This window comes from Erinaceus europaeus, chromosome 8 (assembly GCF_950295315.1).
Source record: "Erinaceus europaeus chromosome 8, mEriEur2.1, whole genome shotgun sequence".
NCBI classification, from domain to species: Eukaryota; Metazoa; Chordata; class Mammalia; order Eulipotyphla; family Erinaceidae; genus Erinaceus; species Erinaceus europaeus.
The window spans coordinates 73,661,505-73,722,452 of NC_080169.1; the positions used below are offsets into that span (position 1 = coordinate 73,661,505).

General features: G+C 41.7%; 3 protein-coding genes and 1 long non-coding RNA gene across 9 annotated transcripts in view; 1 reads left to right on the top strand and 3 right to left on the bottom strand.

The window, feature by feature from the left end:
- The window catches only part of PUS7 (pseudouridine synthase 7), a 71,128-nt gene extending 69,050 nt beyond the window's left edge, over window positions 1-2,078 (bottom strand). Inside the window, exon 1 of one of the 2 annotated variants that reach the window (XM_016189946.2) lies at window positions 1,849-2,078. In XM_016189946.2, coding sequence (XP_016045432.2) covers window positions 1,849-1,981 — 133 coding nt within the window. In that variant the 5' untranslated portion in view covers window positions 1,982-2,078. The remainder of the gene's footprint in view (window positions 1-1,848) is intronic. The other variant, XM_007526975.3, reaches the window with a different exon arrangement.
- A 5,323-nt stretch (window positions 2,079-7,401) lies between these two features.
- On the top strand, window positions 7,402-49,253 carry RINT1 (RAD50 interactor 1). 4 transcript variants are annotated; one of them, XM_060196387.1, is made up of 16 exons: window positions 7,402-7,590; window positions 8,875-8,920; window positions 18,404-18,499; window positions 18,698-18,882; window positions 22,321-22,562; window positions 25,700-25,873; window positions 25,966-26,112; window positions 28,404-28,560; window positions 31,489-31,599; window positions 31,694-31,919; window positions 33,905-34,042; window positions 35,952-36,151; window positions 44,596-44,810; window positions 46,510-46,690; window positions 46,790-46,908; window positions 48,890-49,253. In XM_060196387.1, exons 1-16 carry the CDS (start codon window positions 7,417-7,419, stop codon window positions 49,080-49,082), a joined length of 2,604 nt encoding a protein of 867 aa, XP_060052370.1. In that variant the 5' UTR covers window positions 7,402-7,416; the 3' UTR covers window positions 49,083-49,253. The 4 variants fall into 4 exon arrangements, with proteins under 4 accessions (XP_060052370.1, XP_060052371.1, XP_060052372.1 ...); XM_060196388.1 differs by lacking the exon at window positions 18,404-18,499; XM_060196389.1 differs by lacking the exons at window positions 46,510-46,690; window positions 46,790-46,908.
- On the bottom strand, window positions 49,196-55,655 carry EFCAB10 (EF-hand calcium binding domain 10). Of its 2 annotated transcripts, none has more exons than XM_016189947.2 (4): window positions 55,010-55,655; window positions 52,140-52,304; window positions 51,941-52,028; window positions 49,196-49,273 (listed from the first exon to the last, which is right to left on the bottom strand). In XM_016189947.2, the coding sequence occupies exons 1-4, from the start codon at window positions 55,125-55,127 to the stop codon at window positions 49,237-49,239; spliced, it is 408 nt and encodes a 135-aa protein (XP_016045433.2). In that variant the 5' UTR covers window positions 55,128-55,655; the 3' UTR covers window positions 49,196-49,236. The 2 variants fall into 2 exon arrangements, with proteins under 2 accessions (XP_016045433.2, XP_060052376.1); XM_060196393.1 differs by lacking the exon at window positions 55,010-55,655 and adding an exon at window positions 53,801-53,924.
- A 2,236-nt stretch (window positions 55,656-57,891) lies between these two features.
- LOC132539782 (uncharacterized) lies at window positions 57,892-59,034 on the bottom strand. The gene is made up of 2 exons (XR_009551078.1): window positions 58,846-59,034; window positions 57,892-58,102 (listed from the first exon to the last, which is right to left on the bottom strand). It is a non-coding gene; the product is annotated as an uncharacterized LOC132539782 (long non-coding RNA).
- Between the last annotated feature and the right edge of the window lie 1,914 nt (window positions 59,035-60,948).

The window sequence follows — 60,948 nt, forward strand, 5'->3', positions numbered from 1 at the left end:
TATCTGAAATGAAAATGAAAGTCCTCCTAGGAGTGGTAGAATCAAGCTGGCATGAGACCCAGATGCAACAACAAAAAAGTTAATTTGTTTAAAAAAAAAAAAGGGGGGACAGGTGGTAGTGCACCTGGTTAAGCACACACATCACAATGCACAATGACCCAGGTTCAAGCCTCTGATCCCCATCTGTAGGGAGGAAGCTACACAAGTGTCAGAGCAAGGCTGCAAGTGTCTCTCTGTCTCTCTCCCTCTATCTCCCCTCCCCTATCAATCTGACCTATCCAATACTAAATAAATAAAAAATATTTTTAAGTGGTCCGGGAGGTGGCACAATGGATAAAGTGTTGGGACTCGCAAGCATGAGGTCCTGAGTTCAGTCCCTGGCAGCACATGTACCAGAGTGATGTCCTGTTCTTTCTCTCCTCCTATCCTTCTCATTAATAAATAGGGAGTTGGGTGGTAGCACAGCGGGTTAAGCACACATGGCGCAAAGCACAAGGGATAAATAATATATATTTTTTAAAAAGTTAATTTGTAATAACTATGGAAGTCATTTGGATTTTGGAGGAGACACGTAACTTTAGTGGCAGATGTGTATTTATGCATATATTTATTTGGACAGACATAGAGCAGAGAGAAATGAAGACAAGATTAAGGGAGTAAGAGAGAGAGAGAGGTGCCTGTAGCACAACTTTATCACTTGAACCTGGTCCTTGCACATTGTAACATGTATACTCTATTCCATGCATCCCTCCAAATATATATATATATATTTACATATATATATTTAAGTTATAGATATTTTGGGGTAGGTGAATTCAGAAAAGTGAGGTGTTTCTACTAACACTTCTCTAAGAATGTTACTTTTTAAAAAAGACAAAGGGAGAACCAGACACGAAAAGGCGCATCCTGGCAGATAACATCTAAACCATGAAGGTGTACTTTATAAAACAGATTTAGGAGGAGGGGGGTAGATAGCATTGTGCATATGCAAAAAACTCATGCCTGATGCTTTGCAAAAGACTTTCATGACTGAGACTGCAGGTTCAATTCCCCTAAATCTCCATAAACCAGAGCTGAGAAGTGCTTTGGTAAAAATCAATCAATAAGTGTTATTTATTTACTTATAAGGGAGATGGGAGAAAGAATCAGAGCATCATTCTGGCACATGCGGTGCCAGAGATGGAAGTAAGAGAGTCCACTGCCTCCCTGGTGTACTCTGAAACCTCTCAGTGCTGGGCTAGAGGTATGAATTTCAACAGTCACAGAAGCACCTCCTCCATCTACTCATTAAACACTGACCCAAGTAGTTTGGAGAAAACACTCTTGGTTCCCAACCTGCCCGCTCCTACAGAATAAGCAATCACTTGAAGAATGCCAGCCTAGCACGTAGTAGGTTTGCAGTGACGGCGCGCTAGAGGGCGAAAGCACGTGGGCAGGACCCTGTAGATGTATGGAAGCGGTAAAAGGCTTCGGGATAAAGGCGGTTTTTCTCTTCCGGGAGGAAGACTGTAGGGCGCTTTCTCGGGCAAAGAAAGGGAGGCGTGCATGGGATCCCTGCGCTGACAACGCCGCGGGAAAGAGGGAGGGCGCGGCGCCCCCAGGACCACCAGCCCCCGGAGAGGGGGGCTTGAGGGCGGGTTGGCACCGCGGGAGCTCTGCACCCACCCGGCTCCAGCACCGTTCCCGCAGGCACGATCCCTAAAGGATAGGTGGTAGGATCCTCGCGGACTCAGACCGCAACTGGGACGCTTTCCCAGTCCGCAATGCCGGGCCTTGGAGCTGGGGTGCCGGGCCCAGCCCAGAGCTGAGCGATGAGCCCGGGCGGCTGCAGGGAGGCTGCGCACTTACCCGGAGCCTGAGAGCGCGGCGCGGCGCGGCGCGGCGCGGGTTGGACGGCGACGGGGAGAGCGCGCAGCTTCGTTCGCGGGAGAGCGGTGGCCACGGTCACTCGCAAAATCCAGGGTTTGAGGCGGCCCAGCATAAGCAGCTGAGCCTGGGCCCCGGAACGCTGGGGTGGACACAACCCGCCAGGCTTGTACACGTGCGGCGCAGCGACGCTCTGAGGCCGGACCCTCCTCCGGGGCGGGGCTTGAGCGGCAACACAGGCCCCGCCCCTAGCCGCTGACACCCCCCCCCCCCGCGCCCCGCCCCGGCCCCGCCCCACTTCGGCCCTTTTGGCCCTACTCTAGCCCTCATGCAGTTAGGCTTAGAGGTTTTGCTTCTTGGAGGCTGGGATCTCTCAGTGGTCCCTGCACTCCGGGAGCTCTCAGGGGGTCGCACCTGGGCCGTGGTGAGGGCAAAAAAGTGATTTTTATCGTGAACCAAAGAATCCTTTCGGAGTCTTTTAAGTCTTTTTCTTTTTGGATTTGTTTTATGTGTTGGAGGAGTACCAGAGCATCACTGTGGCACAAACCATGTCAAGGACTGAAATCAGCACCTCATGCTGAACGATCCAGTAATTTATCCACTGTGCCACCTCCTAGGCTACTGGAGTCTTTTAAGTATTTAGAATTTACAAAACGATTACCTTATTAGTGTTAGATACCAGGAAGGGAGGGGAGGGGAAGCGTGGGGAGAAGGTGGGAAGGGTTGGCTAAGTTTGTGTGTATTTTATTTTAATTTAACTTCCATGGGCGCATTTCTGTTCTCTTCCACCCCTAGGATAACCACCATAGTTTTCACAAAGTCTTATCGACAATTTGATTGCTTTTTTCTTTTTAACAAGTTCATGGGTTCAGTTCTTTAAATTGCACACATGAGTAAATTCATCTGGTAGTTATCTTTCAGAGAGATGCAGGCATTTAGTAACATATATAAATGATAATGTCATTTTCTCTCCTGTATTTTAATCTTTCTTACATCTTTTTTTCTTTTTGTTTTTCTCACTCTTACATATAGTACCTGGAGGTTCTTTAATTTGGCGTTTGTGTTCAAGCACTCTTAGCTTCTTTCTAATAAGGGATTCTTTCACATAGCTTGTAGCTTCCTCCTCCTCTTCTTCCTCCTCTCCTTTTTGTTACATGCACTTAAAAAGAATCACTTTAGGGATGATGTTGTACTATATGTAAGTCCTTCGCTTGCAGCAGATCTAAGAGAACTATTTTCCCACTTTGATGTACTCCTCCAGCTTGATAGTTTCCCAATGGAATCCACTTCAAGAAACCTGATAATAGTGGTGGTGGGGGGGTGGCGCAGTGGATAAATCACTGGACTTTCAAGCATGAGGTCCCAAGTTCAATTCCTGGCAGCACATATAGCACAGTAATGTCTGGTTCTTTCTCTATTTTTTTTTTTAAATTTTTTCTTCTTACTTATTTATTGGATAGAGACAGCCAGAAATTGAGAGGGAAGGGGGAGATAGAGAAAAAGAGAGAGCAAGAGACATGCCTGCAGCCCTGCTTCACCACTTGCAAAACTTTTCTCCTGCAAGTGTGGACAGGGGGCTCAAACCCACGTCCTTGTGCATTGTAACATGTGCGCTCAACCAGGTGCACCACAACCTGGCCCCCCTCCTGTCTTTCTCATTAATAAATATCTTTTTTTTTTTTAAAAAAAGAAAGAAACCTGATAATAATGATAATAACAACTTGATCAATTGTAAGTTTGTACTTAAGTGTAAAGAAAAAGATTAATTGAGGGGCTGGGTGGTGGCACACCTGGTTGAGTGCACATGTTACAGTGAGCAAGGACCCAGGTTCGAGTCCCCGGTCCCCACCTGCAGGGGGAATGCTTCACCAGTGGTGAAGCAGTGCTGCAGGTGTCTCTCCATCTATCTCCCTGTCTATCATCCCCTTCCCTCTCAATTTCTGGCTGTGTCTATCTAATAAATAAAGATAAAAAAATTAAAAAAAGAAAAAGATTCATTGATCTATACTCTTCAAGAATCACACATTTCCCAACCTAACCTAATATCAACCACTTGATATTTTGCCAAATTTCAATCCTGAGTAAAAAACTATTGTCATTTCCAGTATACACACACACACACACACACACACACACACAATTTATTTTGGATAGAAGTTGAGAGGGAAGGTGGAGGGGGAGAGGATACATACAACAATGCTAAGAATGTTTCCCCCCTGCAGGTAGGGACCAGGGTCTTGAACTTGGGTTCTTAAAACACTGTAATGTATGTGTTCAACCAGGTATGCCACAAACTGGCCCCTTAAGTTCTTATATTTCTTTCAATAATTTATTTTACTTGTTAATTTTTTTTTATCAGAGCATCATTCGACTCTGGCTTATGGTAGTACTGGGGATTGAACCTTGGACCTCAGAGGCTCAAGCATGGAAGTCTTTTTGTATAATCACAGTACTATCTCCCTGATCCACAAATTCTTTTTTTTTAATTTTTATTATTATATTTATTTATTGGATAGAGACAGCCAGAAATCAAGAGAGAAGGGGGTGATAGAGAGGGAGAGAGACAGAGAGATACCTGCAGCCCTGCTTCACTACTTGCGAAACTTTCCTCCTACAGATGGGGACTGGGGGGCTTGAACCTGGATCCTTGCACACTGTAACATATGTGCTAAACCAGGTATGCCACCACCCAGCCCCCACAAATTCTTCCATTTCTCCTGGACTCTTTTTTTCCCTATGACACTGCTCAGACCAACTTTTTTAGACAGAGACAGAGAGGCAGAGGAAGAGAAAGAAACACTGTCATATCAAAACCAAGTGAGCAATAAGGCAGGTTCACTACCTGATGAGCTATTCCTGCAGTCTGCATGCTAGTTTTAATCCTAGCTATGTTTCAAAATCCTCCAGAACTTCTACTTTTAAATGCATCTGTCTTCCATCCTTTTAAACCTATAAGGAAGACCAGTATCTGGTAGATAGCACAGTGAGTGGTTATACCAAAGACTTTCATAGGTGAGGCTCTGAGGTCCTATGTTCAATACTTGGCACTACCATAAGCCAGAGGAGCAGTTCTCTGGTAACCAAACTAAATAAGCAATCAAACAGCAAAAAGCCCTCTAACTTTGGCAAGAAAAAGACTTTTTTTTTCTCTTTCTTTACCAGAGCACTGCTCAGCTCTGGCTTGTGGTGGTGCAGGGGATTGAACCTGGGATTTTGGAGCCCCAGGCATGAGAGTCTCTTTGTATAACCATTATGCTATCTCCCCTGCCCACACACTATGTTCAACTATGCAAAATTATTTAGGCAATTCAATTGGGTCATTCCATAAATACTTGCTAAATATTTCTTATGTGTTTAGTTTTGTCCTAGGCATTGGGTGAGAAAGAACATTTCTTGCCCTTTATAAGCTTACATTACAGTTGAGAATATATCAGAGAATAAAAAAATAAAACAAAAGCAAAACAAACAAACAGAAAACCAATCTGAGAGCCAGGGAGATAGATTGGCCTAATAGATCACCAACTTACTTGCCAGAGGCCTCCAAGAGACATTAAGGTTCATTCCCCAGCAAAACCATCTGCCAAAGTAGAGCAATGTTCTGGTTCTTTCTTTTTCTCTTCATATATATATAATTTAACTAAATGGGTTAGTTGACAAGTTTTTTCATGTCCTCAGAGTGTCATATAAAATATAAACTGAAAGGGGGTTGGGTGGGGGGCACATCAGGTTAAGCACACATAGAACAAAGCGCAAGGACCCACGCCAGGATCCAGGTTTGAGCTCCAGGCTCCCCACCGGCAGGGTTGGTTACCTCACAAGCAGTGAAGCAGGTCTGTATGTGTCTTTCTCTCCACCTCTCTATCTTCCCCTTCTCTCTCAATTTCTCTCTATCCTATCCAATAAAATGGAAAAAAATGGCCACTAGGAGTAGTAGATTCCAAGTACAGGTAACGAATCCCAGCCATAACCCTGGAGGCAAAATAAATCAATAAATATATATATATAAACTGAAATAATTCACTGAATTTATTGCATGGATGAGGAAAAGCACATATATTCTTTTTAATTATTTCCTTTCTTTCTTTTTTTCTTTCTCTTTTTTTTTTAATTTTTTTGCCACCAAAGCTATGTATGGCTGGGGCTTAGTGCCTTCATGTCCACTTGGTCGATTCCAAATTATATTCCTCCATGAGGATAATTTCTGGAACCATCCGTTCCACCCCGGTTCCATGGCTGCCAGTTCTTAGCAACATCGCCCCGCCAGATATTCATTGGCATCATCTAAGTTCATTTCCCACGTCTACAATCGACCGGACCTGCCAATATACGCGGATATTTTCGCCCACCCTATCCAACGCTTGACGTCTCGTCATCCAATCTGGTCTCCTACGCCTACACTGAACTTCTCTGTTCCAGTCTCTTGGAAACAGAGCTGGCAGTCAGCTGAGGTAAAGAACAAACACCTCATCACAGAGCCCTGCAAGCGTCAACCCGGCTTTGACCTAGCACGTTATGATTGGGCCCTCCTCAATCGCTATCGAACAGGCCTTGGCCGGTGCGCCGTTATGTTCCATCGCTGGGGAGCCAGAGACGACCTGAACTGTCCCTGCGGCTACAGACAGACTATGACCCACATAGTCAATGACTGCCACCTCTCCAGATTCAAAGGAGGTCTCGAAACTTTACATCAGGCTCAACCTGACGCTGTTGACTGGCTACGGAAGAAGGGCAAACGCTAGAAGTGCCTTCATGAGGAAGGCACTGTTCCTTGCAGTCATTTTTCACCCTCCCCTTCTTTTTTTAGATAGGGCAATTGAGAAGAAGGGAGGGGAAGTTAGAGAAGGAGAGAGAAACCTGCAGACTTCTTTCTTTCTTTCTTTCTTTTTTTTTTTTTTTTTTGCCTACAGGGTTATCGCTTGGGCTTGGGCTTGGTGCCAGCACTACAAATCTACTGTTCCTGGAGGTTATTTTTCCCATTTTGTTGCCCTTGTTGTGGTTATTATTGTTGTTATAGCTGTTTTGTTGTTGTTGTTGGATATCCTTTTTCTTTCTTATAAGTGGGGATAACAAGAAATTGAAAAGGGAGAGATAGGGTGAGCTAAAGAGACATCTGCAGGTGTGGAGCAGGGGTTCAAACCCGGGTCCTTGTACATAATAGTGTGTTTGCTCAACCAGGTGAGCCGCCACCTGGTATTATTATTATTAATTATTACTATCATCATCATCATCATCATTATTGTTATTCAGAACACTGCTCAGCTCTGGTTTATGGAATTGGTGAATATTGAATCTGGGACCTCAGAGGCTTAGGCATGAAAGTCTTTTTGCCTAATCATTGTGCTATCTCCCCAAACAGAAGGATACTTTTATTTCCGTCATTAAGAGCTCCAGCGAGGTGGAGGGAGTAGAAAACCCGCCCATTTCGCTTTTGAGGATTGACACCCCTTCCTGAGTGACCAATTTAACCTCCCGCCCGCAGGGGGCACCCCGTGCATGATCAGAGCCTGCCGGGGCAGGGCCTCTCCAGGAAGAGAGGAAACAACCAGAGAGATGAGGAGAGGAAGTCGCGGTGGCAGCGAAGTCCAGTCTCCAAGGCTGAGCTGCTGTTTTATCTCCGGCCAAGACCGAACTTCTCAGGCCACGCTGGCAGCGCATGGAGCCGACAAGTCTGACGGAGGCGGGATGCTCTCCCAGGGAGAGATCCCCGAGGCACCTGCTGCTCCGGTGAGGCGGTGCTGTCGGCACGGGGAGGGGACATCCGTGCCCCCGTGAGGTGGCACAGATCTCCCAAGGGAGATTGTTGTCGTGAGGTAGCCCTGGCATCTGGGAGCCTGCTTCCCGCCACTGAGGGGAGTTGGCCTTCGCAGTCCTGGTGAGATGGCACAGGTCTCCCAGGGCGTCCCGGTTAGAGGAAACATCTCACTGGGGAGGTGACCCTGGCGGTCCTAGAGGGGTGACAGTAGTGGCCTCAGAGAGGTGGCTCTTTTTGGAACCTGCCTTAGATCAGATGATTTTGGTCCCGCAGGAAGACCCAAGGGGAAGAGGGCTGGGACTTCTCTGTGGATGCCCTTTGAAAACCCTGTATGAACTGCACCTGTCACTCGAGTCTTTTTTTCTTTTTTTTTTTTTTATCTCCAGGGTTATCACTGGGGCTCGGTGCCTGCACTATGACCCACTGCTCCTGGAGGCTGTTTTCCCCCCTTTTGTTGCCCTTGTTCAACATTGTTGTTATTATTGCTGTTGTTGTTGTTGGATAGGACAGAGAGAAATCGAGAGGGGAGGGGAAGACAGAGAGGGGAAAGAAAGACACCTGTATATCTGCTTCACCACTTGTGAAGTGAGTCTCCTGCAGGTGGGGAGCTGGTGGCTCCAACTGGGATCCTTACATTGGTCTTTGCTCTTCACTCTTCATGCCATGTGCACTTAACCCACTGCGCTACTGCCCATCCCCCTCGAGTTTTATTTAATTATATATATATATTAAATTTTTTGTATCTTTATTTATTGGATAGAGATAATCAGAAATGGAGAGGGCAGGGAAAGATAGAGAGGGAAGATAGAGACACCTACAGCCCTGCTCCACTGTTCGTGAAGCTTTCCCTCTACAGATGGGGACTGGGGGCTCGAACCTGGGTCTCGTGCATTATAAGATGTGCACTCAACCAGGTGTGCCACCACCCAGCCCCTGTCACTCGAGTCTTTTTTTTTTTAATATTTTATTTATTCCCTTTTTGTGTTGCCCTTGTTTTTTTATTGTTGTAGTTATTGATGTCATCGTTTTTGGATAGGAGAGAGAGAAATGGAGAGAGGAGGGGGAAGACAGAGAGGGGGAGAGAAAGACCTGCAGACCTGCTTCACCAGTTGTGAAGCGACTCCCCTGCAGGTGGGGAGCTGGGGGCTGGAACCTGGGTCCTTATGCCGGTCCTTGCGTTTTGCACCAAGTGCGCTTAACTGCCTGACTCCCATCACTCGAGTCTTAATGTATTTGTTTTGCTATTTTCTTTCTAGTGCTGCTTGGAAAATGGTGAGCAAAGGAACAACAAAGAGGAGAAAAGTAAGCTGACTCCAAACATCTTAGCACTTTTTATCCAGCTTTCTCTCCAAAGCTCAGACCTCCAGAGTCTGCACCAAAAAAGGGTCTTTGTCTGGTTATCTTTAGATAAAGCCCCCTCCCCTTTTTTATACAGTGTGCTTGCATTGCATAGGACTGAATACCCATTATTACTCAACATATTTTTTGCCTTTCTAAATTGCAGGACGTGGGATGGTTTTGAAGAAGAACAGTCCCTGACCCCTTCCTCATGCAGGCAGTGGTATGGTTTTGCTGGAGTGCTTCCCATTATACAGACTTCAAACTAGTTGGTGCCTACCTCTTATTTTTATGAAGCATCTACTTATTAAAGATCAAACATTTGGAGGGGTGACTGATCTTAGAAAGATGACCAACACTTTCATAATTGGATTTAAAGAAGTCAAATGATAATCATTTAGTCTTACTTATCTCCAATGAGTTTGCAATAAAAAGTTGATCTGATAGGCTGGGCAGTGATATAGCCAGTTACAATGTGCAAGGACGTAATTTCTTTCTTTCTTTCTTTTTTTTTTTTTTTTGCCTCCAGGGTTATTGCTGGGGCTCAGTGCCTGCACCATGAATCCACTGCTCCTGGAGGCCATTTTCCCCCCTTTTGTTGCCCTGGTTGTTGTAGCCTTGTTGTGGTTATTATTGTTGTTGTTGTTAATGTCTTTCATTGTTGGATAGGACAAAGAGAAATCGAGAGAGGAGGGGAAGACAGAGGGGGAGAGAAAGACAGACACCTGCAGACCTGCTTCACCACCTGTGAAGTGACTCCCCTGCAGCTGGGGAGCCGGGGGCTTGAACCGAGATCCTTACTCAGGTCCTTGCAGTTTGCGCCACGTGTGCTTCACGCTGCTCTGGACCCCGGAACGTAATTTCAAACCCTTGGTACTCACCTATAGGGAGGAAGCTTCTTGAGCAGTGAATTAGAGGTGTAAGTATCTTTCCTTTTCTCTTTAATATTTCTGTTTCTATTATCATTATTTTACCAGAGTACTGCTCAGCTCTGGTTTATGGTGTTGCAGGGGATTGAACCTGGGACCTTGGAACCTCAGGCATGAGAATCTCTTTGCATAACCATTATGCTATCTACCCCACCCCAATATTTGTGCTTTTAGATTTTTATTTATTTTCTTATTGGGTAAACACAGACATTGAGAGTGGGAGGGGGATAGAGAGGGAGAGAGAAATTTCCTGCAGCGCTGCTTCACTTGTGAAGCTTTCCCCTTGCAGGTGGGGACCAGGGGCTTGAACCTGTGTCTTTGTGCACTGCAATGTGAGCGCTTAACCAAGTGCACCACTGCCTGTTCCCTCTTTCTCTTTCATTCTCCTTATCCCCATTCCCTCTCAATTTCTTTCTCTATCTAATAAATAGTAGTCATAATAACTTTAAATTTTTTAAAAAAATATCTATTTATTCCCTTTTGTTGTCCTTGTTGTTTTATTGTTGTAGTTATTGATGTTGTTGTTGGATAGGACAGAGAAATGGAGAGAGGAGGGGAAGACAGAGGGGGAGAGAAAGATAGACACCTGCAGACCTGCTTCACTGCTAGTGAAGCGACTCCCCTGCAGGTGGGGAGCTGGGGGCTCGAACCAGGATCCTTATACTGGTCCTTGTCCTTTGCACCACCTGCATTTAACCTGCTGCACTACCACCCAACTCCCAAGAACTTACTTTGTGAAAGAGCTGGTCTGGGAAAGAGTACAATGGATAATTTGGTCTGTGGATCACAGATGAGACAAGGAAGAGGGAAAAATCCTACTTAGGACAGGAACATATGTCAGAAATGTGGACATTTGTTATTTTACTTTAATGGCTTACATATGGGAAGGCTTTGGAAATGAAATTTTCTGGGTTTTTGAAGTAGAAGTTACTGGGGAAAAGAAAATCATATAACAACTATTATATGGTGGGATGGGGGAAAGATTGATTCTTCTTACCTTGGCAAACTGTCTGAGAGTGAGTAGTGGAGGGGAGCGTATGTTACTGTATTGGCTTTAAAAGTTAAGTTACCATACTAAGGAGAGAGCATAATGGCTATTCACAAGTCTCTCAAACCAGAGGTTCTGAGGTTGTAGGTTCAATCCGCAGTACCATCATAAGCCAGGGATGAGCAGTGCTTTGGTCTCTCTCTCGGGAAAAAAAAAAAGTTAACTTCCCCTTAACATTGTCTAATGATACAATCTGCTTCAGAAACAGAGCTCTAAATAGTTGACAGCATTTGATAAGCTTTGCTGCCATAAGACAGTTCCTTCTCCTTGAAGAATTTGTACCCAATATCTCATGGGGGAACCTATCCCTTTTCCACCTTTGTCCTGTGTCTGGGAAGCTGGCACTTACTGAGCTACTATTTTAGTAAAATGATAGATGAAGACTGTAGACTTAGCCCTACCTCTTCTTTGGTGGCTCAACTACCTTCTTTGCAATTAAAAGTGTTCTAAACCCCCTTGTTGTGGGGATAGGAGTAGATTACTTAGATAGTGTGCTGCTTCGTCATACACATGACCCAGTTCAATTCCAACCCTCACCATATTAAAGGGAGCTTTGATGCTGTGGTCTCTCTCTTACCCCCCTCTCTAAGATTTTATTTTTATTTGTTAATGAGAAATATAGGAGGAGAGATAGAACCAGATGGTACATGTGCTGCTGTGGATTGAACTCGAGACGTCATGCTTGAGAGTCCAGTGCTTTATCCACTGAGCCACCTCCTGGACCACCTCTTTCTTTCTCTTTTTTTTTCTCTCTCTTCCAATATATTTATTTATTTATTTATTTATTTATTTATTTATTTATTTATTTATTTATTTATGATAGAGGCTGATCTGGAAAGAGTACAACAGATAATTTGGTTCCTGGATCATGGATGAGACAAGGAAGAGCGAAAAATCCTACTTAGGACAAGAACGTGTGTTGGAAATGTGGACATTTATCATTTTAATTGATTAAATTGAGGGGGGGAAGACCTGCAGCACTGCTTCTCCCCTGCAGGTGGGGATTGGGGGCCTGGACACATGTCCTTGCATGCTAACAGGTGCCCTGACACCACGGAGGAGGTGCTGTGAAACTGGAAGAAGCTCTAGTGATGTGTTGTCTTGCCTTTTTTCACTCTTTATCTGAATGGAAAGTAAAGTAGCCAGTGGCTGGGTAGTGGCGCACCAGGTTAAGTGCACATAGTATGAAGTGCAAGGACCATGCAAGGATCCAAGTTCAAGCCTCTGGCTCCCCACCTGTAGGGGGTCGCTTCATAATCGGTGAAGCAGGTCTGCAGGTGTCTCTTTCCCTCTCTATCTTCCTCTCCCCTCTCAATTTCTTTTTTTTAAACTTAAAAAAATATTTTTTTATTACCTGTATTTATTTATTGGATAGAGACAGCCAGAAATTGAGAGAGAAGGGGTGATAGAGAAGGAGAGAGAAATAGAGACACCTGCAGCCTTGCTTCACCACTTGTGAAGCTTTCCCCCTGCAGGTGGGGACCGGGGATTCGAACCTGGGTCCTTGCACACTGTGCACTCAACCAGGTTCTCCACTACCCGGCCCCTCCCCTCTCAGTTTCTCTCTGTCCTTCCTATAAAATGGGAAAAAAATGGCCACCAGGAGCAGTGGATTTGTAGTGCTGGCACTAAGCTGCAGCAATAACCCTGGAGGCAAATAAATAAATAATAAAGTAGCAAAGCAGTCAAATTGCACATACCTGATGTTCTAGCTGAGAGTCACAGAGAGAAAGAGGTGAGTGAGAAAGGAACATAAAAATATTCCAAAGTGCCAGTGTGTCATTATTTATGTATTACTTTTTAAAGATTTGTTTATTAGGGGCCAGGCAGTAGTGCAGTGGGTTAAGTGACATGGAATAAAGTGCAAGGACCGGCATAAGGATCCTGGTTTGAGCCCCCAGCTCCCCACCTGCAGGGGGAGTCACTTTGCAGGCGGTAAAGCAGGTCTGCAGGTGTCTGTCTTTCTCTCCCCCTCTCTGTCTTCCGCTCCTCTCTCCATTTCTCTCTGTCCTATCCAACAACGATGACAACAACAACAATAAAAAAAAACAAAGGCAACAAAAGGGCAAATAAATAAAATCAATAATAATAATAAAAGATTTGCTTATTTATGAGGGGGGGGAAAGAGAAAACTCTGGCACATGGTAGTACTGGGGGCTGGGACTTGGGACCTCACACACAGAAATCCTGTGATGTTCTACTGCACCACTTCCTGGACTGCTGCCAAGTTATTTTAAAGAATGTCATTTGAGGGACTTAGAGAGGTAGTAGGACATGTGCCTTGCCATGTATACATACAGTCTTAGGAGGTGTGTTGTGGCTCACTCACTCTCTTTTAAAAACTATATATTTGGAAGTCGGGCTGTAGCGCAGCGGGTTAAGCGCAGGTGGCGCAAAGCACAAGGACCGGCATAAGGATCCCGGTTCGAACCCCGGCTCCCCACCTGCAGGGGAGTCGCTTCACAGACGGTGAAGCAGGTCTGCAGGTGTCTATCTTTCTGTCCCCCTCTCTGTCTTCCCCTCCTCTCTCTGTTTCTCTCTGTCCTATCCAACAACGACGACAACAACAATAATAACTACAACAATAAAACAACAAGGGCAACAAAAGGGAATAAATAAATAAATAAAATAAAATATTTAAAAATATATTTATAAAAAAACACTATATATTTATTTATTGGATAGAGATAGAAGTCAAATAGAGGTGGGGGGTGAGGAGGGGAGAAAGAGAGAGAGAGAGAGAGAGAGAGAGAAAGATCCCAGAATAGTATATTCTTAGTTAAATTACATTTTTCCTCTTTTGGATGGGAGAGTTGGGATATGTGAATTTTACTACTCCAGGCCACTTTTTCATTGAATTACATAGCTAGAAAGAGGGAGAGCTAGGGCCCCTTGATGGTGCATCCAGTTGCAGAGGGAAAGCTTTACAAGTGCTAAAATAGAGGAGTATTGCAGTTAGCTCTTCTCTCTCCCTCTTTCTCTCCCTATCTAGTTCTATCACCCTCTATCAAAAAGAGAGAAAAAGGACAAATGGTTAGCAAGATGTAGCTAGATAAACCCTGGAAAAGAGGAACAGTGTTTATTTGCTTAGGTGTTTTGTATAAATGAAAACTGAAACTTTATTTACATATTTGAACTATGTGTCATTCCATAAAGATTTAGGGGTAGATTGGAGAGCTAGGTGATGAGGTACCTAGTAGAGCACACAGTTTCCAAGCATGAGGACCTGAGTTCAATCCCCTGCTGAAGCAGTGCTGCAACAAGTATCTCTCTGCCTCTCACATTCATTATTTTCTCCTTCTCTCTCAATTTGTTTATTTATTTATTTATTCATTCTCTTTTGTTGCCCTTGTTGTTTTATTGTTGTAGTTATTATTGTTGACATCGTTGTTGGACAGGACAGAGAGAAATCGAGAGAGGAGAGGAAAGCAGAGAGGGAGAGAGAAAGATAGACACCTGCAGATGTGCTGCACTGCTTGTGAAACGACTCCCCTGAGGTGTAGAGCCAGAGACTCAAACTGAACGGGATCCTCACGCCAGTCCTTGAGCTTTCCGCCACCTGCACTTAACCCCCTGAGCTACTGCCGGACTCCGATATTTTTTATTTATTAATGAAAACGGAGGAGAGAGAAAGAACCAGGCATGACTCTGGTACATGTGCTGCCGGGGGATGAACTCATGACCTCATGCTTGAGAGTCCAATGCTTTATCTACTGCACCACCTTCCAGACCACCTTGGACTGATTTTTTTTAAAGTTTTTTTTTTTTTTTAACTTTATTTATTGGATAGAGACAGCCAGAAATCGAGAGGGAAGGGAGCGATAGAGAGGGAGAGAGACCGAGAGACACCTGCAGCCTTGCTTCACCACTTGAAAAGCTTTCCCCCTACAGGTGGGGACCAGGGGCTTGAACCTGGGTTCTTGTGCATTGTAATGTGTGCTCTCAACCAATGAGCCACCACCAGGCCCCTGGATTGATTTTTTTATTATGGTAATTTGTGTGTGTGTGTCATGTTTCCTTTTTTTTTTTTTTCCACTTCTTACATCCTTGTACAATGATATTAGGAGCTTTTAAGACCTTTTTTTACTTGTAAAACTTCTTTCACTCAAGGAGCTTTATCCATTTGTTTTTATTTACTTTAGATAGAGACAGAGGGGAAAAAAAAAGACCACAACACGGGAGCTCCCTTCAATGTGATGGGGGCCAGGCTTGAACCTGGGTTGTACCCTTGGCAAAGCAGCATGTTATCTAAGTTAGCTATTTCACTAGTCCTATTCAAGGAGATTTTACTCTGGTCACTTTTTATATTTTCCATACACTTAAGTTTAAAAAAAATTTTTTTATTATCTTTATCTATTTACTGGATAGAGACAGCCAGAAATTAAGAGCAAAGAGAGAGGGATAGAGGGGAAGAGAGACAGAGAGACACCTGCAGCACTGCTTCTCCACTCATAAAGCTTTCCCCCTGCAGGTGGGGACCAGGGACTTGAACCTGGGTCCTTGTGCACTGTAACGTGTGTTCAACCAGGCTTGCCACCACCCAGCCCAATTTTTTAAAAATTTCTTTAAAAAATTTTTTTTAATATATTTTTTTAAATATTTATTTTATTTATTCCTTTTTGTTGCCCTTGTTGTTTTATTGTTGTAGTTATTATTGTTGTCGTTGTTGGATAGGACAGAGAGAAATGGAGAGAGGAGGGGAAGACAGAGAGGAGGAGAGAAAGATAGACACCTGTAGACCTGCTTCACCGCCTGTGAAGCGACTCCCCTGCAGGTGTGGAGCCGGGGTTCGAACCGGGATCCTTATGCCGGTCCTTGTGCTTTGCGCCACCTGCGCTTAACCCACTGCGCTACAGCCCGACTCCCCCAATTTTTTTTTAACAATATTTGAAAGTTAGCTTCCCATTGGCATTAAATTATACCTTGTGGTTTCTTGCTAATTTTGAAAATACTTTACAGGTTTAATAAAAATTGCACCAATAAAGTAGTTTACTCCTCACTAATAAAATAGATTATTGATATAATATCTTGTGGAACAGCATTTAAAAAATATTTATTTGGGAGTCGGGCGGTGGTGCAGTGGGTTAAGCGCACGTGGCGCAAAGCGCAGGGACCGGCCTAAGGACCGGTTGGAGCCCCCGGCTCCCCACCTGCAGGGGAGTCGCTTCACAGGCGGTGAAGCAGGTCTGCAGGTGTCTATCTTTCTCTCCCCTCTCTCTCTGTCTTCCCCTCCTCTCTCCATTTCTCTCTGTCCTATCCAACAACAAAGCAACGTCAACAATGGCAATAATAACTGCAACGAGGCTGCAACAACTAGGGCAACAAAAAGGGGGAAAAATGGCCTCCAGGAGTGGTGGATTCATGGTGCAGGCACTGAGCTCAGCAATAACCCTGGAGGAAAAAAAAAATTTATTTATTTTGCCTCCAGTGTTATTGCTGGGGCTTGGTGTCTGCACTACGAATCCACTGCTCCTGGAGGCCACTTTTCCCCATTTTTTGCCCTTGTTGTTTATCGTTGTTATTGTTATTATTGTTGTTGTTGTCATTGTTGTTGGATAGAACAGAGAGAAATTGAGAGAGGAGGGGAGATAAAAAGGGGAGAGAAAGATAGACACTTGGAGACCTGCTTCACCACTTGTGAAGTGACCCCCCTGCAGGTGGGGAGCTGGGGGCTTGAACCGGGATCCGTAGGCCGGTCCTTGCACTTTGTGCCATGTGCGCTTAACCCACTGGCTACCATCCAACCGGAACAGCATTTTAATGATGTTTGTAACTGTATTGTGATGCCAACATCTACTGAAGCCTGTGGCTACTAGGAAAGATTTTAAGGAATTTTTCCTTCACTCTTTGAGTTTGTGCTGGTGTGTGTATGTAGGGGGCTTTGCACATGTGTAATATCACTGTCCTGGGCCACTTTTCCTTTTAAAAAAATTTAATTTATTAGATATGAGAGTTTTTTTTTTTTTTTTGCTTCTAGGATGATTGCTGGGACTCAGTGCCAGCACTGCAAATCCACTGCTCCTGGAGGCCATTTTTTTCCCTTTTGTTGCCTTTGTTGTTTTATCGTTGTTGGGGTTGTTGTTGTCGTCGTCGGATAGGACAGAGAAATGGAGAGAGGAGGGGAAGACAGACGGGGAGAGACAGACACCTGCAGACCTGCTTCACTGCTTGTAAAGCGACTCCCCTGCAGGTAGGGAGCTGGGGGCTCGAACCAGGATCCTTACATCGGTCCTTGGGCTTCGCGCCATGTGCGCTTAACCCTCTGCGCTACTGCCAGACTCCCGAGAGAGTTTTACATGAGATGAGAAAGAGAGAGACACACACACACTACTAAATGCAGTGCTGTCAACCCAATTGAGAACTTCAGCATGAAAGTCTGATAATCTTGTCAGTTGAGCCATCAACTTTTGTTTGCCTCCAGAGTTATTGCTGGGGCTCAGTGCCTGCACTATGAATCCACTGTTCCTAGCGGCCCTTTTTTCCTTTTATTTTATTATTATATATTTTTTATTGAATAGTACAGAGAGAAATTGAGAGGAGGGGGAGCTAGACAGAGAAAGACATCTGCAGACCTGCTCACCGCTTGTGAAGCGACCTCGCTTGCAAGTGGGGAGCCAGGGCCTCTGACTGGGATAGTTGCATGAATCCTTGTGCTTCATACTATGTGAGCTTAACTCCGTGCACCATTGCCCAGTTATTGACCAATCTCCTGACCTATCACCTTAGTTGCATTCTGAGCCATTTTTTCTGTGTTCTCAGCCTGGGCTGCACACATGACAATGCAGGCACCCCCCTTTTTTTTTTTGCCTCCAGGGTTATTGTTGGGGCTCAGTGCCTGCGCCATGAATCCATTGCTCCAGCAGGCCATCATTTTCCCCCTTTTGTTGCCCTTTTGTGGTTATTATTGTTATTGTTGATGTCATCCGTTGTTGGACAGGACAGAGAGAAATAGAGGAGGGGAAGACAGAGAGGGCGAGAGAAAGACACCTGCAGATGTGCTTCACCGCTTGTGAAGTGACTCCCCTCCAGGTGGGGAGCCGGGGGCTTGAACCGGGATCCTTCCGCAGGTCCCTGCACTTTGAGCCAGGTGCGCTTAACCCGCTACTACCTTAACCTGCTGCTACCGCCCGACCCCCGCAGTCACCCTTTCAACTCTCTCCTGCCTTGCTCTGCTCTTAAACATTTTGTTGTAGTTGATTATAGCTGTTCACTTGGGAAAAAAAAATACATATATGAAAAATATTTACTATTTCTTGAAATTATTAGTATTTAAATGCATTACATTATATCCTTTATATGTTTTTAATTTCATAGTTTTTTTTTTCCCCCTCCAGGGTTATGGCTGGGGCTCGGTGCCTGCACTATGAATACACTGCTCCTGGATGCTATTTTTCCCTTTTGTTGCCTTTGTTGTTTATAGCTGTTGCTGTTATTATTATTCTTTTTATAGCTGTTTTTGTTATTGGATAGGACAAAGAGAAATCGAGGAGGGGAAGATAGAAAGGGAGAGAGAAAGACAGACACCTGAGGACCTGTTTCACCAACTGAGAAGCGACTCCCCTGCAGGTGGGGAGTTGGGGGCTTGAGCTGGGATTCTTATGCTGGTCCTTGTGCTTTGTGCCATGTGCACTTAATCTGTTGTGCTACTGCCAGATCCCCCTTTTTTTTTTAGTTTTAATGTATTTGTGTTGTCTCTGAGCATCCATAGTTCTTCAGGGTGTTCTGTAACTGTTACTCTTTTTTGTTTTTGTTTCTTCATCCTAGGTGACATAAATATCACAGATCCTGTTGGAAATGAACTTGTCAGCAAAGGAATAGATAATGGTGATCTTGCTTCCTATGTATCTGCATTTATAGAAAAGGAAGTAGGAAATGATCTCAAGTCTTTAAAAAAACTGGATAAAGTAATAGAACAGATGACAGAGAATAAAATGCACTTAGAAGAGCAGGCAAGTATAAAAAGTTATTGAAATAATGTTGATAGTATATGTTCTATACATATAGAATCATTGTCACAAGGAATTTTGAAGATAACTGGTTATTACAAATAGTCTTAATTTTGACCTGCTTAATAGGTTTTAAGGATTTACAGTATTGCTAGCATTTTACAAAATGTTGAAGACACGGGGCCAGGTGGTGGTGCACCTGGTTAAGTGCACACACTGCAGTGTGCAAGGACCCGGGTTCAAACCCCCAGTCCTCACCTGGGCGGGGGAGGCTTCAAAAGCGGTAGAGCAGAGCTGCAGGTGTCTCTCTCTCTTCCTCACTTCCACCCCCCCCTCTCAATTTCTGGCTGTCTCTAGCCAATAAATAAATGAAGATAATAAAAAAAAATTATTAAAAAACCCAAAATGTTGATGACAAAGTTACTACTGATATGTTATATCAATTCCTGAAATTAGAAAAAGACCATATTTTATGGCACCAGTTGCTACTTGCAATATAGTTTCTCTCTACTTTTTTTTAAAGATTTTTTTATATTTTATTTATTTTTTCTCTTGTTGCCCTTTTTTTAAAAATATTTATTTAGTTTATTTATTCCCTTTTGTTGCCATTGTTGCTTTATTGTTGTAGTTATTATTGTTGTTGTTGAATAGGACAGAGAGAAATGGAGAGAGGAGGGGGAAGACAGAGAGTGAGAGAGAAAGATAGACACCTGCAGACCTGCTTCACCACTTGTGAAGCAACTCCCCTGCAGTTGGGGAGCCAGGGCTCAAACCGGGATCCTTACACGGGTCCTTGTGCTTTGCGCCACCTGCGCTTAACCCACTGCGCTACAGCCGGACTCCCCGCCTTTTTTTTTTGTAGTTATTGTTGTTATTATTGATGCCATCGTTGTTACATAAGACAGAGAAATAGAGAAAGCGGGGAAGACAGGGGGGAGAGAAAGATAGATATCTGCAGACCTGCTTCACAACTTGTGAAGCTACTCCCCTGCAGGTAGGGAGCCGGGGGCTCCAACTGGGATCCTTATACCGGTCCCTGCTCTTCGCGCCATGTGTACTTAACCCGCTGCGCTACCGCCCGACTCCCTAGTCTCTCTACTTATGTTGCTGCGGCGGACCACTCAGTGGATGAGCAGCAGGAGGGTCAGGGGTCTTGAAGGCAACCTCCCAGGTGGGTCAGGAGTCGGGGAGGGAGAACAGATAGACACCACACTCTATTGGAGGGTGAATCTGGACTCGTTTTAATAGTGAAACTGCATTAGCTTTTATACTTTTTTCAGGTTACATTCAGGTTGCCTAAGCAACCAGCTCATAAAGAAGTAACAATAGTCTTGTGGCTTTGGCAAGCTACATGTTATTCCCCCATAACTGTAAAGAATGGGTACAATACTTTGTATCGTTCTGTTCCCAGGGGAGGTCATACCCAGAATTGTTTTAGACTTTTGCTGAGGGCTATCTCTACCATTAATCTTCTATGGGGGCATACAGATCTTTGCCTAGTCGTGGACCACTGCTCATCTAGGTCTGGTACAGTTTAACTATTAATCTTTCTTTGTTTCAATATGTCAACTTGTACCTGGGAGGCCTCAATCTCTGTATTGTTTCTATGAGGGGCAAGTCATAACATGACTTGTTTTGTCCGTCTATGTTGACCCACCTTCTCCACTTTCATAATGTAACTTTCAAATATGCTCCTGTGTAAGGGAGAGGGGGTGCTTCTGACTCTCCATTCCCACCAGGCACTGCCAAAGCATTATTAATCAATTGTGACAGTATAATTGTTTGTAGCAATAACGGGGGGAGAATGCGTCGACCCATTCCCGTCCTTCTGCCCAGCTTCTTTGAAGTCTGAATGCAGGTCCAGAGGAGATGACTTTGTCAGTCTCTCTGGTGGTCGTGACGGGGCGGCGCATGTTGCCTTACCTCTTCTCTCTGCATTACTTTTTTTCTTATGTATTTCATATTTATTATCATGAGAGAGAGAGTGAAGAGGAGTGAGAAAGAACTAAAGCATCATTTGGGCATGTGTGATACTGAGGATTGGAACTCAGGACTTCATGCTCCCATGCCCAATGTTCTAGCCACTACACCACCTCCTAGGCCACTCTCTGCATTTCTTTGAACTGTATCCTGTGTTCTACTCAGTTCCTTTCCATTCTGTTGAGTTTCACTAGTTTGTTCTGCCTAGATTTGCCTTTCCTTCCAAAGTTTCCTAGAGCCTTCCCACTCAGCATGCATGAGTCATGTAGGCACAGTTGCCTCACACCTCAAAATTTATAACAAGATCTCTAGGTCATTTATAGACACATTCAATTTCAAGAAACATTAGCACACCTCTTATATCTCCTTTAGTTTATTGAAACTGTTTGCTTCATTTCTCTTCCATACCAACTGAACTTAAGTGTAGATTCCATGTCTTCTTTATCTACTTGCTCCTAGCACAGTTCCTGGGAGAAAATATCTATCCTGTCAATGTTGACTGAACTGAAATTCTCATATAGCCTTCTTTGTATTATACTGATGGCTAGTGTATATATTTTTCCATATTCCATGAGAACTATTTATTTTTACTAGCGACTTAATAATAGCTTACAAGGTCATAAGATTACAGGACAGTAGTTCACACTGCACCCACCACTACAGTTCTGTCTTGATTCTCCCCCCAGGGATAACCACCATGGTTTTCATAAAATCTTAGTGACAGTTTGTCTTTCTTTCTTTAAGATTTCTTTCTTTCTCTCTTTGGGGGTTAACTTTCAGACTGACAATTTTCATTTCTGTCAGAGCAAACCTGTATTTTATTTATTTATTTATTTATTAATTATTATTTTTTTATTGTTGGAGTCATTATTGTTGTTGTTATTGATGCCTTCGTTGTTGGATAGGACAGAGAGAAATGGAGAGAGGAGGGGGAGACAGGGAGAGAGAAAGACAGACACCTGCTGACCTGCCTCACCGCTTGTGAAGCGACTCCCCTGCAGGTGGGGAGCCAGGAGCTTGAACCGAGACCCTTATGCCGGTCCTTGTGCTTTGCGCCACCTGCGCTTAACCGCTGCGCTACTGCCCGACTCCCAATTTTATTTATTTATTATCCCTTTTTGTTGCCCTTGGTTTTTTTTTAGTTATTATTGATGTCGTCGTTGTTAGATAGGACAGAGAGAAATGGAGAGGAGGGGAAGACAGAGAAAGGGAGAGAAAAATAGACACCTACAGACCTGCTTCACCACCTGCAAAGCCACTCCCCCTGCAGGTGGGGAGCGGAGCGCTCCAATCGGGATCCTTAACGCGGGTCCTTGCACTTTGCGCCACATGCACTTAACCCGCTGCGTTACCACCCCACTCCTGCAAATGTATATTTTAAAGGTAATGAGCCAGTAATAAAAAGGTTATATAAATTGTATCTGATTGCTGCTGCTCTCTTTTGGTTTTTGGCATGGTTAGGTACTTAGAATTTCATCAGAAATCCCCAAAAGAATTCAGAGTGCTTTGAAAAATGCAGAAGAATCAAAGCAACTCCTTAATCAATTTCTGGAGCAAGAAACTCATCTCTTCAGTTCCATTAACAGCCATTTGCAGACTGCAGAACCCTGGATGGATAATCTCGGGGCCATGATTAATCAAATTGAGGAGATTGAGCGACATCTTGCTTACCTTAAATGGATTTCACAAATTGAAGAACTAAGGTAAAATAGGCCTTTGTTCTCATAATTATTATTTTCCTTTGAGACTCTGTCTTAGAGCATGCATGCCGTTAAATAATTGAGTTAATTAAAGATTATTATAACGTAATTTTGCCAGTTGTTATGAAAATAGCATTGTGATAATGATACTTTTCCTTTATTATGTATGAACATACACTTTTCAGGAGCTTAATTTGCATTTGAAAGAAATAATCTAGGTGTAAAATTTAAGTCTTATAGTTGTATTTTGAATGCATAATAAAAACTATTATTTTAATGCCAAATTAATAAGTTTTTAGTGTGTTATTCCTTTTTCACTTTTTAGAGATGGTCACTTGATGAAATGAATTTTCTTTTTCTTTTAATTTTTTAATTTATTTTCCCTTTTGTTGCTCTTGTTTTTTATTGTTGTTGTAGTTACTACTGTTGTTGTTATTGATGTTGTTGTTAGATAGGACAGAGAGAAATGGAGAGAGGAAGGAAAGACAGAGAGGGGGAGAGAAAGATAGACACTTGCAGACCTGCTTCTCTCCCCTGCAGGTGGGGAGCTGGGGTCTAGAACCGGGGTCCTTATGCCAGTCTCTGAGCTTCACACTACGTGCACTTAACCCACTGTGCTACCGCCCAACTCCCTCTTTTTATTTTTTTTTAAGATTTTATTTATTAATGAGAAAGACAGGTGGAGAAAAAGAACCAGGCATCACTCTGGTACATGTACTGTCAGGATTGAATTCAGGACCACTGTGCCACCTCCCAAACCACAAATGAATTTTCTCTATACATTTTTTTCCCAATGGTAATCATTTACTAAGAGCTACACAAAATTTTTAGATGAATAACAGTTCTGCTATTTGTGGGTAGGGAAAAGTGTAGTTAGTGGTTTTCTTTTTTTTGGGGGGTTGTTTGTTTTGTTAGCCCACTCCAAATTGTAGCTTTCCATCCTTGCTTTGTTTCAGCTCCTTTTGCTTCAAAGGCATCCATCTGGAAAAGTTGAAGTCAAAAAAGTATCTGAGAATCTTTTAAATTTAGTTAATTAATTAATTTATTTGGATAGAGATATAAATCAAGAGGGAAAGGGAAGATAGAGAGGGAGAGAGACAGAGAGACACCTGCAGTATTGCTTCACCACGCATGAAGCTTCCTTCCTCCACCTGCAGATGGGGACGGGAGCTTGAATTGGGTTCTTTTGCATTGTAGCATATGCGATGTGCTACAGCAGACGTGCCACTGCCCAGCCCCCTGAGTCTTTTCATTTAGCATTAAAAATATTTTATTTATTTATTTCAAACAAGAACAGAGAGCAGAGGGAGGGAGGGAAAGAGATATCACAGCACCAAAGCTTCTTCAATGAGCTGTGGGCTGGGCTTGAACCTATATTGTTCACATGGCAAAACACACACTATCAAAGTGATCATTTAGCCAGCCCCCAGTTGTTTTCTTTTTTTATCCCTCCCTCCCTCCCTCCCTTTCTTTTTTTTTTTGTCCCCAGGGTTATCACTGAGGCTTGGTGCCTGCACTACAGATCCACTACTCCTAGAGGCTATTTTTTCCCTTTTGTTGCCCTTGTTGTTTATCGTTGTTATTATTGTTGTTGTCGTTGTTGGATAGGACAGAGAGGAGGAGAGAAAGATAGACACCTGCAGACCTGCTTTACCACTTGTGAAGCAACCCCGCTGCAGGTGGGGAGCCGAGGTCTCGAACTGGGATCCTTATGCAGGCCCTTGCGCTTTGCGCCACCTGTGCTTAACCCACTGCTCTAGCGCCCGCCTGCATCCCCCCTCTTTTTTTTTTTTTTTTGAGTCTTAATGTTCTGTTTTAAATGTGTCCTGGTTAATATATTTTATTATAGGAAATAGTAAAGCCTTCTGGGGAGTTTATAACAGCTGAAGGTTTATTAGGTACATGTAAACCATGGTAGCAAAATAAGCAAAGAGGGAAATTCCGACCAGCGAGCCATTTGGGCCTTGAGAGCTAGTTTGGAGGTTCTAACAGGGGAGTGTAGCTGCTCATATGCCCTACATTGAAGCCCCACCTGTCTTATTCGAAGACCCACCTGTGGAGGTCGGGACACTTCCCTGTCCAGCCAGATCAGCTGAATCAACCCTGGCAGTCAAGGGGGTGACAGATGAAGCTTCTCCTAGAGCACTGGGGGCTTGGCTTAAATCTGTGTCTCAGATATAACAAATCAGTTACGGCAGTACTACTTCACTATTCATGAAGTTTTCCCCTGCAGGTGTGGACTAGGGGCTTGAATCCTGGGTCCTTATGCACTGTAAAGTATACATTTAATCAGGTGTGCCACTATGCAACTCCTTTTCCAAGATTTTAAAGAGTTTCATTAATAGTGCATAATCAAAATCTTGGTTTGCATACATATTTTAGGTTTATAGGGAAAAAAAGTTATGTCTAAATGTATATTGATGCTGTTGATTCCTGATTTGTTAGACCTGAGGCCAGGCTCCCAGACAGCACTAAAGTGGAGCCTGGCCTCAGGTCTAACAAATCAGTTACACTGTCCAGATGAGCTGCCTTGCCTGCCCTAAATTATTATTTTTGTGATGGGGGTACCTGGAAATAAACCCAGAGACTGACAGCTTGGCAGTACCTTGAAGGAGCGCCCTAATTTTCATTCTTTTTTTTAATGTTTATTTATTTATTCCCTTTTGTTGCCCTTGTTGTTTTATTGTTGTAGTTATGATTGTTGTTGTTATTGATGTCGTCATTGTTGGATAGGACAGAGAGAAATGGAGAGAGGAGGGGAAGATAGAGGGGGAGAGAAAGACAGACACCTACAGACCTGTTTCACCATTTGTGAAGTGACTCCCCTGCAGGTGGAGAGCCGGGGGCTTGAACCGGGATCCTTATACCAGTCCTTGCGCTTTGCGTCATGTGCGCTTAACCCGCTGCGCTACCACCCGACTCCCATTTTCCTTCTTTATCTTAGAGAGTGGGAAAGAGAGAGAATGAGGGGAGGAGAGAGGAAGAGACAGACAGACAAGAGAGACACCATAGCACCACCCCATCATCCATGGAACTCCCATGGTGATCCCCTATGGTGCTAGGACTTGAACCTAGGTCTTCCCATTCAGCAAGGCATGTGCTCCAAACCAACTGTCTTTAGGGTTTGTTTTGTTTTTCAGTGATAACATTCAGCAGTATCTGATGACAAATAATGTTCCAGAGGCAGCCTCTACTCTGGTGTCGATGGCTGAACTTGACATTAAGCTTCAGGAGTCATCTTGTACCCACCTTCTTAGTTTTATGAGAGCCACTGTGAAATTCTGGCATAAAATTCTCAAGGACAAGCTAACAAGGTGAGGAATTTATATTTCATGGCATTTGCTTGCAGATGGGTATTTGGTGACCATTATATTTTATTAAAACGTGTGTTGCTTTTCTGTTACAGTGATTTTGAGGAAGTTTTAACACAGCTTCATTGGCCATTCATCACGTCCCCTCAGTCTCAGACTGGCTTAAGTCGACCCGTGAGCTCCCCTGAAATATATAATAACCTGGAGACGCTGTTTTGTCAGCTTCTGAAACTACAAACCTCGTATCTTTGTCAGAGTTAAAAGCTTACTAAATTTCCTCTTTTGTACTCTTCTTAATCAAGTCTGCTCAGCTTGTTTGTTTTTGCAGATTTATTTTATTTATTTCATATGGGATAGAGTTTCATGCTATGTTGCAGCTAGGGTACTGCTTTGGTATATATGGTGGCAGAGATCAAACCAGAAGCCTCAGGCATTCAAGTCCTGTGCTCTTTGTCACCTGGGCTATTTCCCCAGTGGCTAGATTTTTCTTTTTCTAAATAGTAGCTTTATTATTATTATTATTAAAACAATATTTTCATGAGAAATAGGGAGACTTCTTCAGACAGCTCAGTTCTGGTATGTGGTGGTACAAGTCTGGTATGCTATTCATGTGCTATCTCTCTGGCTCCACATTTCTTATTTTAGAGTGAATTTGTGACTCAAGAGTAGGATCTTAGAAAGTGTCTAAGTAGCTAAATAGGATTCTCTGATTTGTACTTGATCTGCACATACATGTTAAGTTGGTGGATTACTGTGTTTCTGTTGTTTTCGATGGGTTATGTTGTTTTCTCCGGGCTGGCTTCACGGGCAGGTAACAGACGACCAGGGACTCATAGTTGAGCTGTAGGCAGTATCTCTTTATTCATGCAGGACGCAGCACAATCTAAGACGAGCTAAGCTAAACTCAAGGTAAAGTACTCTAAAACTCACAATGCTGTCTTTATATATACTTGCCAAGTAGAGTGGAAACAGGGTGTGACATAGAGAGGGTGGAGAGAAAAGTGACTGGTGACAATCAGAGTGTGACAAGGAGAGGATCAGGGTGTGACAAGGAGGGGGGGTGGAGCAAAAACATACCATGAAACAGTGGGGATTGAACCAATGCCCTGGAGGGAGGTGCTTGTTAACAGCGGTTATATAAATAGAATGAAGTGGTTATGTAAATAGAATAGTGTTAAGCAGGGGGGATTTAAACCAAATGAAACAGAAGGGGTCTCATGCATACCAACATGTTTCAAAGTGAATTGCACATACATGGAAGGATAGTTAAGAGTTCTGAAATACATGACTACTCCGAGTTTGCATTCTATGTAGTTCTCTTAGAACAATATATAAAAATGGGCAGTGTAGAGTCCATTAAAAGGGATGGTTTCCAACACTAAACCTAAGTAAGTAAATGTAGGGCACTACACTAAGGTCATGTTTTTTTTGTTGTTGTTTGCTTGTTTTTGTTTGTTTGTTTTACCTCCAGGGTTGTCACTGGGGCTGGGTGCCTGCACGACAAATCCACTGCTCCTGGTTGCCGTCCTTATTCCGTTATTGTTGTTGTTCCTGTTATTGTTGGCTAGGACAGAGAGAAATTGAGAGAGATGGGGAAGACAAAAAAAGGAAAAAAAAAAAAGGGCAGTGTGGGGAGTTGGGCAATAGCACAGCGGGTTAATCGCACGTGGCACAAAGTGCAAGGACTGGCGTAAGGATCTTGGTTCGAACCTCTGGCTCCCTGCCTGCAGGAGAGTCGTTTCACAGGCAGTGAAGTAGGTCTGCAGGTGTCTCTCTTTCTCTCCCCGTCTCTGTCTTCCCCTCCTCTCTCCATTCTCCATTTCTCTCTGTCCTATCTAACAATGATGACATCAATAAAAACAACAATAATAACTTTAACAACAATAAAAACAAGGGCAATGAAAGGGAAAATAAATTAATATTAAAAAAATGGACAGTGTGAGGAAATCTTAGTAATTTGGTGTTAATTTAATAAAAATGACCACATGAATTCATTTCCTTAACTACTGTTCTTTAAATTTTTTTTATATTTATTTATTTTCCCTTTTGTTGCCCTTGTTTTTTTATTGTTGTGGTTATTATTGTTGTTGTTATTGATGTCGTTGTTGTTAGACAGGATAGAGAGAAATGGAGAGAGGAGGGGAAAACGGGGAGAGAAAGATATACACCTGTAGACCTGCTTCACCGCCTGTGGAGTGACTCCCCTGCAGGTGGGGAACTGGGGGCTGGAAGAGGGATCCTTATGCCGGTCCTTGTGCTTTGCGCCACGTGCGCTTAACCCACTGCGCCACCGCCTGACTCCCAACTACTCTTCTTTATTTGGAGTAAAGTTAATGCTAAGAAATTTTATATACTTTAACTGAAAAAATACATAAAGTTTGATTACATATTATTGTACTATAATGAAATTATGATTTATTTTACTTAGGATCTGGTATAATTGCTAGAAAAATGTATTATATATATTTATACATACATCTATATGTGTGTGTGTGTACTTGTCATTTTTTTTTCCTTGACCTGACTATGTTAGAGATGAGTTACTGACTGAGCCAAAACAACTCCCAGAAAAATACTCTCTTCCTGCATCCTCTTCTATCATCCTACCCATCCAGATTATGCTGACACCCCTTCAGAAGAGGTTCAAGTATCATTTCAGAGGAAACCGACAGACTAACATTATAAGCAAGGTGAGCCTTGCCATCTCTTGTCCTTGTCCTTGTTTTGTTTTATTTAATATTAGATAGAGATAGAGAGAAATTGAGGGGGGGGTAGGGGAGAGAGAGAGGGAAAGATACAGAGAGACACCTGCAGCTCTGCTTCATCACTCATGAAGCTTACCCCCTGCAAGTGGGGACCAGGGGTTTGAACCTGGCTCCTTGTGCACTGCAATGTGAGTGCTTAACCAGGTGAGCCACCACTTGGCTCCTTATCCTTTTTTTTAAATTAAATTTTATTTATTGGGGGATTAATGTTTTACATTTGACAGTGAATACAATAGTTTGTACATGTGTAACATTTAGTTTTCTACATAATGATACAACCCTCACTAGGTCCTCTGTCATCCTTTTCCAGGGCCTGTACTCTCTCCCCCACCCACCTCAGAGTCTTTTACTTTGGTGCAAGTCCTTGTTTTTTAATAGTAGTGGATGCTGGTTATTTTTATACTTTGCGTATTTAAGTTAAATTCTGCTTCTATTCACATTTTTTTTTCCACAAAAAAAGGGTAAGTTCTTGTCTTGTCACTGTCCTTTATAGAATTATTTTTGGAACTTATATTGGTATATTGTAGGAATCAGCTCACAAACACATTATCTCACCAGATCCTCATGTTTTCCTTTGGGTGTGCTGTAGCATTTGCGCTGGCACTTTGTATTGTTGGAGCCACCTGTTTCACTTTGCAAGTTGCTCTTCTAGGTTTTTTTTTTAAATATATGTATGTCTGTAAATGGATATGCATGCATATGTAGAGAAATACTGAGAAGGAAGATAGGGAAGTGGCAGCCACAGGATAGTTGACCATCCCTTCTGTTTTATTTACTTTATTGACTATTTGGATCCGGACCTTCACACATGCATGATTCTCCACTCAGCCTCACTTTTTTTTTTCATTGATCTAGAACGACAAGGAGAGGGGGGGAAGGGAAAGACACTACGGCACTGGAGCATCCTCTGTTGCCATAGCACCTTCCATGTGGTACTGGGCCTTGAACTTGAGCCACATAAATGGCAAAGCAGGTGCCTTGGTTAGTGACTTGTCTCTCTAGCATGAACATTAACATTTGAATGGATTTGTAGTAGTGCAAGAGAGAACATGGAAATAAATATGTGAACTGCTTTTAGGATAAATTATCACTAACATTTTATTTGTTTGTTTATTGCTTAGCCAGGACTTTGTCCTGGGCTGATGTTTTTCATTCAGAGATAGTGACAGGGAAGGAGAGACACTGTAGCACTGCTCTTTCCCTTAGGGACTGTGATTCTCCTCATATGATGTAGCAGGGCTTGAACCTGGGCCATGCACATGGCTGGGCCTACCTCTATCTGATTGCCAACATCTTAGTTGAAGGATTACAAGTATGCCTATTGGACTACTAGTTGAGATTTCTCTTTTATTTGACCTAAAAACAATCACAGACATCTCTTTTCAATGAAGTGTGATTGAGTATTTTTAGAATTGTAGTGTTAGAGTTACCAGGGGTAGATACTAGTTATCCTTGAACTCTTCTATGACTAATGCAGTGCAAATAGCAGAGGTTCAATAAGTCTTTTGAATTAAATCTATTAAGTGCCAGATCACATTTATCACTTATAGGCATATATGATTTCAGGAATATAGTTTCACATCCATATTTTTAAATTATTTCACTTACCAAAGTTCCTGGGCCCCTGTCAACCATGCCCACCCCCCAGGCTTAATAAATACCATGGTTCTCATAAGGTCTAAGAGACAATTTTACTTACTTTTTTTTTTTTTGGATAGGGACAGAAAGAAATGGGGGGGGGCAGGCAGTGGCACACCTAAGTACATGTGTTACCATGCACAGAGATGCAGCTTCAAGCCCCTGTCCCCACCCTGCAGGGGGAAAGCTTCATAAGTGGTAAAATAGGGCTGCAGGTGTCTCTCTGTCTTCCCACCCCCTTTCTTTCTGTCCTGTAAATGAAGTTTAAAAAAATGAAAGAAATTGAGAAGGAAGGGGAAGTGGAGGGGGAGAGGGAAAAAGAGACACCAATCAGTTTTACTGATTGTGAAACATCTCTCCATTCAGGTGAAGACTAGGGGCTTAAGTCCAGGTCCTTGTACACTTTTTTTTTTTTTTTTACCAGAGCATTGCTTAGCTAAGATTTATGGTGGTGCTGAGGATTGAACTTAGAACCTTTGGTGCCTCAGGCATGAAAATCTTTTTGCCTAATCATGATGTATTTCCTCAGCCCTTTTACACACTTGAATGTGTGTGCTCAACCAGGTGTGCCACCACCTGGCCTCTTGCTTACTTTGTTTTTCAATTTTATCTCCTTTACTTATCTATATTCCATACATAAGTGAAACCACCCAGTAGTTGTTAAAAATGCTAGTTTTAGGGGAGTCAGGCAGTAGCGCAGTGGGTTAAGTGCACGTGGTGTGAAGCACAAGGATCTCGGTTTGAGCCCCCAGACCTGGCTCCCCACCTGCAGAGAAGTCACTTCACAGGCGGTGAAGCAGGTCTGCAGGTGTCTTATCTTTCTCTCCTCTTCTCTGTCTCCCCCCCCCATTTCTCTCTGTCCTATCTAACAACGACATCAATAACAACAATAATAACTACAACAACAAGGACAACAAAAGGGAAAATAAATATTTTTTTAAATGTTAGGTTTAAAGCATTGTATGGCATTATAAATATAAGGATATGTTGACTTACACTACATTATTAGAATTTATTGGGAATACATTGGGGAATATTTGATTACTAAACCTTGCAGGGGTTTAGAGTTCAGAGTAGAAAAGTTCAGAGCCATACTACATGTAGGAATGCTTAACTAACTTTTTACAAGTACTATGTGTAGATAAGTAAATAGAGCCATCTAACTTTTTATAGTTGAAATGACTTTAAAAAATTATTTCCCCCTCTATTCCTTAGCCTGAGTGGTACTTAGCTCAAGTACTTATGTGGATTGGGAACCACAATCACTTTCTGGATGAGAAGATTCAGCCAATATTAGACAAAACAAATTCTCTGGCAAATGCAAGGGTAAGAGACTCAATTCTAGGCATTTCAGTTTTAGAGTTGTATGTGCCCGTAAATAATGTCATTCACAGTACTTTCTGCTATGTATTTCTTTTAGCTTGAATTTTCTCGGGGCCTTGTGATGTTAGTTTTAGAGAAGTTGGCTGCTGATATTCCTTGTCTGCTCTATGATGATTCTCTCTTCTGTCATTTGGTGGATGAAGTGCTTTTGTTTGAAAGGGAACTACACAGTGTCCACGGCTATCCCAGCACATTTGCTAACTGTATGCATATTCTGTCTGAGGAAACCTGTTTCCAGAGATGGCTGACTGTGGAAAGAAAATGTAAGTGCTAATGTGGCCAGAGGGTAGGGAGAGATGTCTTGCTGTCTCTCTCTCTTTTTTTTTTTGAAGGTTTTTTTTTTTAAGACTTATTTTGTTGCCCTTGTTGTTTCCATTGTTGTTGTAGTTATTGTTGTTGATGAGGTTGTTGTTCTTGTTGGATTGGAGAGAGGAGGGGAAGACAGAGAGGGGGAGAGAAAGATAGACACCTGCAGACCTGCTTCACCACCTGTGAAGCGACTCCCCTGCAGGTGGGGAGCCGGGGGCTGGAACCGGAATCCTTATGCCAGTCCTTGCGCTTTGCGCCCCGTGCGCTTAACCCACTGCGCTACCGCCTGGCTCCCCTCTCTCTCTCTTTTAAGATGAATTTTATGTATTTTTCTTTTCCAGTTCTGGTTAGAAACTAGAGCCATCTAACTTACACAATTACAAGGTAACAGGTATATTTCTGAATCGTTCCTACCAGCAGAGTTCTGTGTTTCTATTCCCTCCATTGGAAACTGCAGTAGTTCTCCAAGGTCACAGATAGGGGTTGACTATTATTTCTATAACTATCTACATGTATATGTATTTGCCTTTTTTTTCTACGATCCTGCCTTCTCTTCCTAAGTCACGCCTACTACTTGTTACAACCTCCAAATGTCCTTCCTTTTTTCCTTTTATATCTTTGGGTCCTGATGGAATTGGAGTTCAGAGCCCTCTGGTCATCTTCCCTTAACATTTCTCTCCCTCTGAGAGTATGGACCAGAATTCTTTTTCGGGGTGAAAAAGGTGGGAGTTCTGGCTTTCTGTAATTGCTTTTCTTCTCCATCTTCTTCCTCTTCCTCTTCTTCCTCCTCCTCCTCCTTCTCCTCCTCCTCTTCCTCCTCTTCTTCCTTATTATTATTATTATTATTATTATTATTATTATTATTATTATTACCAGAACACTGTTCATCTCTGGCTTATGGTGGTATAGGGAATTGAACCTGGGACTTTGGAGCCTCAGGCATGAGACTTTGCAAACCATTATGCTATCTATCCGCACTCTGTAATTACTTTTCTGCTGGACATGGACATTGGCAGATCAGTCCATCCATTGGTTGATTAGTCAACCCCCAAAGTGTTTTTGTATATTTTCCTAGTGGAGTAGGACTTTGGAGAGGTGAGTTCCCAGGGCACATTGGTGAGGCCTTCTGTCCAGGGAGGTCAGGATGGCATTATAGTAGCATCTGTAACTTGGCTGAAAGGCTGTAAGATATAGAGCAGAACCTAACTTTATTATTTTATTTGGCCAAAGTTTACTAAGGATTAGCTTTTATTTTCCTCTTATCAAACTTCAGGTTTTTAAAAAATATTTATTTATTCCCTTTCATTGCCCTTGTTTCTTATTGTTGTTGTAGTTATTATTGTTGTCATTGAGAGAAATGGAGAGAGGAGGGTAAGACAGAGAGGAGGAGAGAAAGACAGACACCTGCAGACCTGCTTCACCGCCTATGAAGCAACCCCCCTGCAGATGGGGAGCTGGGGGCTCGAACTGGGATCTTTATGCCGCTCCCTGCGCTTTGCGCCACCTGCACTTAACATGCTGCGCTACTGCCCAACTCCCCACAAACTTCAGTTTTTTTTCTGGAACTGCACACTATATATGTTCTAAAATACAAAATTCAAGCTAGTAGAGGTATTATTAATTGAGATTTTTAAGTATAGTGCTTTGCCCTTAGTAGAATAATTTTTAAAAAAATTTTTTAAATTTATTTATTTTATTCCCTTTTGTTGCCCTTGTGTAGAATCATTTTTTATGTAGCTTGTCTAATCAATAAAATTACTTTGAAGATCTTGGGTAGGGGCTAGGGATAAAATGTTTATTTGACTAAAATTGAGTGTGCTAAATTTATTATGCCTAGTTAGAAGTTATGGATTTGTTTATATAGTCATTCTTTCTAAAAAGTTCTGGGTGAAACATTAGAAATGATTGCTGTTTAATTAACATGATTGTTGTGTATCAGTTGCTCTTCAAAAAATGGACTCAATGCTTTCATCAGAAGCTGCCTGGGTTTCCCAATATAAGGATATTGCTGATGTGGATGAGATGAAAGTTCCAGACTGTGCAGAAACTTTTATGACTCTTCTTTTGGTTATGACTGGTAAATATAAGTTTTTAAAAAATACAGCTTTGTTATAAAACTATATATTATACTGTTTCAAGTAGTAATTCTTTAAAATCTATTTTTATTGAGAGAGAAAGCAGAAGACCACTTTACTTTTTTGGTTTTTTAGTGCTGAGGATCAAATAGGGCCCCTTGCCTGCAAGGCATGTACTCTACTGCTGAGCCACATTCCCCAGCCCCCAATAGTAGTTCTTTCTTTTTACTTTTCTTTTCTTTTTTTTTTAAAAATATTTATTTTATTTATTCCCTTTTGTTGCCCTTCTTGTTTTATTGTTGTAGTTATTATTGTTGTTGTTATTGATGTCGTTGGATAGGACAGAGAGAAATGGAGAGAGGAGGGGAAGACAGAAAGGGGGAGAGAAAGATAGACACCTGCAGACCTGCTTCACCGCTTGTGAAGTGATTCCCCTGCAGGTGGAGAGTCGGGGGCTCAACCGGGATCCTTATGCCAGTCCTTGAGTTTCACGCCACGTGCGCTTAACCCGCTGCACTAGCACCCTACTTCCTCCCCCCCTTTTTAAAAAAATTTTATTTATTTATTTATTTATTTTCCCTTTTGTTGCCCTTGTCTTTTTTAATTGTTGTTGTAGTTATTATTGTTGTTGTTACTGATGTGGTTGTTATTGGATAGGACAGAGAGAAATGGAGAGAGGAGGGGAAGACAGAGGGGGAGAGAAAGATAGACACTTGCAGACCTGCTTCACCACCTGTGAAGCGACTCCCCTGCAGGTGGGGAGCCGGGGGCTGGAACCCGGATCCTTACGCCGGTCCTTGCGCTTTGCGCCACCTGCGCTTAACCCACTGTGCTACAGCCCCGACTCCCCCCCCCCTTTTTTTAAGATTTATTTTAACAACATGAAAGAAGGAGAGAACCAGAGCATCACTCTTGATTAATGTGATGCCAGGGATCAAACTCAGGACCAAATGCTTTGAAGTCCAGTGTTCTAGCCACTGAGCCACAAGCTACTTCCTGGGCCACAAAAACTATTTTTCCCCCAAAGCTGTATATATATTTTTTGTGTTATCTTTATTTATTTACTGGGTAGAGACAACCAGATATCAAGGGGGGGGGGGTGACAGAGAGTTGGAGAGACAGAGAGACACCTGTAACACTGCTTTATCACTCGCAAAGCTTTCCTCCTGCAGGTGAACTAGGGCCTTGAACCTGGGTCCATCAACACTGTAACATATGCACTTAACCAGGTACACCACCACCTGCCCCCCCCAAGCTTTATATTAGGCATTTACTTATTTATTTAACTAGAGCATTGTTCAGCTTTGGTTGAAGGTGATGAGAGAGAGACAACACAGCACTGCTCAGCTATTATGGTGGTACTGGGATTGAGCCTGGGACCTTTGAGGCTGAGGCATGAAAGTCTTGCATAACCATTATGTTGTCTCCCCATCCTTACTTGTAAACTCTTAGGTATGAATCTCTCTTATTTATTTATTTACAGCATGGAATAGATTTTCTTTTTCTTTCTTTTTTTTTTTTTTAACCAGAGCACTGGTCAACTCTCGTTTATGGTATGGGGGATTGAACCTAGGACTTTGGAGCCTCAGGCATGAGAGCCTCTTTGCATAATTATTATTCTATCTAGCCCTGCCCTAGTTTTTACATTTAACTTCCTCATATGCCTTTTTAAAATGTGAGCTATCATTTATGTACTGTGAAATGCAAAGACCGCAAGTATACAGTTCAGTGAGTTTTGACAAATACACATATTTTTGAAAGCCTTATCTGTAGAGAATGTAGAAAGAGATCTATACTTAAACTGTCAATTGATTTATGACAAGAACACCGAAGCAGGTCAATAAGAAAAATCTAAACTATGTCATAGACAGTACCATAAACCTTCATTTGTCTTTTTAACTTTCCCCACAGATAGGTATAAAAATCTGCCTACAGCTTCCCGAAAGCTGCAGTTCCTGGAGTTACAGAAGGACTTAGTAGATGACTTTAGGATACGATTAACTCAAGTGATGAAAGAAGAGACTCGAGCTTCCCTTGGTTTTCGATACTGTGCAATTCTTAATGCTGTGAACTATATATCAACAGTACTTGCAGATTGGGCTGACAATGTTGTAAGTCAATGTACTTTTATATTAAATATTAGTGTGAACAATTTTACATTTTAAAAATTAAGTGCATTTGTTGCATATTTGAGATAGAACTATACATGGGAGAGAGAAACCAGAGCCTGATTCTGGTATATGCATTGCTGTGGACTGAACTAGGAACCCTGGGCATGTAAGTTCTCAACTGGACCAGCAATCTTTCTAGCTTCCGGTATTACCTTTTGAACTGTTGACTCTATAGTCAGCAGAAACAGAATAAACAAGTAGAACAAACTTAGGAGATGTGGTTAAAGTATATGTTTTTCTCAGTGAAATCTCAAATGCCTAAATAATTCTGATAGTTTAATTATATCAAACAACAGTTTATGAGCTGCCAAACTGATGTATTATATAGTTGGTTTCTGTTTCTTGAAAATTTTTATATTTGAAAAGGAAAAAACAGTTGAAAGAGGATTAGAAACAATGCCAGTGAATAACTTCCACATCCGAATACTCGTGGGTTTCTTTCCTTTGCTTACTTTCTTACTCTGTTTACACCAAAATCCATACACTTTCTATAAAACTTGAAAATAGAAAGCAGAAACCCTCAACTGATATAAACCATATGATTAAAGTTGACTGCTTCTAAGTAAGACCTTTGGATTATTGTATAGACTGTCAATTCTGATTTTTTTTTTATTACAAATTGTCAAACTATGAGACAGGAAAAAAAAAAAGAAAAAGTTGTTTACAGTGTAGGTCTTTTTTCTTTCTGGACTTTATATTATACTTGGGAAATTCTCAGGTAGGGTATTTGCTATCTCAGAAAAAAGCTAAGTTTGAATAATGATTGCAAAAATCAGTAAGATCTAAACACATAAAAGAATAAAGGGGGCCAAGCAGTGCACCTGGTTAAGCACACATGTTACCATGCACAAGGACCTGGGTTCAAGATGCCAATCTTCATCTGTAGGAGGCAATCATCATGAACAGTGAAGCAGGTCTACAGGTGCCTCTCTATCTCTCTCCCTCTCTGCTTTTCCCTCCTCTCTCAAATTCTCTCTATCCTACCCAACATAAGGAAAATAAAACAAACAAAAAAATTGAGAGAAAACTTTGTAAAAAAAAAAACAAGAAGAATAATGCCAATCAACTTCCACATGCCTATCACACACCTCTTTCTACCAATTTTGTTTCATTCATTCAGATCTCTCCTCCATCCCCATGTTTGATTATTTGAAGCAAATCTCAGATACTTCGTTTTGAGGTAAAAATTTCATTATATTCCCCTAAAAGATAAGAACTTAAAAAAAAGATACATATTTAAAATTTTGTTTTTATAAGAGAGAGAGCAGACCACTGCTGTCACGTGTGGTGCTAGGGATTTCACCACGATCTCATATGTAAAACTCATGTACTGTTCCCCCAGTGAAGCTATAGTATCATCACATTAAAAAAAAAAATCTTGTTTTTAACATATACTGTATTTAAAAAAGTCTTCTTTGAGAAATAAATCATAGAACAAAATTCAGAGTAGTTATTAAACCCTGAGGAGGAAGAAGATAGGATTGAGGAAATAATGACAGGAGACTGGGTTGAAGGTACTTAACTACTTACATTCAGTGTGTTTATATTATTGAGCATTTTTGCTGAATGAAGTTCATGACGATATGTATGTATATATATTTTTATTATTATTTATTTATTCCCTTTTGTTGCCCTTGTTTTATTGTTGTAGTTATTGTTGTTGGATAGGAGAGAGAGAAATGGAGAGAGGAGGGGAAGACAGAGAAGGGGAGAGAAAGACAGACACCTACAGACCTGCTTCACCGCTTGTGAAGCGACTCCCCTGCAGGTGGGGAGCTGGGGGCTCGAACCAGGATCCTTACACCGGTCCTTGCCATGTTGATATATTTTTATAAAATTCTACTATGGAATAAATGTAAGCAAATGTTTATTGTAAAATTGCTACTAATCTTTTTTTAAAAAATATTTTCTTTATTAATGAGAAAGGAGGAGAGAGAGAGAATCAGACATCATAAAAAAAAAAAAAAAGAATCAGACATCATGACTTTGGTACATGTGCTTCTGGGGATTGAACTCAGGACCTCATGCTTGGGAGTCCAGTGCTTTTTCCACTGTGTCACCTCCCGGACCATGCTACTGATCTTTAACTGCATAATTTTTAATATTTTCTGTGTCATTTGGCATAAAATGATATAACTGTACTTATAAAGATAGAAAAAAAAGTCAAAACCACAAGTATTTATTATACATAAACACACAAACACACACACACACAGAAATATTTAAAAGTTAGATCTTTGATATAAAAAAACTGGGGCTTGTTTCCCAGTAATTATTTTTCTGTTAAAGCATCTAGGAATAATTTTAATAACAGAACCCAGGAACTAGCATGAGTGCTTATTATTCTGGCAATATTTGGAATGATTTTTATGTGTTAATTATTTATTTTCTCACAGTAGCCCTGTATAGTATATTGTATTATCACCCTTTATTATATAAATATAATAAATGGTTTAGAGATGTTAAATAGCTTGCCCCAACAATTATAGTTTACTTAGCAAAAGTGGCAGTCTGGTAATTTTATCTATATATTTAGTTCTCATTTTTTACTAGTAATTTAATAATGATTAACAAGGTTGTAAGATAACAGGGGTATAATCCATACAGTTCTTACCACCAGAGTCCCATCCCTTCCACTGGAAGCTTCTCTAGTCTTTATCCCTCTGGGAGTATGGACCAAAATTCTTTATGGGTTACAGAAGGTAGAAGGTCTGGCTTCTATAATTGCTTCTCCACTGGACATGGACATTGGTGGCCATCCCCCTCCACCCATTTTTATTGCTTAGGACAGAAAGAAATTGTGAGGGAAGGGGGAGATAGGGAGAGAGAAAGACACTGCAGACTTGCTTCACTACTTGTGAAGCAGCCCTCCTGAAGGTGGAAACCATTTGCTAATTATCCTCAGCATTTTTTTTCCTATAGTGCAGGAAGGAAAATACTGATTCTGTCTAAAATATAACTGTTAAGAATTACATTTTATTATTAAATTTTAAAATCTACTTATTTATGAGAGGGGTGGGGAGAGATTCAGAGCATCACTCAGGCACATGTCATTCGAAGTATCCAATCAGGGATCTCATGCTTGAAAGTCCAACACATTATTTACTGGGCCGCCTCCTGGGCCACCAAAAATTACATTTTAATTTTTTAAATTTTTTAAAATTATCTTTATTTATTTCTTGGATAGAGACAGTAGAAATCAAGAGGGAAGGGGATGATAGGGAGGGAGAGAGACAGAGAGACACCTGCAGCCCTGCTTCACTACTTGTGAAGCTTCCCCCCTGCAGGTGGGGACCAGGGGATCAAACCTAGGTCCTTGCACATTGTAACATGTGCACTCAACCAGGTGCGCCACCATCTGCCCCCACATTTTAATTTTTGTAACTTATACACCTGCTAGGCTTACTACAATTCTCCATCTATATCTGGAGAATATGTACTTCCAAAATACAGCTATCAGAAAAATGCAATTCAAAATCATGATGGGATATTACTGTTTTGTTCTGTTCTGTTTTGTTTTGCCAGAGCATGACTCATGCAAGTGTGATTTCACTATTTGGGCTGCCTTTTTTTTTTTTTTTATTTTAATGAAACTTTTTATTGAGGGTGTAATAGTTTACAGTCCAGTTGTTGACAAGTAGATATAATTTCTCATCTCCCCATGATACACCTTATGTCCTTTCTTTTTTTTCTTTAATTTTTTATTTATAAAAAGAAAACATTGACTAAACCATAGGATAAGAGGAGTACAACTTCACACAATTCCCACCACCAGAACTCTGTATCCCATCCCTCCCCTGATAGCTTTCCTGTTCTTTAAAACCCTCTGGGAGTATGGACCCAAGGTCATTGTGGGATACAGAAGGTTGAAGGTCTGGCTTCTGTAATTGCTTCCCTGCTGAACATGGGCGTTGTCGGTTCGATCTATATTCCCAGCCTGTCTTTCTCTTTCCCTAGTGGGGAAGGGCTCTGGGAAAACAGAGCTCCAAGACACATTGGTGGGGTTGTCTGTCTAGGGAAGTCTGGTTGGCGTCATGATAGCACCTGGAACCTGGTGGTTGAAAAGAGAATTAACATACAAAGCCAAACAAACTGTTGACCAATCATGGACCTAAAGGCTGGAATAGTGCAGGTGAAGATTTTTTTGTAGATAGCTAGTAGGGGTATTTTAGTTATATTCCAAAGGGCCTGTGGCTATACTAGTTTATTTATTTATTTATTTATTTATTTTGCTTGAGCCTGAAATCTGATATGCAGGTAGATCCTAGTTATTGTCTGGGGAGGTGATGTCATGGCGGGCAGAAGGACCAGAAAGCTGGATCAGGGAAGAGAGTAGCTCCCAAATATAGGAAAGGTGTATAAATATTGTTGACAGTAAACCCCATCAATTTGATCTGATCTGGGGCCCATATTCAGTTTAGAAGCCTATGTGACCTCTGCATCCCTGTAGATCTGAGCTCACATTTCTGTGGTCATAAGTAGAAACGTTCCATGCTGCCCCAATATCAGGACCCATCTTCCTCAGGTGTAGCATAGAGTATATTGTCCAGCCTCCCTTTGGAGGATGGAACATTCTGTACCATTATTGATCTAAGTTGAGGGCAAGGTCCAATGGGGGCCCACAAAGGGGTCTATTGTGTTGTTCCTGATAGGAATGGCTGGTAACAATGGAGAGAGGGATTTATTTGAGGTCTAGGCCCATCATGTCTGTTTGGGAATCTCAGGACTCCCCAATTAGGGCCCACCCCAACTTATGGAATGGCCTGATAGTGACTAAAGAGTCATCATTAAAGTTTGCCAGTCTCTTGTCCTTGTTCAGCTTTTGCAGTCCTTACTTTGATGAGGTTAGCTTTGGAGTGAGTGAGAGAATTGTAATAGGAAGTAGGTGAGGATGGTATCTAAGTCTAAGTAGACACTATTTCTTTATGAACTTGATACTGGCTAATGTATATTTTTGCTTTCTTGTATATATTTTGCCCTAATTTATGGATACATGTGAACATATGCTCTATCTTATGGGACCTGGTCTATATCTAGTTTTTGGGACTTTGTTAGGAAGTGAACCTCCTGGAATGGAATTAGATAATACTATGAAAGGAAAGGGTGAAGGGTTAACATTCCATGCCTGACATCTCTGGACACAGTCTGAAATGGAGCATGCTGAAGTGGTACTCCTTGCGTTGATTAGGTTGGGATCGGCGGATGCAATATCATTTAGTATGAATTAAGAGAAGCATGCAGGAAAATGAGCCCCACACTAGAGGTTCCAGGACTGGGGGAAATAATAGGCTCTAAAGAGGAAGCCTAAGTGGGAGGTTCCTGAGTTGGTCTGCTTCTAATTCTGCTTTTAAGACCCCTTCTGTTATGATCATCAAGCATTGCTTAACACTGTGGTCTATTTACATAATCACTGCTTTACCTGAGACCCACCCTGCCTACAGGGCATTGGTTTAATCCCCACTGGTTAGATGCAAGTTTGATATTTCCGAGCGCCCCACTCTTTTTTCTTCTCCCCACCCCCTATCCTACATACTTCCTCTTCCAACCTGACACTTCCTCCTCAGGAGATATAAAGGGCAGGATTTTCTAATTAATAAAGATTAGATAGATTGCACTGCATTCCCGCTCATCAATAAAGATTGAATTGCGTTCTCAGCTTAGCCATGAGTCCCTGGTCATCTGTCTCCTGCCCACGAAGCTAGCCCAGCAGGTTCCTACCCTCTTATGGTTTAAGAAGACAATAGAGAGTTATTGCTATAATCACATTACTTGGCAATTGGGTTAACTTTGAAATATCCCTTTGTTAGGATTTGCTTTATCATACACATCACCATAATTTATGTCCTTTGACATTATTTGTATATAGCTGTGCCACTGGTTGCTTCTGTTTTCCCTGGTCTAAGCTTTTAAGAGAGTCAACATATCAAAGACTCAGCCTATGTATTAGACTGTGATTTAAAGTTTGAGACATTCAATCAATTTTTCCCCTCATATTAGTGATTTATATGACTACAAATTCAAAGGAGTGTACATAAACACCATTCCCACCACTATAAGACTGTGTCCCACCCCATCCCCCCTCCCCTCCACCCTCTACCCCCCCACCCCACCCCATGAAGCTGAACATCCACCCTCACCCTCACTCAACCCAGGGTTTTTACTTTGGTGACCTACTCTAATAGGTCCTTTTCTACCATCATGCACCAGGCCCCCAGAGCTGTTCCCCCCCCTCCCATACCATCCATCTCTCCTGCCTTCTTTCCCCAAGTCCTTTGACTTGCTTGGTGCAATACACCAAACCAGCCCAAGTTTTGCTTTGTGCTTTCCTTTCATCCTTGTTTCTTAAATTCCACCTATGAGTGAGATCATCCCATATCCATCCTTCTGTTCTTGGCTTATCTCACTTAACATGATTCCTTCAAGCTCCATCCAAGATGAGGCAAAAGAGTTGACTTCATGATTCTCACTAGCTGAGTAGTACTCCATTGTGTGTGTGTATACACACACACATATATATATATATATATATATATATTCTTTTTTATTTTCCCTTTTTGTTGCCCTTGTTTTTATTATTGTTATTGATATCATTGTTGGATAAGACAGATAGAACTGGAGAGAGGAGTAGAAGACAGAGAAAGGGAGAGAAAGATAGACACCTGCAGACCTGCTTCACTGCTTGTGAAGCAACTACCCTGCAAGTGGGGAACCAGGATCCTCACGCTGGTCCTTGCGCTTTGTGCCACCTGCGCTTAACCCGCTGTGCTATCGCCCGACTCCCGTGTATATATATTCTTAACCACTCATCTTTCATTGAGCACCTGGGCTTCCTCCAAGTTTGAACTACTACAAATTGTGTGGCTATGAACATGGGTGTGTACAGGGACCAGGTTGTGTACATGTTACAGTTCTCAAGGGCCTGGGTTCAACCCTCCAGTCCCCAATGCAGAGAGAAAAGCTTTATACACATACTAAAACTTGTGGTGAAGCAGTGCTACAGGTGTTTCTCTCTCTCTCTCTCTGCTTCTCTCTTGATTTCTGTCTTTATCCAGTAAGTAAATACATTTAAAAAGTGAACATAGGGGGCCAGGTGGTGGCACACCTGGTTAAGTGCACACATTACAGCATGCAAGGACCCAAGTTCTAGTCCCTTGTCCCCCCACCTACAAGGAAAGCTTCACGAGTGGTGAAGCAGTGCTGCAGGTGTGTCTCTCACCTCCTTTTCTCTCAATTTCTGTCTCTAGCCAATAATAAATAAAGTATTTTTTTAAATAAAATTTTTTTTTAAGTAAAAAAAAAATGAACATAGATCTCTTTGGATAGGTGTGATTGTTTCTTTAGGATATAGCCCAGGAGAGGAACTAGGTTTCCATATTTCTCTTTTTCATTCAAATGGGGAGAAACAGAGAAGGAAAGAGACCACAGCACTAGACCATCTCATAGTGGTATTCTAGCCACTCCCCTTGTGGTGCTGGGGCTCAAATCTGGACCACATGATAAAGCTGACATGACATGGCTGATATGATAAGGGTGTTATAAATGATAAGGTGGAAATTCTACATTATGAATTATTTATTTGGTCTAAGATACTACTCTGTACAAATGAGGATGACTATAATGAAGCAAATAATGACAATTGTTAGAAAGGATGTAGAAGCGTTTGAATACTTATATACTGCTGGGAGTGATGCTGTGTCTGGCAGTGATCCAGCATTTCTACTTCTAGTTTTATATCCAAGAAAAACAAAATGTATATGGACATATATATATGTAAATGTCCATGATAGTATATTCACGGTAGGCAAAAAGTGTAAACAACTCAGATGTCCATCAGCTGTTTAATGGATAAATAAAACTGGGCAATGAAAAGAAATGAAGTTTTGGTATGTGTGATAACATCAATAAACGTTGAAAACAAGTGAAAGAAGCTAGTTATGAATTGTGTAATTTTAACTGTATGAAATATCCAGAATAGGCAAACCCACTGAGACAGAAAGTAGATTATGTCTAGGAGTAGGAGTAGCTGGGGGATTCTAACTAAGAGTGTAAAGTTTCCTTTTTGGGATAATGAAAACATTCTAAAATTGACAGTATACTATATATATATAATATACTAGTAGGCACTAAATTGGATACTTTAAGTGATTTAATTGTATAACATACAAATATTTCAGCTATTAAGAAAAAGAAGGGCCAGAGAGAAGGTTCAGCTTGTTAGAGCACAGATCTTGCATGCCGAAGGCCCCTGAGGCTCCAGGTTCATTCCCTAGCACCACTGTATGCCAGAGCTGAGCACTGATCTGTTCTTTTTCTGTCCTCTCTCACCCTGTAATAAACAAATTTTAAAAAATTATGTTAATGTGTCAACGTGATTTTGCTTTCAGTTCTTTCTACAGCTTCAACAGGCAGCATTGGAGGTCTTTGCAGAGAACAACACTCTCAGTAAATTGCAGCTGGGACAGCTGGCTTCCATGGAGAGCTCTGTCTTTGATGACATGATTAACCTGTTAGAGCGTTTGAAGCATGACATGTTGACCCGTCAAGTAGACCATGTTTTCAAAGAAGTTAAAGATGCTGCAAAATTATATAAAAAAGAAAGGTGAGTCCTCTGTATTGCCTTACAAATCAACTCTTAACTCCACAGTCTGAAATGTTATCAAGTCATATTTCCAAGATATCTAGATAAAACATTTCTGTGCCTTTTGCATGCCAACCTTACAACTCTTTTTTAGTGAAACTCTTTCTAAAATATATTCAGAGATCTTAAGAAGAAGAAAATGACCATATTTTAACCTTCTGATGTGCCTATATATAAAGACAGGTGGTGTACATGGTGGGGCTGAGGGGCTGAGTGGAATAGACTGTAACCTATAAGTAAGCTATTTCTGTAGCATTCTGTGCATGCGTGATACAACTGATTCTATAACCACTATCAGACTCTGGGAACTAGCAATGTCCTAACAGTCCCTATCACACAGAGTAGTTATCAGTTTAGAAATGTTATTATTAGTCTCTGTTGTTAATGCTGAAAATTAGAACATAAAATTGACATATTCAATAGTATACTTTTTATATTTATAAATAATTTTAAAGCTTGCAGATTTAAATATTGTCACCAGTACTAAGGTAGTGTTTCAGTGGTAGAGTCTATGCCTTACATGTGTAATGCTATAGCTTCAATCCCTAGTACTGCATAAGAAGGAAGAGTGAGGGGCTGAGTGGTGGCATGCCTGGGAGAGCACACATGTTACCACACACAAGAACCCTGCTTCAAACTCCAGTCCCCACCTGTAGATAGGAAGTTTTGTGAGTGATGAAGCAGTGATCTTTCTCATTCTGTTTCCCCTTCCCTCTTAATTTTGATGTCTCTATCAATAAAAGGAAGGAAGAGAGAAAATGGGAAAATTAGCTACTAGAAGTGGTAGATTCAGGCACTATGACCCAATGATAAACTTGCTGCAATAAAAGAAAGAAAGAAAGAAAGAAAGAAAGAAAGAAAGAAAGAAAGAAAGAGAAAGAAAATGTTGCTTTGGTCTCTCTCAGAAATAAAAATAAAAAATATCCTCATCAATTAGTATTTAATTGGAGTTATAGTTTAAATACAGGTACATTTATTTTCAGTATTGGGCTATCCCTTTTTTTTGTTTACTTGTTTTTTTTTAATTGCCACCAGGGTTATCATTGGGGTTCAGTGCCTACATTGACAAATCCACTGTTCCTGGCAGACAGCTCTCCCTTCCTCCCTTCTGTCTTCCCCCCCCCCCTTATTCTTTCTTCTACTTGATAGAGACACAAATAAATTGAGAGGAGAGAGATAGATACCTGCAATACTGCTTCACAGCTCATGAAGCATCCCCTTACGGGTAGGGACAAGGGGTTTAGACCGAGGTCCTTGCACATGATAACATATACACTCTACCAGATCTGCTACTACCCTGCCCCTGTACCTCTTTTCTAATTCTGGTGTCTGAAGACAGTGCACATTCCCAAATTTAAAATGGCTTGTTTAATCATTTGTTTAAAATCTTGTTAAAAGGAGGCTGAGCAGTTAGTTGAGTAGACATGTTGAGTTGAGTAGACATGTTGCCATGCACAAGGACCCAGGTTCCAGTCTTTAGTTCCCACCTGCAGGTGGGAAGCTTCATGAACAGTGAAGCACTGCTGCAGGTCTTTCTCGCTATCTATTTCTGTCCAAACAAGTAAATCTTGTTGAAGTTAAAATCTCTAAAACCACAGAGTGATGAGTAATCTTATAGTGAAAATGAAGGTTGCAGGTAATATTGTCTTTCTATTTTCAGATGGTTGTCCCTGCCATCTCAGTCAGAGCAGGCAGTCATGTCCTTGTCCAGTTCGGCGTGCCCATTATTGCTCACGTTACGAGACCGTTTACTTTTGTTGGAGCAGCAGCTTTGCTTCTCCTTGTTTAAAATTTCCTGGCAAATGCTTGTAGAGAAGCTGGATATATACATCTACCAAGAAGTACGTAAGAACAGACTGGATTAAGAAAAAAAAGAATATGATGTATTTGGGGACTGTGTTGATTAAAACCACCATTATATGAATTATTCTTTGTTTCAGATAATCCTTGCTAATCATTTCAATGAAGGAGGAGCAGCTCAGTTGCACTTTGACATGACTCGAAATCTTTTCCCTTTATTTTCCCATTATTGCAAGAGACCAGAAAATTATTTTAAACAGTAAGCTCAATAATTAATCATTAATAGTGATATATTATATTTTAACGCCTTTTACAATGTTTTATTTATTTTTTATCATGTTTATTTATTGAATAGAGACAACCAGAAATCGAGAGGAAAGGGTGTGATAGGGAGAGAGAAAGAGACACCTGCGGCCCTGCTTCACTACTCATCATGAAGCTTTCCCCTGTAGGTGGGGACCAGGGACTTGAACCTGGGTCCTTGTACACTGTAATATGTATGCTCAACCAGGTGTGCCATCACCTGGCCCTTTATTTTGTTTTTGTGTGCTAGAAACAGAGAAATTGAGAGGAAAGGGGGAGATAGAGAGAGAGAGAATGAGAGGCACCTGCAGCACTGCTTCACCACCTATGACGCTTTCCCCTACAAGTGAGAACCAGGGGCTTGTACTCAGGTCCCTGTGCAATGTGTGCTCAACCAGGTGCACCACTGCCTAGCCTTGATGTATCATATCCTTTTTAAAAATATATTAATTTATTTATTAGAGAGAGAGTAATTGAGAAGGGAGGGGGAAACAGAGAAAGAGACAGACACCTGCAGCCCTACTTCACCACTCGTGAAGCTTTTCCCCTGCAGATGGGGACCAGGGGCTTGAACTTGGGTCCTTGTGCTCTGTAATGTGTGCACTTAAAACAGGTGTGCCACCGCCTGCCCCCTGATGTATCATATTCTTAGGGGAGGTTGATTCCCTTTCTAAAAACACAATAGAGTTCCAGTGATGTTTAGTGGAATAAATATAGCATCAATTACATGTTTTTCTTTCTTTTTTTTTTTAAAGATTTATTTCATTTCTTAATGACAGAAAGAGAACCAAAACACAACTCTGGCACATGATGCCAGGGATCAGACTCAGGACTTCATGATTTCTCTGATACTTTATTAAAAGAATAAGTGTGCCAAACTAGATATAAAAGATATTTTGGTAGTACTAATTATATGCTTACTACTGGGGAGATAAATAGAAAATGAAAGCAGGTGCAGGTCTGTTATATTCAGTAAATTTAAGATATGAAAATATATTTAGTATCTAGTAACAGACCAGGACTGAAGAAAATTTGTTTGTATAAATACTTGATACTAACTATAGTTCTACATGTAACTATAAGTGAGTATAAGAAGGATTCCTAGTATTTTAAATTACTGGGGGCCAGGTGGTGGCGCACTTGGTAGAAAGTATGTTACCTTGCATTTCTAAGGACCACAGTTCAACCTGCACTGGGAAGCTTCACAAGTGATAAGCAGTGCTGTAGTAATCTCTTTTTCCCCTCTTTCCTTCTCTATCTCCCCATTTCCTCTCAACTTATCTGTCCTAAATAAATAAAACAAAATCTTTATAAAAGCAAATAAGTAATTTAGTGGGTTTCTGACAGAATATTCCTTTTGTATTCTTTTTTTTTTTTTTTGCCTCCAGGGTTATTGCTGGGGCTCAGCACCAGGAATCCACTGCTTCTGGAGGCTATTTTTTGTTGTTGTTTTATCGTTGTTGTGGTTATTATTATTGTTACTGATGTCATTCTTGTTGTATAGGACAGAGAGAAATCAAGAGAGGAGGGGAAGGCAGAGAGGGGGAGAGAAAGATAGACACCTGCAGACCTGCTTCACCGCTTGTGAAGCAACCCCCCTGCAGGTGGGGAGCCAGGTTTCAAACTAGGATTCTTATGCCAGTCCTTGTGCTTCACGCCATGTGCGCTTAACTCACTGTGCTACCGCCCAGGCCCTCCTTTTGTATTCTTACTTTCCGTTGCTCCCTCCCCTCTCAAACAAAAGAAGAGAAAAGAAAAAAGTAAGCCCTGTGAATTCTGCACAGTTTCAACAGCCAAATAATCGATATAGAAATAGTTTTGATAGTTTATGGGCTAAAAATGCAGAGAAACTGTTGAATTTCTCAAGATGAAGTCATTATAATTTGGAGTACAGAGGGAGGTCATGGAGCTCTTACCTCCCTCTTCTGTTTTCACAGTGTAAAAGAAGCCTGCATTGTTTTAAACTTGAACATTGGGTCCGCCCTTCTTCTGCAAGATGTCCTGCAGTCAGCTTCAGGGCAGCCTTCTGCTACCGCAGCATTAAATGAAATGGGAATTTACAAGCTGGCATCACAAGATGTTGAGATTCTACTTAATCTGCGAACACACTGGCCTAGTACTGGAAGATAATGCATCCTTTTTCATTTTAATATTTAAACATTTGGGGGGAACAAAGAGGAAGCCAATTGGAATTCAAATAATGTGATTTTGAAGCTCTAAATTAATGAAGCTAGAGAGCTAAAAACTTGATAGAATCATTTATTATTGTGGACTCACAGTGTTATTAAAATGCTGACCATATTTTCTGTGTCCTCTTGTTCCTAAGAAAACAAAAATAGAAAACTCAGGGTTGAGGGAGACAGAATAATGGTTATGCAAACGACTTTCATGCCTGAGGTTCTGAGGTCCCAGGTCCAATCCCCAACACCACTTTAAGCCAGAGCTGAGCAGTGCTCTGGCAAAAATAAATAAATAAATAAATAAATAAATAAATAAAGGAGTGGTCTGGGAGGTGGCGCAGTAGATAAAGCATTGGACCTTCAAGCATGAGGTCTTGAGTCCAATCCCTGGCAAGCAGCACATGTACCAGAATGATGTCTGGTTCTTTTTCTATCTCCTACTATCTTTCTAATAAATAAATAAATAAATAAATCTTAAAAAAAACTTTAAAAAAGGAAGGGAAAAGAAAAAAGTTATGAAATAAATAATCAAAAGTTATGAAACTAGAATAATTTTATTCACAGAAATAATGGCTGAAGGTGTTTCTGGAATTCAGATTCAGGAATAGAAATAATTATAACCAGTTTTTTGTTTTTTGCTTTTTAATCACAAGACAAATTTAAAAAAGAACCAGAGCATCACTGTGGCACATGGGAGAATGGGGATTGAATTCAGGAGCTTATGTTTCCAAGTCCACTGCCTACTCATTGTACTGGCTCTAGGCCCAGCCAGTTTTAAATTTCCTGTCAAGTTAAGGGATAGTCTTAATACAGGAAGTATGTTTTCTAAAAATGTAGATGCATGCTTATAATTGAAGTTTCTGTAATCAGTTTCATTGCATTTCCCATAATAAAACACATTTTGAGATGGTTAAAGTAGGATTGGTCTCATTTTCCACACATCTTTACATTTAAAATGCTTCCTATGGGGGCCCCTGGCTCCCCACCTGCAGGGGAGTCGCCTCACAAGCGGTGAAGCAGGTCTGCAGGTGTCTATCTTTCTCTCCCCCTCTCTGTCTTCCCCTCCTCTCTGGATTTCTCCAACAACAATGACAGCAATAACAACAACGACGATAAACAACAAGAACAACAAAAAGGAAAAAAGTAGCCTCCAGGAGCAGTGGATTCGTAGTGCAGGCACCTAGCCCCAGCAATAACACCTGGAGGTAAAAAAAAAAAATGCTTCCTACTTCCTTCCTCTCCATGTAACAGTGGACAGCTTATTATTATTATTTTTAGTCTTTTAAAAAATATTTATTCCCTTTTGTTGCCCTTGTTTTATTGTTGTAGGTATTGATGTTGTTGGATAGGACAGAGAGAACTGGAGAGAGGAGGGGAAGATAGAGAGGGGGAGAGAAAGATAAGACACCTGCAGACCTGCTTCACCGCTTGTGAAGCAACTCCCCTGCAGGTGGGGAGCCGGGGGCTCGAACTAGGATCCTTATGCCAGTTCTTGCACTTTGCACCAAGTGTTTTTAACTTGCTGTGCTACTGCCTGAGCCAGGGCTCAGTGCCTGCACCACGAATCCACTGCTCCTGGAGACCATTTTATCCACTTTTGTTGCCCTTGTTTTATCATTGTGGTTATTATTATTGTTGTTGCTGTTGTTGGCTAGGACAGAGAAAAATAAAGAGAGGAGGGGAGACAGAGAGGGAAAGATAGACATCTGCAGACCTGCTTCACCGCCTGTGAAGTAACTCCCCTGCAGGTGGGGAGTGGGGGCTTGAACCAGGATCCTTACCCCGGTCCTTGCGCTTTGCCTTAGTTAGCTTTTAATTAGCACTTTTCATTTTTTCACTAAAATATAAAATTGTTCGGTTGGTGTGCAACCTATATATTGATAAACATTTACTTTGTGACAAGTAATTTTGTGGAAATATTGTGGAAAGAATTCTACTTTCCAGTTTTCCAACTAGCATATTTGAGCTATTCTGTCAGTTCTAGCAGTGGCATTTCCGTCTCTCTTTTTTTAAAGATTATAGACCAATTAATTTTTTAATATTTATTTATTTTCCCTTTTGTTGCCCTTGTTTTTTATAGTTGTTGTAGTTATTGTTGTTATTGATGTTGTTGTTCTTAGATAGGACAGAGAAATGGAGAGAGGATGGAAGACAGACAGGGGGAGAGAAAGACAGACACCTGCTGCGCTACCGCCTATCTCTTTCATCTCATACTCTGAAAATCTTAGGAGAAATCTCATTGAGAAAAGAATGAAACTGCCTCTGGAGTTCCTTAACTCTGGCATCTTCTTCCCTGCCTGTTCTCAAGCTTAAAGCTACTACTATTAACTCCCTCTATTCTAACTCTGGTCATCTGAATGTTTCAAAGGAAAGAAATATTTCTACCAAAAGGTAGGAACTTCTGTTTTAAAGTGTATAAATTGGAACAGGTTAAGTGTACATGGCACAAAGCGCAAGGACCGGAGTAAGGACCCCGGTTTGAACCCCTGGCTCCCCACCTGCAGGGGAGTCTAGTGGTGAAGCAGGTCTGCAGGTGTCTTTCTCTCCCCCTCTGTTTCCCTCCTCTCTCGATTTCTCTCTGTCCTATTCCACAACAATGACAGCAATTAACAACAGCAATAACAACAATAAATAACAAAGGAAACAAAAAGGAAAAAAAAGTTATGCAGAGACTCATGCCTGATGTTCCAAAAGTCCCAGGTCAATTCTTTGAACCACCATCAGCCAGAGCTAAGCAGTGCTCTGGTAAAAATAAATAAATAAATAAATAAAATATATATATATATATATATATATAAATAAACTTACACTTCTGAACTGAATTTTTCCAAAGTTATTAAACTCCCATCATCTTCTATAACTTCATCTTCAGTACATAATCCTAGGGTCTTTAGGACTATAAAACGCAGAATGAGAAGAAAGGAAACATTACTAAGGAGAAATTAATCAGCTAGAGATAATTATGGTATGAACAAAGCTATTACCTTAATTTGTAGAAAATACTGACCTTCCGTATACTGTACAAATGATATGGTGCCTGTATTTGAGGTGTCCATCATTCCAAACATAGATGAAATATTAATGTGATCCATAAAATTTGGAAAAGTTGCACCTGTTAATTTGGCAATTTTTATTCGCTCCAGTAGGGCTATTAAATAATTTCTTGGATTTTCTGTAAATAAACAGATGACCAGCCATTTAACAATTAACAGATGTGGGGGTGGGGTGGTCTCACACCTGGTTAAGTACACACATTATGGTGTGCAAGGACCCCAGTTCAATCCCCTGGTCCCCACCTTCAGGGGAAAAGCTTCACAAGCGGTACAGTGGTGCTGCAGGTGTCTCTCTGTCTCTGTCCCTCTTTTTTTTTTTTTCCTCCAAGGTTATTTCTGGGGCTTGGTGCCTGCACCACGAATCCATTGCTCTCTGTCCCTCTTTATTTTCCTCCTCCCCTCTCAAAATTTTACTGTTTCTATCCAGTAAATAAATGCATTTATTAAAAAAAATAGATATTTCCTGTTGTTCTAATTGGAGGTGTAGATCATACCTGTGGGAAAGGCAAGACATTAGACAGATAATAATATGTGTCCAGCTGATTGAGCAAAATTACCTGCACATGTTTTAAGCTCCTCAGGTTATTTTAATTTGCAGATAAGCATTGAAACAAAGGAAAAGCAGGTGGAGGGTATAGTATAATGGTTATGCAAAGAGACTTTCATGCCTGAGGCTCTCAAGTCCCAGGCTCAATCCCATATACCACCATAAGCCAGTGCTGAGCAGTGCTGATAAAAAAGAAAAAAAAAAGAAAAAAAGCATATTATGCAAGAAATGGATCAGTTAAAAGAAAGTACAAAATATAAATAATAAAAAGCCTTTTCTGTTAGTACTATCCTTTAATTAGGAAATATGAATACTCCTTTCTAGCATAAAAGGAATTACTTTGTAAAAATACTCTGATTTAAGCATTCTCAAGAATGAACATATATGATCAATCCACTTTCCAAAAATAATGGCAGTTATAATCAAAAGAATCTAGACAGCCAGGGGGGTGGTGGTTCTCTTATACACACACACAGTAAATATATACCAGTATATATATATATATATGTGTGTGTGGGTGTGTGTTTATTGGAATATAATTGCCATTGTACCATTAACTTACACTGTTACCAAATAACAAAATTACCAAGGATTTTAGGTAGCTTCGGTTTACAAGGCTATAGATGTTTTTAAAAGCATTTATTTATTTATTCCCTTTTTGTTGCCCTTGTTTTTATTGTTGTAGTTATTATTGTTGTTATTGATGATGTTGTTGGATAGGACAGAGAGAAATGGAGACAGGAAGGGAAGACAGGGAGAGAGAAAGCTAGACACCTACAGACCTGCTTCACCACCTGTGATGTGACTCCCCTGCAGGTGGGGAGCCGGGACTTTGAACGAGGATCCTTACTCTGGCCCTTGCACTTTGTGCCACCTACGCTTAACCCGCTGCACTACCGCTTGACTCCTTTTTTATCATCATCATCATCATAATCATCATCATCATCATCATCATCATCAGGGCTTTATTGCGGGCACTTCCCAGGGGAGCTATCTCACTGACCCAGTCCACTTTGTCACCTCTTCAAAATATGTTACCAGCGTGATAGTCACCTGGGAGGTACCTACTTGCTTTCCTGCTTTGCCATGTACATGATCCAAGTTCAAACTCATCCGCCATAACACTGGGGGAAACATTGGAACTATGGTGTCTTACTCTCTCTCACTCTTTTTCTGTCTGAAAAAGAAGTAAATTGAGAGACAGAGAGTAGGTAGATAGCATAATGGTTATGCAAAGAAACTCTCATGCCTGAGGCTCCAGACTCCCAGGTTCAATCCCACCTCCCCCACCCCCCTCCCCCTCCCCCTCCCCCACCACCATAAGCCATAGCTGAACAGTGCTCTGATTAAAAAAAAGTAAACTGAGAACGATGGAGCCCTGATATCCTAAAGCCCCATGTTCAATCCTCTGCATCATCATAAACCAGAGCAGAGTGGTGCTTCGGTTAAAAACAACAAAGCAGGGAGTCAGGCTGTGGCGTAGCAGGTTAAGTGCACGTGGCGCAAAGATCAAGGACTGGAGTAAGGATCCCGGTTCCGAGCCCCGGCTCCCCACCTGCAGGGGCGTCGCTTCACAGGCGGTGAAGCAGGTCTGCAGGTGTCTGTCTCTCCTCCTCTCTGCCTTCCACTCCTCTCTCCATTTCTCTCTGTTCTATCTAACATCGACGACATCAATAACAGCAACAATAACTACAACAGTAAAACAAGGGTAACAAAAGGGAAAATAAATTAAACAAAAACAAAACTCATTTAACTGAGGCCACCGAATCAACTGGCAGCAAAAGGACAAAAGTAGCCAAGAGGCTGAGCGAGGTAGGAGTCCATACCCCATATACTGGGGCTATATGGGAAGGGCGCCCCTTACAGGTGGTCTGGACACATAGGGACAGTTAAGTCACAGGAAACTCCCTTTCGCCCCATCCTTGGAGGACAGTTCGAGACTCCCAGTAAATGTCAGAAACCCGACAGTGCTAAACCCTACATATATTATTTTTGTATACATGTCTGATAAAGTTTAACTTACAAATAAAATACAGTAGGATATTAATGATAATAAAATAGAATATTAGAACAACACACTATAGTAAGAGTCACATGAATGTGGTCGTTTTCTTTCCAAAATATCTGTTTCAAGACAGCTGTTTGAAACCTGGTCACTGAAACTGCAAATATCCAAGTCGCAGATGAGAGGTGACTATGGTATTTAGGTCTTTCCGGGAACCGCTGGGATTCCAGGGGCCGGTGGGACTGAAAACAAGCTGTAGACAAGACACTTACCCGGCCGGTGATATAGGAGCATGCTGGTGAGATAATTCACCAACTCCAGGATTTTATGTTGTTCCAAATAACGCTTGGCTTGCTCCTCCCTGTCGCCGGAGCTGCTGCCTTCCTCCATCCAGCTGAGTTGCCTCGTTGCTAAGCGACCAGGCAGCGTCCGGGCATTTGGGCCCCGCCCCCTTAGCACAACAGGGTCACGTGACCCATAGGCGCCCTGCTTCTCTCGGGAGAATGAAAATTGAAGGCTGGAACCAACTCGCAAAGAGGAGAAATTACCTGAGCGTAACAGGTGCTGCGTCCGCTGAGAGCTGGTTCCTATTTTGTTTTCCTGTTTTTAGCACGTAACTCAGCTCCTGTTGATTTCATGGGGTACCTGAAAACTAAAGTCTCGACTTCCGTCATTGAGGAAAAAAAAATAGGAGGCGGGGGTGGCAAAAAGGAAATTCTGTGCAAAGCTCTTAGTCTTCAAAGTCTTGAGATATTTCAGGGAGAGAAAACTCGTTCTCTGAAGTGATTTAGATTGAAATGTTTCTGTTCAAATCTACAACAGCTTCCGTGGGTAACAGTATTTCAGGAAGAGTGCTTTGCAAACTTTTCAACAGCAGAATTCTTTAAAGAAATAGTACATTGAATCCCCACATATAGGATAGAGGAAAGAAAGCACTGTACTTGGGATTCGCTATAATCACAGGATCTCATTATCTAAGATTCTGTAGCGATTAGTGCTTTTCTGACAGTCATGACTGGCAGTGGTCCTGATGACAAAATTAACAGGAGACTGGGGAGTACCATCAGAACTAAGTGACAAAGCAGATTCAAGACTCTAGCAAGCAGATAGCTAGTTCCTGTTAGATTCTGGGGGAAATTTGTGAATTACTGAAGCAGATGGTTCGGTGATCACTGACCATTATTGTTTAGTGACCACTGGTCCATCCTTTGGGGGGGATTCCCCTTTTATGCTCCCTTGTGGAGGGAATAGTGAAGCATAGGTGGCTTTGTCCACTGCACTCCATCCCAATCCTAACAGTATAAATGCTTAGCCCTTCAGGATTGGGCAAGACTCAGTACAGCAAAGGCCAGCAATGGCAGTGAGACCAAAGTCTAGAATGACTGTGGTGAGGGGATGCAGAAGGGACAATGACTATAAGAAACATGCAGCCTGAGAGGTGCTACAGTAGATAGGGCATTTGACTCTCAGACATCAGGTTAAGAATTCAATCATTAAATTCTTGGTATAGCATGAATAGGAGTCATGCTGCTCAAGTTCTTTACTCCCATTTTTTCTCATACATAAATCTAAAACAGAGCCAAGCATAAAATAGACTACAGGCCTGGTAGGGGAGGTCCTGATTCCCAGCAAACAGAGGGGTCTGGTTATGGTGTCTTGAAAGTGCCTCATCATTGCAAACCCAACTTTTTCAACTAGAAACAGAAATAGAGAAAGAAGGAGAGAGAGAAATACACCACAACACTCAAGCTTCCGCCTAGTGCCATGAGGATAAGGCTAAGACCTGGCAAAGCAGGCACACTCCCAAGTGTGCTATCTTCCCAACTCAGTGCTCAGTGTCCGTCCTTCCTTCCTTCCTTCATCCCTTCCTTCCTTCCTCTTTCTTTTTTCCTTCCTTCCTTTCTCTTTCTCTCTTTCTTATTTCCCCCATTTTTATTGGATAGGACAGAGAGAAATTGAGAGGGGAGGGGTGATAGTGAAGGAGAGAGACAGAGAGACATCTGCAGACCTGCTTCACCGCTTGTGAAATGACCCCCCCCTGCAGATGGGCTTGGGCCTGGAACCAAGATCCTTGCATGGGTCCTTGCAATTTGTACTATGTGCTTAACCCAGTATGCACTATCCACCCCCTTTTATTTCTTTTTTAAATATATTTTATTAAGATTTTATTTATTTGTTAATGAGAAAGATAAGAGGAGAGAAATAAAGAACCAGACATCACTCTGGTACATGTGCTGCCAGGGATTGAACTGGAGACCTCATGCTTGAGAATACAGTGCTTTATCCACTATGCCACTTCCCAGACCACTATATTTATTTATTTATTTATTTATTTATTGGGATTATCACTGGGGTTCGGTGCCTGCACTACAAATCCATTGCTCCTAAAAGCCATTTTTCCCATTTTGTTGCCCTTGTTGTAGTTGATATTGTTGTTGGATAGGACAGAGAGTAATGGAAAGTGGAGGGGAAGACAAGAGGAGAGAAAGACACCTGAAGACCTGCTTCACCACTTGTGAAGTGACTCCCCTGCAGATGGGGAGCTGGGGGCTTAAACTGGGATATTTACAACGGTCCTTGCGCTTTGCGCCATGTGCACTTAGCCCACTGCGCTACCGCCCAGCCCCCACTCATTTTATTTTGATGAGAAAGAGAGAGAACGACTAAAGTGGGCTGGGGGGTGGTGCACCTGGTTAAGTGTACATGTACTCAGGTTCGTCCTTGCTCTGCACCTGCAGGGGGGACACTTCACAAGTTGTGAAACAGGTGTAGGTGTCTTTCTGTCTCCCGCTACCCTCTCAATTTCTGTCTGTGCTATCCAATTAAAAAAATAGGGGAGAAAAAAATAAAAGAAAGAAAAAATAGCTGCTGGAGGCAGTGGATTCATAGTGCTGGCACTGAACCCCAGTAATAACCCTGGTGGCAGGAAAAAAAGTATAGAGAATTAAGAGAAAAACAAAGCAAAGCAAAACAAGACACCAGAGCACTGCTCAGCTCTGGCTTATGAAAGTCTTTTGCATAACCATTAAGTTGTCTGTCTTGTCCTACCCCCATGTCTTTTTTTTTTTTTAATGCAGTGCCAGAAATCAAATCCAAGGCATCATGCATAATAGGCATGAAGTATATACTCCATGACCGAATCGCCGACCTGGTAGATGTTTTAGTATTATTTATTTTATTTGGGGTGGGGGTGGGTGGGAGGGAGAAATCCAAGAAGCACTCCACCACCATAGATTTTTCACTTGTTTTGTTTTTGTTGCTGTCTCTTGGGGTGCAGGGATCTACCCCAGAGTTTCACTTATGACAAAGAAGCACTCTTCCCAGTTCTGTCCTTTGTTTTGTCTTAGACCCAAAGTTGGCATCATCTGGGGAAAGTAAAGTGAAAAATATAAGGAACATTCCTATTCCTGGGGCTGGGTGGTGGCACACCTGGTTGAGCACACATGTTACAGTGCACAATGACCCAGGTTCGAGCCCCCCCCCCCCCGTCTTGTCGCCACCTGCAGGGGGAATACTTTGCAAGTGGTGAAGCAGTGTTGCTGGTGTCTCTCTGTCTCTCTCCCTCCCTCTCTCTCTTTCTCTCTCTCTCCCTTTTTTTTTTTTTTTTTTTTTTACCAGAACACTGTTCAGTTCTGGCTTATGGTGGTGTGGGGGATTGAACCTGGGACGTTGGAGTCTAAGGCATGAGAGTCTGTTTGCATAACAATTATGCTATCTACCCTGCGCCCTCTCTCCTTCTCTTATCACCCCCTTCCCTCTCGATTTCTGGCTGTATCTATCCAGTAAGTAAAATAAAAATAATATATATTTTTTAATTTCTAAAAAAAAAATAATGGGAACTTTAAAAAATATATAAGGCACATTCCTTATATATTTCTGGGCATATGGGAAATACAGGGAAAGAAGACTGTTGGTTTACAGGACACAGTGATTCCTCTTCAGTGTTCCAAACTTAAGACTTTTTATATTTTCCTCGATAATTTCTTTTTTTTTTTCAGTCTCTCCTACATTTTTTCAGACCCCCACTCCCAAATGAAAAACTGTGCTTTTTCTATGTAGCAGCAACAAATGACACTGAAATTGCAATAATTGGATTTACTTTACTTACAAAGTCAGGCTGAGGAGAGCACATGGAGGCCTGCTGACATTTTTCCAAGTTGCTGATTAGTTTTGGTTGTGACACATCTGGGTGCTTTTCTCCCCCCAACACACAGCTTGCAATGCTCAGCACCCCTTCACAGCATTCCTCAGTGACGTCTGGCCTGGAATCTTCAATTTCCCTAGAAATCAGGGCTGAGAGAAGTGTCCAGATGCCATCTAGTGGAGTCAGCTATTCTGTTTATACCTTTTTCAAGGTATAAACTCTCTTTTCAAGGTTTCTTTTATGAGAGGGAGGGAGAGTGCACTATTATGACATATGAAGTGCTATGGGTCAGTCCAGTGTCTCACACATACAAGACCTGTGCTCTACTTGCTGAGCTATCTTCCCAGCTTCTAGGTTTCTTCTTTTAAAAAAGTTGTTGGGGCCAGGTGGTGGCGCACCTGGTTGAGCACACATGTTACAGTGTGCAAGGACCCAAGTTCGAGCCCCTGGTCCCCACCTGCAGGGGGAAAGCTTCATAAGAGGTGAAGCAGTGCTGCAAGTGTCTCTCTGTCTCTCTCCTCTATTACCCCCTTCCCTCTCAATTTCTGACTGTCTCTATCCAACAAATAAAGATTAAAAAATGTTTTATTTTATCTTAATGAGAGAGATACAGAGAGAAAGATATAGAGAAAGACCGGCAAACTGTTTAGCTCTGGCTTATGGTAGTGTTGGGGATTGAATCTGGGACCTCTCAGCCTCAGACATGAATGTTTTATTTTATTTTATTTTATTTTACTTTATTTATTTATTGGATAAAGATAGCCAGAAATCAAGATGGTAGGGGAGATAGGGAGGGAGAGAGTCAGAGAGATACCTGCAACACTGCTTCACCACTTGCAGGTACGCCACCACCCAGCCACTTTTATTTTATTTATTTTTTTAATTTCTTTATTGGGGAATTAATGTTTTATATTCAACAGTAAATACAATAGTTTGTACATGCATAACATTTCCCAGTTTTCCACATAACAATACAACCCCCACTACGTCCTCTGTCATCCTTCTTGGATCTGTATTCTCCCCACCCACCCACCCCAGAGTCTTTTACTTTGGTGCAATATGTCAATTCCATTTCAGGTTCTACTTGTGTTTGCTCTTCTGATCTTGTTTTTCAACTTCTACCTGAGAGTGAGATCATCCCATATTCATCCTTCTGTGTCTGACTTATTTCACTTAACCTGAATTTTTCAACGTCCATTCAACTGGGATCTTTACGCTGGTTCTTGTGCTTCACGCCACCTGCACTTAACCCACTGCACTACCACTGGACCCCCACTTACTTATTTTTATTGCCACTATGGTTATCACTGGGGCTCAGGGCCACCCTCCACTGCTCCTGGTAGCCACGTTTCCCCATTCCCCCCATTTCTTTCTGATTTATTTTATATGACAAAAATTGAGAGGGGGAGGAGAAGATACAGAAGAGAGAAAAAGAGAGTCATCTACAGACCTGCTTCATTTATAGGTGGAACTTAGAAATGAAGGAAAGAAAAGGTAATTGGGGGGAGTCGGGTGGTAGTGCAGCAGGTTAAGCACACGTGGTGTGAACGCAAGGACTGGTGTAAGGATCCCGGTTTGAGCCCCCGGCCCCCCACCTGCAGGGGAGTTGCTTCACAGGCGGTGAAGCATGTCTGCAGGTGTCTTTCTCTCCCCCTCTCTGTCTTCCCCTCCTCTCTCCATTTCTCTCTGTCCTATCCAACAACGACGACATCAATAATAACTACAACAATAAAACAACAAGGACAACAAAAGGGAATAAATAAATAAATATATACATAAAATTTTTTTTAAAAAAGAAAAGGTAAATGGGAGCCGGGTGGTGGCACACCTGGTTGAGTGCACATGTTATAGTATGCAAGGACCCGGGTTCAAGCCTTTGGTCCCCACCTGCAGGGGGAAAGCTTCACAAGTGGTGGGACAGTGCTGCAGGTATCTCTCTATCTCCTCTGTCTCCCCCTTCTCAATTTCTGGCTCTCTCTATCAAATAAATAAAGATTTAAATTAAAAAAAAGGGAAACAGGGTGAAACTTGGACTGTGTGAGTTATATCACAGCAAAGTAAAAGATT

Bases quoted from the DNA above. Each gene is read 5' to 3' on its own strand.
- RINT1 (XM_060196387.1), top strand. From the start codon at position 7,417: ATGAGGAGAGGAAGTCGCGGTGGCAGCGAAGTCCAGTCTCCAAGGCTG. The intron at 18,500-18,697 runs GTGGGGAGTTGG...TCTTCATCCTAG, and splicing joins GAGAAGCGACTCCCCTGCAG to GTGACATAAATATCACAGAT. The intron at 31,920-33,904 runs GTAAGTGCTAAT...GTTGTGTATCAG, and splicing joins GCTGACTGTGGAAAGAAAAT to TTGCTCTTCAAAAAATGGAC.
- EFCAB10 (XM_016189947.2), bottom strand. From the start codon at position 55,127: ATGGAGGAAGGCAGCAGCTCCGGCGACAGGGAGGAGCAAGCCAAGCGT. The intron at 52,305-55,009 runs GTAAGTGTCTTG...GTTTATTTACAG, and splicing joins GCTCCTATATCACCGGCCGG to AAAATCCAAGAAATTATTTA. The intron at 49,274-51,940 runs GTAAGTTTATTT...TTGTTTTCTTAG, and splicing joins GAAAAATTCAGTTCAGAAGT to GAACAAGAGGACACAGAAAA.